At 43.4% G+C, this 72,089-nt stretch overlaps 1 pseudogene; it reads right to left on the bottom strand.

Moving 5' to 3' along the window:
* Positions 1 to 60,586: 60,586 nt before the first annotated feature.
* LOC140472646 (heat shock 70 kDa protein-like) lies at positions 60,587 to 61,300 on the bottom strand (annotated as a pseudogene).
* Between the last annotated feature and the right edge of the window lie 10,789 nt (positions 61,301 to 72,089).

Genomic DNA, 72,089 nt, shown 5'->3' with positions numbered 1-72,089 from the left:
ATAGAGAATATCCCTTTGGACTTTCTCACCAGTATGGTGCACCAAAAAACAGATTAATATAAGTCATAGAGTCATAGAGATGGACAGCATGGAAACAGACCCTTCGGTCCAACCCGTCCATGCCAACCACATATCCGAATACAATCTAGTCCCACCTGCCAGCACCCGGCCCATAACCCTCCAAGCCCTTCCTATTCAATATACTCATCCAAATGCCACTTAAATGTTGCACTTGTGCTAGCCTCCCCCACTTCACCTGGCAGTTCATTACATACACGTACCACCCTCTGTGTGAAATAGTTACCCTGTAGGTCTCTTTTACATCTTACTACTCTCACCTTAAAATTATGCCCTCCACTTCTGGACTCCCTGACCCCAGGGAAAAGACTTTCCCTATATAACCTATCCATGCCCCTTGTATTTTTGAAAGCCTCTATAATGTCATCCCTCAGCATCCGAAGCTGCAGCGAAAACAGCCTCAGCCTATTCAGCCTCTCTCTATAGGTCAAATCCTCCAATCCTTATAAATCTTTTCTGAACCCTTTCAAGTTTCTCAACTTTTTCCGATAGGAAGGAGAGCAGAATTGCATGCAATATTCCAACACTGGCCTAACCAATATCCTGTACAGCTGCAACATGACTTCTCAACTCCTGTACTCAATACTCTGACCAATAAAGGAAAGCATACCAAACGCCTTCTTCACTATCGTATCTACTTGCGACTCCACTTTCAAGGAGCTATGAACCTGCACTCCAAGGTCTCTTTGTTCAGCAAAACTCCCTGGGACCTTACAATTAAGTGTATAAGTCCTGCTATGATTTGCTTTCCCAAAATGCAGCACCTTGCATTTATCTGAATTAAACTCCATCTGCCACTTCTCAGCCCATTGGCCCATCTTGTCAAGATCCTGTTGTAATCGGAGGTGACCTCTTCGCTGTTCACTGTACCTCCAATTTTGTTGTCATCTGCAAACTTACTAACTGTATCTCATATGCTCGCATCCAAGTCATTTATGTCAATGACAAAAAGTAGTGAATCCAGCACCGATCCTTGTGGCACTCCACTGGTCAGAGGCCTCCAGTCTAAAAAACAACCCTCCACCACCACACTCTGTCTTCTACCTTTGAGCCAGTTCTGTATCCAAATGGCTAGTTCTCCCTGTATTCCATGAGATCTAACCTTGCAAATCAGTCTCCCATGGGGAACCTTTTCGAAACCCTTACTGAAGTCCATATGGATCACATCTATCCCTCTGCCCTCATCAATCCTCTTTGATACTTCCTCAAAAAACTCAATCATGTTTGTGAGACATGATTCCCCATGCACAAAGCCATGTTGACTATTCCTAATCAGTCCTTGCCTTTCCAAAAACATGCACATCCTGTCCCTCAGGATTCCCTCCAACACCTTGACCACCACCAACGTCAGGCTCATTGGTCGAGAGTTCCCTGGCTTGTCCTTACCACCCTTCTTAAACAGTGGTACCACGTTTGCCACTTCCAGTCTTCTGGCACCTCACCAGTGACTATCCATATTACAACAATCTCAGCAAGAGGCCCAGCAAACACTTCTCTAGCTTCCCACAGAGTTCTAGGGTACACCTAATCAGGTCCTGGGGATTTATCCACCTTTAAACGTTTGAAGACACCCAGCACTTCCTCCTCCGTAATATGGACATTTTGGAAGGTGTCACCATCTATTTCCCTACATGTGATATCTTCCGTATCCTTTTCGACAGTAAATACTGATGCGAAATACTCGTTTAGTACCTCCCCCACACTTCCTTTACTAGGAAAAGTATTGTGTTGTGTCTGATGTCTGAAACACCCCCGCCTCCCCCCTCCACCCCCCGGGTCTGCTGGCTCGTGGTAAGCTCATCATGGAGAATATCCCTTTGGACGTTTTGACCTGTATGGTGCGCCAGAAAGCAGAGACTTATATAAGATATAGCAATCTTTTTTGGATTATCACGATTAGGCTTAACTGCCAGTCTAAAAATGGCTTTTATATAGCAATGACGATATTGTCTAATGAAACTAATATGAAGAATTGTGAACATATGAATGTATATCAGTTAATGCTCTCGAAGAACAAGAGCTATCGCTTTCTTATTCTGAGCTGTATTATTTATTTATTATTTATTGTTTATTTTTGTTTTTCTTCTGTCCGTTTATAGACTTTAACTTATTTTGTATGTACATGCACATGGGTGAAATATTGTTCAGTTATTTGAGTTGTTTTGCTTTGTTTTAACATAATAATAAAAATCAATTTTTCAGTCAAAATTTTTTTAAAAAAATTAAAATGCTAACATTGATAGAATAGAGTCCCAAAGAGCTCTCATTAGATAGATCACTCATGGTGGTTTACACTGAATGTCACCACACCTTGGGTGACAGGGTGAGGTTGAGAGAGCATCCTCTTCATGGTAACCTCAGTCAGTTTGGGGAATTGAACCTTCGCTGGTGCCCTCCCTCTGCATCACAAACCAACCATCCAGCCAACTGAGTGGGAGACTGTGTAACTGTTACACACAGAATCAGTCACAGACAAAGGGCAAAAGAAACATTCATGACACAAAAAAGGTGTATTTGGGATAATCGTCATGATAAGGGCTGAGGATAAAAACGTTCTCTTCTTGAAATTGTATTTTACATTGAGACAAGTTTTTGGAAGCTTTCTTTTACTGAATACAATAAGGTGAGACAAGTGAAATAACCAGAATGTCTAATTGTGATTGGATATCGATAACCGTAAATTAAGTGCATGTTTTTGATTGGTCTGCGGAAAGCATGCTGACTATTGTATGAATTTCGAAAGCAGATGAAATATATTGTTCGAGGAGTCTGTCCCCATGGGAAATGCCATCGGACACATGCAAGAAGAAACACTGGGTAAAAAGTTTCTGAGAATCGTCTGCTCGGTAACAGGAAGCTGGGAGTTGAATGACTGAAAGTTCCTGTAACGTGGAGCTGAGAAAACTATCATTTCACCTCCAAACGTATTGAATGTTGGAGCATGTTTGCAGTACTGAATGGCCTCATGATGGATTTCAATTGTGTGTGATTTGAAAAACGTACATCTCTACTCCATCCTCTTACATGTCACACACTGGGGCACAGCCGCTTTACTGAAACTGGGAATAAGTTGGAACATGATCTGGAAAATTCCATAATTGGCATTCCCCAGAATATTCTGTAACTGTGGGGGGCATTAGAGATGCAGAGAGAAAGAGAGGGATGGTGCTGTATGCAGTAGTGAGAGTGGGAGAGCATGAGCTTTGTTCGGGAACCGGTGCTATAACAGATATACAGTGAGTGTGAGGGAGCAGAGAGAATATGGTGACCCTTATCCTAACAGAGTGGGGAAGGTTATTGAAGCTTGTCTTGTTTTGCTGGACATTTACTCAGACCACAGATACCGCACTGAGCTGGGTGGTGAGCTCAGACCAGGCTCGGTGTGTCTGGTGGAGCGATCCCTCTGGGAAGAGAATGGTCCCCTTTTGTACTAGCTCATCCACCAGGACCTCTGTGCCCCTGTCGAAAACCGTGATGTAATTTCCCCTTATCTGCCATGCTCAGGATAAACTGTGCCGGACAGCTGCAAACTGAGAAAGCTCAACCGTGTGCCCCTTGGCCTTTTAAAGATGGCCCAGTGTCATGGAATATCCAGGAGCATCCGGGCGATTTTGAGTACCTCCAGTCATGATGGGTGGGAGAATCGAGCTGGCATTGTATGAGAGCGACACAATGGAGTGGGGTGGGTAGTTAATGAGATGAGTTTGGTAAGATAGCACCAGGAAAGTAGTTCAGCCTCGTGCAGACAATCCCTGTCACACTTAATGAAAATGTCACTGAGATAGTTTTTTGTTAGATTCAGCCCAGTGAGGCGAAGACTCCGCTGTCCTCACTCCTAGTTACAAAGCTGCAGAACAAATGCTCATCCAAAAGTCTCCATTGTCTGAACTCACAGCAATATTCCTTTCACTCATCATTCTTCAAAGTACTGAGCCGTGTTGCATGATACTATCGAAATGTCTTCATTTCAGCATTCTGAAACCTGTGAACATATCCTTCAATGACATTTTTTCTCAGTCTCCCCCACTCTGTTTTCACTCCAAAACACACTCATTTACAGTCATATTGCACGAGACTCCCAGTATGACTGGACCATCGCAACCAGAATGTCCATCCAGACTCACCCCATTCCCCTGCCCTTGTTCTGTATCCCTCTAATCCTTTCCTATCTGTGTATTTGTCCAAATGCCTTTTCAATGTTGTTATTGTACCCACCTCAATCACTTCCACTGGCAGCTCAGTCTGTATGCATACCACACTCTATGTAAAAATGTTACCCCTCAGGTTCCTTTTTATATACTTTTTTTTTCCTTTCCAAACATTAATGGATGTCCTCTAGTCCTCGATTCCCCAACCTTGGGAAAATAATTGAAGTATTCACCCCATGCACGCCTCTCATAATTTTATAAGAGTTACACTTCAATAAGAACCCCCTCGGTATCCTACGCTGAAAAGAAATAAGTTCTCACCTGTCCAACCTCTGCATGTAACTTAGAGCCTTTAGCCCAGGAAACATCTTTGGAAATTTGTTCTACGCTCTTTATCGTTCAATAATATCCTTTCCAGAGCAAGGTGAACAAAACTGAACACAACACTCCAACTGCAGCCTTACCAACATCCTGTACAACTGTAATATAACGTCCCAACGTCTATACCTAATGCGCTGATGAAGGCCAGTATGCCAACAGCCTTCTTCACTGTCCTGTGTATCTGTGACTCAAATTTCAGCCAACCGTGCACCTGATCTCCAACGTCCTTTTGTTCCACTTCACTCCTTAAGGCCCTCTCATTCATCATTAAACTTCTACCTGGATTTGACTTTCCAAAATGTAAGACTTCACACTTATTTCAAATTGCTATTTCTGAGCCCACTTCTTCAGCTGACCAAGGTAATGCTGCAATTTCTGATAATGTTTCTCATTGTAAATGATGCCTCCTAATTTCGAGTTATGTGCAAACTTACTAACCTTGTGTTGTGCACTCTGGTCCAAATCATTGATATAAGACAACGAACAACAATGGACCCAGGACCGAACACTGAGGCACTCCACTAGTCGCAGGCCTCCAGTCCGACAAGCATACCTCCACCATAGCCATTTGCTTCATAACGTCAAGACAATTGTGTCACCAATTTGCCAGTTTACATTGGAGTTCATGTAATCCAACCTTCCAGAGCGGCCTACTATGTGGAACCTTGTCAAAGGCCTTACTGAAATCCATATAGACTATGTCCACCACTCTGCCCATGTCAACCTTTATGGTCACTTCCTCAAAAACTCTAACAAAAATTCTAAGGCATGATCTGCCACGCGCAAAGCTATGCTGACTGCTCCAAGTCAAACTCTGTTTTTCCAAATGCATGCATATCTTATATCTCAGAACCTTCTCAAGTGGTTTACCGAAAACAGATGTGAAGCTTACTGGTCTATATTTCTCAGGTTTTTCTTTGCAACCCCCCTTGAAGAAGGGCACTCCATTTGTTACCGCCCAGTCTTCCGGGTCCTTGGCCCCTGAACTGTCTTCTCTCACCACCTGCAGTGCTCTTACATATATCTGGTCAGGACCAAGAGATTTATCTGACTTTATGAATTCTAATATATCCATCAGCACCTCTACTGTGATATGGACTGTACCAAGATATCCCAACTAACCTCCCAAAGGTCACAGGTCTTTATGATTTTCTTCATGATAAACACACAGGGGAAATTGAGGACCTCACCCATTTCTTGAGGTTTTACGCATGCATGCCCATTTTGGATTTTAAGGCGTCCTATTCTCTCTCTGGTTGTTCTTTTTCTTTTCTATACTGAATTTGGATTCGCACTAATCAGCTCAGCCATGGCTATCTCATACCCCCTTTTCGCCTTGCTGATTTCCTTCTTCAGTAAACTCCTCTATCCCCTGAGTACCTCCAGGGATTCCCTTGATACGAACTGCCTGTACCTGAGCCACGCCTCATTTTTTTTCTGGTCAGAGCCTCAATTATTCTTGTTATCCAGGGTTCTCTCTTCCAGCCTCACTTTCCCTTCATCCTCACAGGGACATATAGACCTTGAACTCGAGCTATCTCACTTTTGTAGCCCTCCTACCTGCCCGGGATCATTTTACCTGGAAACAAACTACTCCAATCATCCCCTGCAATCCCCTGTCTAATTCCAACAAAATACGCCTTACCCCAATTTAGAACTTGAATCTGTGGACCAATTTTGTCCCTACCATAACTATTTTAATACTAATACAGCTCTAGTCACTATTCCCAAAATGATCCCCGACTTTACCTCCGTCACCTATCCGAACTTATTTCCCAACAGTAGGTCGAGTTTGTCCCTTCCCCAATAGGAACCTCTCTATATTGCTTGTGGAAGCTTTCCTGAACACACTTAACAAATTACATTCCATCGAAGTTCTTAACCCATCTGGAAGTCCCAGTATATGTTAGGAAAATTAAAATCACCTATTATGACAACCCTATTACTCCTGCAAGTCTCGCCAGTGTCCCTGGAATTTTGTTCCTATAATTCCCATTGATTATTTGGAGGCTTATAGTGCAACCATCACCATCCCCCTCTTAATTCTTTGTACCGTTTACAAAACCTCATTGGATATTATCTCAGTTATTTCAACTTTAAATACGAGAGTGATATGCGCCTTAATCAGAACTATTGGTATTTAAATTGTTTCCCTTTATATCTCATCCTCACATTGATTTTCATATTCGTAGCACCCCTTGTCAAGGTACAGTACAGATATGGAGCTGTAAATGGATGGGAACTGCACATTCTGTCACTTCCACCATTGGTTACATTTTTCACCACACTGGGCAGTGATCTAATGCAGTGTTACCGAACAATGAAACAGCCTGGGTTTATATATGAATGACCCAGTGCGGACTGCACAGCTCCCCACACTGAACATTTAGTCCAGGATTATAGATCAATCATTGGCGTGGGCTGCATAGAGTTTCACTCTGGACATTGCTGGGTTGCATACAGCTGTACACTAGCCGGATCTACACAGTGCTCCATCCTGAATATGTAATGGATGGGCTGGTTATGTGTGTTGGATTGTGAATGTAAGAGAATGAAACATCTGACAATACCTTTATTTTGAGTTTTCATTCTTGTCATTGGACCCCTCAAATTCTGACTTATCCTGTTAGACCCATCCATCTTGATGAGTCATGGTGAGTGTTCCTGCAGCATCTGAGTCTACAACATGACCAAGAAACGGAGCAGAGGCTGCAGAGAGGGGAGTCTCCGTAAAATGGAATGAAGGAATCACCATCAGATCACAGTGGTCACAGTGAATGGTGGGGCAGGATTGAATGGACCACTAATGCAACCTATTCATATATTTCTGTTTGTTCCAAGCAAACTCCCCTTCTCTCCCAGTGTCCCATATTGGTTGGGAGTGAGTCACCTCCTCCTGTTCCTGCATAACATGATGCTGGGGCCTCACAACCTCCAGATTTCCCTGTGCCCCAGTTTCGAGCTCTGAGTGACTCCCTCCTGTCCCTGTGCCCCAATCTCAAGCAGTTGGATGACTGCGTCCTGTTCTTGTGTCCCAATCTTGAGCAGCTGAGTGACTGCCTCCTGATCCAAGGTTTGCGATAGTAGATGTCCTCCTCCTGCTACTGACTGACAGGTTCCAATATCTCTGTGCTCACCTGCTGCTCCTGTGGAATGGAGTCGAGGGCCTGAATATCGTCTTCACATTCCTTACAGCTTCCCTTGACTAAAAGCCTTTCCCCGTTTCTGTAAAACACCATCAAAATCTGAATGATGTATTTTTGTATTTTACTCTCAGTAATTGAACAAACTGACTGACAGAATTCAGAAGCTGAATTGCCTCTTCCGGTTCCTGTGTCATACACTCAAGAGGGAATAGAGTTTCAGAGATGTACAGCATGGAAAAATACCTTTTGGTCTGATCGTCCATACTGACCAAACATCCTAAATAAATCTCGTCCCCCTTTCCATCACTTGGCCCATCTCCCTCTAAACACTTCCCATGCATGTATCCATCCAAATGCCTTTTAAATGGTGTAACTCTACCCGCCTCCACCGCCTCTTTTGGCTGTTCAATCCATACACACAGCGGTCTCTGTGTGAAAATGTTGTCCCTCATGTTCCTTTTTAAATCTTTCTCCTCTCACCTGAAACCTTTGTCTTCTAATTTTGGACTCGCCTATCCTGGGTAAAAGACGTTGACTGTTTATGTTATCTATGCCCCTCATGATTTTATAAACCCCTTTAAGGTCACCCCTCAGCCTCAACACTTGAAAATAGTCCCAGCCTGTTCAAACTCTCCCTGTGACTCTAACCATCCAACATCTGCAACATTATTTTAAGTCTCTTCTGCACCCTTTCAAGTTTGACAATGTCTTTCCGACAGCAGGGAGAACAGAATTAAAGGCAATATTACAAAAGTGGCCAAACCAATGTCCTGGACAGATGCATCATGTCATGAAAATGTTTAGACACAAAGCACGGACCAATAAAGGGGAGATCACCAAGTGCCTTCTTCAATGCGCTGTCTACCTGTGACGGCATTTTAAAGGAACAGAGAACCTGCCCCACAAGGTGACACAGTAGCTCAGTGACTAGCATTGCTGTTTCAGAGCGCAGCGATCTGGGTTTAACTCCATCCTTGAATGACAGCCTGTGTGGAGTTTGCACATTCTCCCCGTGTCTGCATGAGTTTCCTTCGGATGTTAAGTTTTCCTCCGACAGTGTAAAGATATACAGATAAGGGTAGATTGGCCATGCTCAATTGCGTAAAGTACCCAAGGATGTATAGGCGAGGTGGATTAGCCATGGGAAATGCAGAGTTGGGGGATAGGGTAGGGGTTTGTCCAGTAGGATACTGTTTAGAGGTTCGGTGTGGCCTCGATGGGCCGAAAAGCCTGTTTCCTAACTGTAGGAATTCGATAATTTCGATGGATTCTCCTTGATTGGCAGCTTTCGACAGAACCCTACCTGTATGTCTTGCCTTAATTTGTCTTGCCAAAATGCAATAGTTCACATTTATCTAAAATAAACTCCATCTGCCACTCCTCGGTTCACCTAAGCAAAGTCCCATTATAGTCTGAGAGATCATTCTTCACTGTCGACTACACCAACAAATTTGTTGTTATCTACAAACTTACTGACCATACTTCATATACTCAAATGTAAATGATTTGTATCAGTGACAAAAGGCAGTGGACCCACTATTGATCTTTGCGGCACGTCACTAGTCACAGGTCTCCAAGTTTAATGAACAAATGTCACTGTCACGCCCTGTCTCCAATATTTAAGAAAAATTTGGATCTAAATGGCGAACTCTCCCTGGATCCCAGGCAGTCTAACCTTATTAACCAGTCTACCATGAAGAACATTTTGGTAATCTTACTGAATTCCATAAAGACAACATCCACTGACCTGTCTTCATCAATCATCTTCATCACTTCCTCAAAAAATTCCACTGAGTCAGTGAGACGTGATCTCCAATGTACAAAGCCCCTCTTCAGTTCTTGTCTTTTCAAAATGCATATTGATCTTTTTCCTCAAAATCCCCTCCAACAATTTAGTCACCATTGACGTCATGCTCACCGATCTATAGTTACCTTTTTTTTCCCTTACTTTCTTAAATAATGACACAATGTTAGCAGCCCTCCAGTCTTTTGACACCTCACCTGTGGAAATCAATGTTGCAAATACATCAGCAAAAGGCTGAGCAATTTCTTTTCTAGTTTCCCACAAATATTTGGGACACAACTGCTCAGGTCCCAGGGATTTGTTCACCTTTATGTGTTTTAAAATATCCAACACCTCCTTGTAATATAGACACTTTCAAGGTATCACTATATATTTCTTCATTCTCTCGCTCTTGTAACCTCCTCCACATTAAATACTGAGAAGAAATACATGTTTCGTATCCCTCCAATCTCGTGTGGTTCCATGCACAGGTAGCCTTACTGATCTTTAAGGGGCCCTATCCTCTCCCTAGTTAATCTTTTGACATTAAAGAATTTGTATAATTTCTTCAATGCTTCGTTAACCGTATTTCTAAAGCCAGCCCTTGTCCACATTTTTCTGGCCCGATTTCCCCATTGACTGTACACTTGCTGCCCTTGCACACCTCTCGGGATCCACTTGATCTCAGCTCTGTTAACCTGACATATGCCTACTTCCTTACCTTGACCAGACCATCAATATCTCGAGCCATCCAGCACTTGCTACACGCACCAGCCTTGCCCCTCTCACTAATAGGAAGACGTTGGCTCTGGACTCTCTGAAACCAAGTTTTGTTGGCCTTGTATTTTACAACCATCACTTTACCTGTGAATAGGGTATTCCAATCAGCCTTTCAGAGGGCTCACCTAATACTTTCAAAATTGGCCTTGTTCAAAGTTAGAACTTTAATGTTTACATCAGGTCTTTCCTATTCCACAACTAATTTAAAACTAATATTTAGGCATAACAGACTTGGAAGTTAAATAAACACTTCCTGCCTCTCTGTAACAGGCTCAAGAGGCTGAATGGGCTCCTCGAAGCCCTCTCTTAAAGACTGGAAAGGCTGAATGGCCTCCTCCTGTCCCTGTGTAACAGACCCGAGACATTAAATGCCACAGCAACCCGTGGATTACGAGCAGCTGGTAAACTGTATCTGATGGAGGTCCATCCTTTCTCAGTTACAGAAACACAAACAATGTACTCCAGGTGCCGTCTCAGTAACACCTCATACAGCTGCAGTGACTTATCTCTTCGTTTTGAATGATTCTGTTGGCAAAATGTGACAATATTCTAGATTTCCACCTTTTCAAGTAGCAACAGGCTAATATGGGCTGAATGGCCTTCTCGTATCCCTTTGTAAGAGGCCCATAGGGACAGAATTGCTTCGGCATTTTGCTGAGCAGCAATCTCAATGCTCTGTCTCAAGGTTATGAAAGGATTCGATAACAGGGCACTTAAAACCAGGAGTAGCCTCATACTGGTCAATAAGTATTATACTTTGGGTTAAGGTATCCAGAAACCTGCCCACCTGACTTGTTTTTATGCAACTGATCTGTTATTTTATACCTGCCTCTTTTCATAAACAGAGTGGAACACATATAGACCACTGCAGTGCCTTTTAATACTCTCATATACAAGTTTTTAAAAAAGATTCGAAAGATTTAAAGATTTTTGGTCCATCCCTCAGCAACCCTCATCCATTCCATCCAAACCCAGTAAATGTTCCCTTTTATAGTGATATGAAAAATGAGGTGTGGAACTGGTTAACTGAGCCTGTTTGTTTAGTCAGGATTTGGAGATGCCGGTGTTGGCCTGGGGTGTACAAAGTTAAAAATCACACAACACCAGGTTTTCATCTAACAGGTTTAATTGGCAGCACACTAGCTTCCAGAGCGTTGCTCCTTCATCAGGTGATAGTGGAGGACACACTTCTAAGGCACAGGATTTATCGCAAAAATTTTCAGTGTGATGTAACTGAAATTATCCATTGAAAAATACCTTGATTGTTTGTTGAGTCTTTCATCTGTTCGAATATCATGATAGTTTCATTTCTTTCATGTGTAAATTATAAAACCTTTTTCTTTTAAAGTTGCATTCTCAGGTTAGCAGTAACAACGAGTGTTAGTTAGACAATATTTTGAAGGTGTTTGCCCCTTTGTTCTCTGTCTGTACCATAATGTTTGGATTGATTCTAATCTGAAAAGTGAGATAACAGAGTTCTACATGAATGCATGCAGTTTTTGAGCAAAGTACAATGTAACTCTGCAAGTACAAATTCACCACATAAGATATATGTGTGTCTGTGGGTCTTTGTCGGTTTGTATGTGTGTGTTTCTCTTAGTTGGGGGGTGTGAGTGTGAGAGGGAGTATATATGTGTGTGTAGTGATGTAGAGTGTCTTAAGTCTGTGAGGGGGTGCATGTGTGAGTGTGAGAGTGTGTGTGTGTCTGGGGTGCGGGACTTGAGTATCAGTGAGAGAGAGTATATATGTGTATGCATGAGTGTAGCGTGGTCTAAGTCTCTGAGCGGATGCCTGTGAGAGTGTGTGTGTCTGTAAGGGTGTGTGTGTCTGTGTGCGTGTCTGTGTACATATGTGTCCGTACGTATGTGTGTGTATAGGAGTGCCTGTGTGTGTGTGTATAGTACAATGTTGGTAACCTGCAATGTGACATGAACCCAAGGACCCAGTTGAGGCCCTCCCTATGGGAACCGAAATTTGTAATCAGCTTCTGCTCGGCCACTTTTCGCTGCTGCCAGTCCTGAAGTCCGCCTTGAAGGATGGTCACCAGAAGGTCCGAGGTTGAATATCCTGGACCACTGAAGTGTTCCCCAACTGGGAGCGAACCCTCCTGTCTGTTGATTGTTTTGCAATGCCCATTCATCGTTTTCGTAGCCTTTGCTAATTTTCCCAGTGTTTGTTCAGTGACTGTGCTTAATGCCAATCTCCATGGATTCTCATTATCCCAGTGGAGGGTTTCCATCTTTTAATGATAAATGGGCGCCGTTCAATGTGTTATCCCATAACATGAGCAGGAGCATCACCGACAGCACTGACAGGGAACAGCATACCCAGAGAGAGGGGGAGGAGAGATCAGTATCTGAGAACATGAGACTGGAATGTTCCAAAAATGTATCAGAATCTGGAAACATTAGACTGGCAAGTTCCAACAATAGATAGGAGTTTATACATTTATGTTTGGCATCTTTCTGAATGTTATTGGTCGTCATTATCATGGCGGATCTATTATGCTCTTCTCATTATTCAATATTTTTATTATACTTTCCTGGTTATCGTTGGTGTTCCTGGTCAGTGTCAACGTCCAGATGTTTTTGATCTAAAAACCGATTATGACTGTATTACTGTTCTTTTATATCGTCTACACTTCTTGTCACTATTATTTTACTGTTGAAACTCTCATTCCAGATATTTACTCTACAGACCACTACTAACTACATCAATGCATGTGTTCAATGACTGTCTCCCTCTCTGAGCTGGCAGTGTTACTCTCTATGTTGACCTACTCAGTTCCAGCAGAGAACTACAATTTATTGTATCATTGCCTTTGTTATTTAAATATTAAGAGCATGGAGGTCACTCTCTACTGTTCTGGTTACAAACTCCACTTCCTGCCACTGTTTCCATCCCATCCCTGGCCAATATCTGCGACTGAAGCAGACAAGTCATAACTGTGGGAGATCCCTTTGACCATGAGCTGATTCATGACCCCATATCCTGACCATTTCTAACTTGAAATACTCACCACTCCAGAATATATCTCACTGGTTTATTCCATCTGCTGTTTGAACCTTGAGCTATGAAGTACAGGCTTAATGAAGCCAATAATCTGCTGCTGACGCTCCTGGCTTCAAACCTGCCGAAGCAAATCTGATTCGAACTCACACCAAACTCCCATCCATCCGTCATTCATGTGCACGCTGATGTATATTGCTGTTTTTTTTTCTGGTAATACCTTTATTTTGACATTCTCAAACACTTTACCGTATCTGTCCATGAAACTTCTCTCGTTCTCTCTCTGTTGATTAACAAAAAGCCTGCCAGTTGTTCTTATTTAAAATAGTTTCCTGTGCGTTCCTTCTCAAACAATGAGTTTCGCATTCAACCACGCCAATCCCGCACACACACTCTCTCTCAGTCTCTGATGAACACACACACAGCAAACCTTCTCATTGTCGACATTGCAGTAATTTGATGCGAGTATAGTTACCATATGACAGTAAAGTTTGCAATACTCTCTATGCTGGGCAGATAGTGCAGTTTACTGAGCAACACACTAGCATCGTCTGCACAGCTCTCCGTGCTGGGCTGTCATCTTTTCCCAGTTTATGTTGTTTGTGGTGTTCTGTGAAGCAGATTCAGAATTTGATGTAACAAACCATTCCAGCTGATCTGACAATGCCTTTATTCAATGTTCTCATTCTTTTAAGTTTACTCTCGAAGATTCTCACTTCTCCAGTTAGTCCCACTGCCCTGTCTTTTTCCCCATATTTCCACAACATCTTTTCAGTTAATTAACTGTCTCTTTCTGTCTTTAATGTGAATCTTTCTGTCCCTCAGTTTCTTTCCCTGGCCTTTGTTTATGGATCTCTAGTGTATCGAGTGCTGGCATTGTGAAGCTCAGATACAGGGAAATGGTGTGTGTCAGGCTGTTTTTCACTTCCCGGTATGTCCCATGTGATGGTCCATGGACAGGGATGTTTCAGAAGTTATGAGACACATCCTTGTAACTTGGTCTGTACCTGTATTTGTCCCTCTCAGGTGACCTTTTGATCGAGGAAGCCCCTCAAATAAAAGGCCAGGGATCTAAAGTGTGTGACAATGCTGTCACTTTTTAAAAAAAGATTATTTTCTCCTTTCTTTAAATAAGAGCTCTTAAAGGCCAAACTGCCTACTGAAAATGGCTCAAGTAAATAACTTACGACACTTTTAGGGTTTATAATAAATAGCAGTAACAACGGCCTAGTAACTTATCCCCAGCTGCTACTCTCTGAAACCTAACTTGATGCTGTTTCTTCCTGAATTGGAGAACTGTATGCAAGAATGTATGTCTGAATGTTCCATTTTTCCAAGAGATGTGTTTATGGGATGTTGGTATATTGGAATAGTTCATTTGTAGAAGGTACTGTATCCATTATTCGGTTATGGTTTCCAATAGTAAAATTATTCTAAATTCCTCTTCATTTTGTATGGATTTTCATTAGAGTCTTTAAGTATGTTGTGTTTTGCTTAATGGTGAGTGGTTTGACGAGTACCATCACATCTGGAACACCCAACTCTCATCTACCTACAAAATAAGAAAAGGTTTGCATCCAAACTACCTCCTTAAACTAGTTTGAGTCAGTCTGGTTGGTCTATAACAAACTCTGGACTCTTGTCTGGTTCTATATCGATAATACCAAATTGGGTTTAGAATTCCAATCCCTACAGTCCGCAAACAGGGCATTCGACCCAACAAGTCCACACCGACCCTCCGAGGAGTTACCTACCCAGACCCATTCCTCTACCCTATTATTACACATTTACACCGACTAAGGAACATAACCCACTAATTCCTGAAAACTATGAACAACTAACCATGACCAATTCACCTGACATGCACAACTTTGGGTTTTCGAAGAAACCAGAGCATCCAGAACAAGCTCATTCAGACACTGGAGAGTATGCACCGAGAGAGTATTGGGTTCAAAAGTTACGTATGGAAGTTGTTAGTGTCTTTGGTTCCGGATGTTGAATTCGGCTGATTTAAACAGTGTTTTGTGTATAAAGATTATTTCAGTCATTAAGAGTTCTCTGGGTGTGGAAGAAGTGAAGTTGGGGGTTTTACAAAAGGTAATGAAGGCAAAGCTGTAGGAATTGACAGACAAGCTGGAGTTGGGGCTGTGTTTGTCTGTGAGAAAATGAGAGATAATTACAGCTAGAGCTCGGCAATTACATTTGGTGGAACCGCCATCAGACTCTTTGGAAATGGCTAGAATTCAATTTCAAATGAGGCACCTTGAACATGAAAAGGAATTGAAACAGTTTGAATTATGATGAAAAGTAGAAATAAAAGAAAAGGAAATGAAGAAGAAAGAAAGAAAAAGAGAGAAAAAAGCAGAGAGCTTCAACTTCAAAAGTAGTAATTATAGAGGAAAGTTGAGATGAAGGTAGACGGTAGGCTGGATAAGAAAGATAGTGAGGATGAGCAACCCCATAGTAGCCAAAGGCCTGATGGAGATCTGTTTAAATAAACCCAGGCATTATCTAAATTTGATGAGAAGAATGGGGGAGCCTTTTTAATTCCATTTGAGAAAGTGGCTAAACAAATGCAGTGCCCAGTGACCATGTGGATTTAGTTGATTCAAACAAAGCTGATAGATATTTGTCATCCCTATCGGAGGCGGTGTCTGGGGAGTAGGAGGAGGTGAAGAAGGCCATCTGAAGTGCATATGAGCTTGTGCCAGAAGCCGACAGACATTGTTTCAGGAATCTAAAATGGTGTCCCTGGTTAAACGCACATTGAGTTTGAAAGAATCGAATAAAGTAATTTTGAAAAGTGGGAAGGGTATTAAAAACAGAGCAAACCAATGGCACTCTTAGAGAGATTCTTATTTTGGAGAAGTACAACAATTCACTTCCTGCAGTCGTGAGAACTCGTGTGGAAGAGCAGAGAGTTAAAACGGCAAGATTAGAAGCTGAAATGGCTGATGAGAATGATTTGGTTCAGAAATCAAAGTCTGGTTTCTGTGAGGGATTGAGAAGAATGTGTGAGATCTTCTTAAAACATATCCCTGTGAGAGTAAGGTTTATTGGCATAGGCCAGGAGTAGCAGGTAAAGGGGTTACAGCATTAAGAGGCACAGAGGCATGTAATTCTTTTATGCTGAGACATGAGGAGCTATGCCATTCAGAGGGACTATTGGAGAGATGAGAAGTACTCCATTACGTAATGTGTGGTTGGAGCGTCCAGTGGAAACATCAACAGATTTATTCCACAATGGAGAAGGAGGCTTTGAGCTTGGTGTTGGCATTACAACATTTCAGCATTTAAATTGCCAATAACATACCCGAGACAAATCTTTATCACTGATCGTGACCCCTTAAAGTTTTTGAAGAAGTTTAGGGAGAAGAATACCAGTCTGTTTCGATTGAGCTTATTATTGCTGCCATTCAATTTGAAATTATACCGTTGATATTCGAGAAACCAAAGATTTGACACGTTGCAGAGACTTGGATGAAGAAAGACAAAGGCATTCTGTGGCAGGAGTAAAATGACTGAAATCGAAGCTAGTTGTGAACATTTGTATTCTCAGAGTCAATGTAGTATATATACATTTCAGTCTGCTAATAGAGGACGATTAGGAGGTCTAAAATTAATCCATCTTTGCATATTGATGTATCATTTTATTAAAGGTGAGTTGTGAGTTTACTATCACTGTAAAGAGGTTATGTTCTCTCAGGTTGTTTTTGAAGGGAGGTTATAAAGGCAGAGGTGCCGAACTGCTGTCTGAACACAGTTTAAGGAAATAACTGAGGAGGCCTTTAGGTTTCATTAAATGGTGGTAACAATCGAAGGGCAGTGGCCAGCTCTCCCAGACCAGGTTTTCTCGTTTTGTTTTTATCTGCAGCATTCAGAAGCTGTTGGGGATCCTCGAAGGGTTGGAAGTTCCAATACATGAACCCCAGCTGCTTTTCTCTCTGAGATCTCTGTTGATGTTGATTTCTCCAGGATCAGAAAACTGCATGCAAGGATCTGTATTTGAATATATCTTTGTGCCAAGCGGTGTATACCAAGAAGGTACGGTATCTATTGTATGTGTAAGTGTTCCAATATATAAGCTATCCCAAAATATTCTTTTCTTCGATTGGATTTTAAATAAAACATTTGAATAGATTATGTTTTGCTAAATGTCGAGAGGTTTGGCCAGTCACAACATATCTGGAACGCACACTTCACATCTATGTTTAAAATAAGGAAAGGTTTGGGTCTAAGCGGCCTTTTTAAAACATTTTGCGGGGATCTGGTCTGGTCCACAACACTTGGAGCCGAGGGGTTTCTGACTGCTCCTGTAATTGAAAAGTTAGTGGAGGGGCTGGAGATGGTTTGCTGGAGGTTGTGCTGTGAGCTGCCTCAGACATTCAGGGAGACCAGAGGATTTGGTGACCCAACTTTGGATGGAGCCTGGGGACTGTAGTTACAGCATCTGGGTCTGTAACATGAACAACAAATGGAGCAGAGGCTGCAGAGAGGGGGAGCTCTGAAACCACGCAGTGAGTGTGTGTGGGGAAAGGGATCTGCTGTATCCACCCCAAGTATTCCATGACCAGCTTCCCAAGCTCCACTTAACCCAGGAGCAGAGTGTGAGGGGACCCTGACTGAACAAGGAGCTGGTCACAGAGCGGTGTCACCTCCTTCAACACGACCTGCAGCCTCACACCAGGGGGAGGATGGTGCTGCCAGTGGCTGTTAGGTTCACTGTTTCATTCAGCTTCTATGATCCAGAACTTTCCAGGCAGGAGTGGGTAACATATCCTTCATTTCCCAGTATCTCCACAACGGTGTCACCATTCGGTGATGGAGGATATATATGGTGGATGAGGTATTACATTGTTTCTCAGACAGCAGGGAGCAGCTTAGTGTATCCAGTATAATGAGATTCCCGATGGTGTGCATGGCATCTGCGGAGTAGCCATGTCAATGGGGAGAGGTAGAGGAACTGAAGGAGTTCTCTCTCTATTAATGTTACAGTGTGTCCATGCACAGTACATCATGTTGGTGAATACCCACTGTCCTGGCAGCAGTCACGGCCTCTTCATTCAGAAGCAGTCAGAAATTCCCACCTCATTGGGTCTCCACTTGGAAAGAAATGAATATATCTTGGATAAAGGCTGTCCCCTTGATGCACGTTTCAAAACATCAGCCCCACCACCAATCAACCACATCAAAGTAGTCCATGTGTACGGAGAGCAATGGGGTCACTTGGACTGTCAGGGAGCAGATGATCAGGGATGGAGCAAAACCTCCCATGTCTGAACGGGTCTGAATGAACCCCCCAGTACACAGTATCATTAATCCCTGTAATCCCTCTCCATTGCAGTCACATATTGCCTTTCATTATTACTGTAAATGAAATGGCAGGTTATATCATGTTATATTCCACCTGCCAAACTATTATCTATTGCCTTTACCACTCTGAATCTATCTGTAGACCCTCCGCCCTCGCTTGATAACTTAATCTCTTGCTTATCACCAGCGACATCACCAAACTCAGCATCTGTGTATCTGTTCCATCCTCCTGATCATTAGTAAAGATTGTAAATAGTTGAGGACCCAGCACTGGTCACTGTGTGACCCTACTGGTTACGTTCTCTCTAACTGATTGAGACTGATGTATCTTGAGTGCCTGCTTCCGGTATGATACCCAGGCCTCCCCCATTCCTGTGCAACACAGTCGAAGGGTTGAATAAGAACAAGGAGCTTCTGTAGGAATCCAACCCCTCGAACCTGCTCCGCCATTGAATATAATCATGGCTGATGTCATTGCGGCCTCTGTTCCACTCTCCTGCCATCTCTCCACCCTAAAACTCTAGTCTCTTGTTGTAGATTGCGCCACCTGAAAAAGATCCACTCCACATCTACACTTTCAATTACTTTTAGCATTTTACATCCCTCAATGAGATCTCCTTTTATTCTTATAAATTCGAGAGTATAGGCCTGAATTGCTCATTTTCTTTTCATAAGACAAACACTTCAAATATGGAATCAATCTAATGAAGCTCTTCTGAATTGCCTCCAATGGAAATACCTCATTCTGCAGGACACCCAAACCGTACTCCAGTTGTAGCCTCACTAACGCCTTGCGTAGCTACACCAACACTCCCTACCTTTCTACTCTATCCTTTTATAAATAAACACTGAAATTATGCTTGCATTTCTCATAACTTGCAGTACCCACAGGCAGGTTTTCTGTGATACTCAAGCAGACACCCAGATCCCTCTGCACCTAAGCACTTTGAACTTTCCCTCCATTTAGATAATCATTTGTCTTTCTATTATACGGGCCAACTTGAATAGCCACATATTTATTCACTTTAACTTTCATCGCCAAATGTTGGCCCATTCACCCAACCTATCCATATGTTTTAAAATCTCTTGCATTATCACTCCGATGTAATTTCCCACCGATGTTAGTGTCATCTGAAAATGTGGTATCGTATTTTCTATCCCGTCAACTGAGTACAGTAATACTATCGATCTCAAAAGAGTACTGAAATCAATAGCACCCCACAAATTGCATTTGCCAAAAGAAAATGACACATTTATTCCATCTGACTCCATTTTGTTGGATAACCAATCCTCCATCCAAGCCAATAAATTACTCCTAAACCCATGTTGTCTGATCTTACCACTTACTCATTGGAGAAGCAATATATCCAAAGCCTTCAGGAAGACCAGATACATTCCATCTCCAGGAATCCTACTATCCACTTTGCTTGTCACATCTTTAAGTAACTCAAGCAAACACTTCAAACTTGATTTGTCCTTTGTAAAACCACGTTGACTCCGAAAGATTGTGGTTTAATTTTGCAAATGTCCTCAACAATGGATTCTAGTAATTGTCTTAAATTACAATAGTTTATCGTTACGTTTTCCTCCCAAATGTATACAGTTATGATTTCTTCCCTTTCAAAAACGTTTACGTTTTCTTTGAATCCTGTTTAATCGGCAAAAGGTTTTAAGAGATCTGCTCCAATTGCTGCTTGAGGCATGTGTGGCTGACTGGACTCAGCATTCTGCTGGTGTACAAAATCGATGGGGTGACGTCTTTCTGGTGTTCACATGTTGTCATCTCCAAGGCCAGAATGACCTCCTCCCGTTGATGCGTTAGAGGGGTGGGTTATTATGGAATCTTCCCGTTGCAGTGTAATATATTGAGGGGCTGATGGGTCTTGTCATACTTCTCCATAACAGGTGGAGATAGTGAACGGTCTCCGCATGTATCCTGGAGATGGGACCGAGGGAGTGATTGGTCTTCTCTTGTTCCCAAACTACAGACGTGTCTGAATGACCTCTTCCTTTATCATGAAAGAAGTGTCAGATAGTTTTTATCCTTGTCCAATTCCCTTGAAATCGGCTCGGTGGATCTGAATGGCCTCCTGATATCCCAGTGTAACAATCTCCAGTCACTGTGTGACCTCTTCCAGTTCCTATGTTACGGACTTGAGGAGGCTGAATGGACTGATCCTGTTGCTCTGTTACATGATACTGGTGTAGCTTGGCCTACTCTGGGTCGAGTGTTATAGGCTCCAGTGGCTGATTGACATCCTTCTGTAAATGTACATCAGGCTCCAGGGGCTGAATAGCCTCGTCCTGTTTTAGTGTAACAGGCTCAAAGGCCGGAATATCCTCCTGTTGTTCCTGTGTAACAGGCTGGAGAACGGAATGGATTCCTCCACTATCTGCGTAATTCACTTCACTTGTTGACTCCTTCTATCATCTATGTTGAAATAAGATCATCCTTAATTTTTGTAAACTCCAATGGCTACTGGGTCAACCTGACCATCCTTTCGTTATAAGCTAGCACCTTCATGCAGGAATCATCTCTGAGCTGTTTCCAATATACCACATAATTTCTTCATTGAAGAGATTAAATCTGTACACACTTCTCCAGATGTGAACTCACTAAGACCCTGTACAGCAGCAGCAACACTTTACCAGCCTGCTGTAAGGTTCCCTCCCAGGTTAGAGCTGTCTCAGCTCTCTGGGGGAATACAAAGCATTGTTGGAAGATCATTGTCCTTCTCCATTCCACAGCATCACGGGAGATCTGGAGAAATTAAAGTTTGAGAACATTATAAATGATGTGGCGAGATGATCTCTACCATTAATCTCCCCACAGCCCACGTCGGTCAGATTCCACAGAATCTAGTAAGGTGGAGCACAAAAACAGCAAGGAGGAACAAACATTGATGGGAGTTATATGTCAAATTGAAACCTGCAATACAAATGTTGGGCATGTTATAAAACAGGAAATGAGATATTCACATTTGTGGGTACTGCAGTAATAATGTACTGTTTAAATTATATCTAAACTGTGTTAACCCAATTGAATACCATTGCTGGGAAAAATGGATTTCGTGACCACGTGTGAGATGTTTTACATAAACAGTATGTCGAGCACTGAGCTCAAGATCAGATTATTTAGGAATTGGTGTTGAATGATCAGAAGAGCTAATTGAAATTTTTGCTGGAAAGGACCTTTTGGGAACAGTGACCATAATGTATTGGTTTTCTTTTATGATGTTTGAGTACACAACAGTTTTTGTTTTATTTGAAGTAACTGTTATAAATCTGAGTGATGCAAGCCATGAGGGTGTGAGGAGAAAGTGGGGACTACAGATGCCGGAGATCAGAGTCGAAGAGTGTGGTGCTGGAAAAGCACAGTCAGACAGCATACTAAGTGCAGATAAATCGATGTTTCGGGCATAAGCCCTTCATCAGGAATTAAGCATATTGGCCAAGGGGGCTGGGAAATAAATGAGAAGGGGGTGCGCCAGGGGGAGGTAGCTGGGATTACGATAGATAGATGAAGATGATAGGTGACGAAGGGAGACAGAACGCCTCATCTACTGCATCCATTAAACCCGATGTGGTCTTCTCTACATTAGCGAGGCAGGAGGTCAACTTGTGGATTATTTCAGAGAACATCTCTGGGACAGCCACATTGAACAACTCCATTGCCTTGCGGCTGAGCACTTTAACTCCCATTCCCACTCTACCAAGGACATAAGGGTCCTGGGCCTGCTCTATTGCCAAACCTGAGCCGCCAGAAGCCTGGAGGAAGAAAGCCTCCTCTTCTGATTTGGGATCCTCCAACCAAAGGGGATCATAGTGGATTTCCCCATTTCCCCTAATCCCACCTTATCCCACTCCAACCTTCCAAGTCAGCACCGCCCTTTTGAATGTTCCTATGTGTCCACCTTCCTTCCTATCAATCTGGTCCACCCTTCTCTCCGACTATCACTTTCAACCCCACCTTCATCTACCTATTAGATGAAAGGAGGCAGCTTAGAAAAATGCCAAGTATTGCAGTAAGCCGGAGGATTCAGAGAAATGTAGGACCCAGCAAAGGATGACCAAGAAACTGAGAAGAAAATCAGAAAGAGAAAAAGCGTGCAAATGAAAGAAAAACACAAAGACTGCTAAAAAGCGTCGATCAATGTATGAAAAAAAAAACAAGGTCAAATGTGGAACAGTTGGTGTGCGTTCAGGATAATTTATTGCTTAGAACAGAGAAATCGCAGGGGAAAGAAACAGTTTCTTTGTGTCTATCTTCATGGAAGAATATCCAGAAATTCTCCCAGAAATACCAAGTGACCATGGGACTTGTGTAAATAAAGTCTAAGATCATTCTTATCAATGTTGAGGTCATCTTTGAAAAGAAAGCTGGATTGAGTATTTATAAATCTGACAGACTAGATGTACTTCATTCAAAAATTTCAGAGGAAGCAGCAATAGACATGTTGATTGCATCGCGGATTTTCACTTTATTTTCCGACACATTCCCGAAAGGCATTCAGCCAAACTGGATAAGGCAAAGGTTATAAATATTATCCAACAGTTTAAGAAAGGATGGATTTGGGAATGGTGAACTACAGACCAGTTATCTTGTCATCCGCAGTCGGATGTCTGGTGGACTCGATTACAAAGAACATGCTACTAGATATTTAGAAGGTAACAACATAACTGTGGAGTGTGAGAATGCACCGATGAAAGGAAAACCAGAAGTGGCACACATTTTTTGGAATGGTTTGAAGATGATTCTTGTGGACATAGGCAATGAAGAACCAATGGATAACGTATAGTTGGATATTCATGAGCTTTTTTAAAAGAACTCACACACTGAGCTCAGAAGAAAAGTTAAAGCGAGAGGTATTGGGAAGAACATATGCAAATGGGGAAGTAAAAATTCATGTGAATGTAATTGGAGAATAGAGGATGTCGTGCACCAGTTGCATCGAGTGTTGGTGAGACTAAACATAGAATATTGTGTATCGTTCGGAGTCCCAATCTAAGAAAGAATATAATGACTACAGAGGAACTGCAAAAGGTATTCTCCAAATTAACCCCTAAGTTGGCAAGGTTGTCTGATGGGGTAACTCAGCCTGTAATCTCGACTTTCGAAACATGAGAGGTGATTGTAGTGAATCTTAGAAACATCGAAAGGACTAATGAACAGAGGGACATGAAGAAGTACAAGTAGGCGAGATCTGGGAGAATCCCATGATATTCTACACGGACAAGTAGAACAGAATAATCAGCAAACAGTTAGTGTCTGGTCGAAACCAAACGGGCAATCTGTTTGTCAAATTGGAGAACATTGATGGATTGTTACATGAGACCTTCACATCTATTTTACTTGGGAGAAGAAGGATGCAGGTACAGAATTCAAAAAGATGGGCTGGACAACTCTTGAACAGATTGATGTAACATACGAACAGGATTTTGAGACTTTGTTCTGTACAAATTTGGACCAATCTCCCTGTCTGAATGAGTTGTATCACAGGCGGCTGTTGGGGTCAAGGGAGGAAAGACCATGACTGAATATTTTAATTAGAATCTGACCATAAGGGAGGTGCCAGAGAACTGGAGAACTGCTAATACGATTCCACTTCACAGTAAGGGTGGAAGAGATAGACCAGGGAACTATAGACGAACGAGTATTAGATCACTGTTAAGGAAACTACTGGAGAAAATAGAGAAGGAGAAAATTGAACTCCAATCAGAGTCACAAGGTTTGATCAGGGATAATCATCTTGACTTTATCAGAAGGAAGTCACATCCAATGGGTTTGATTGAATTAGTTTAAGGATGTCGATTGTTTAGTTTTGTGGGAAGGAATTTGACAAATTTCCAGCTGGGAAACTAAAAAATAAAGTAAAATCTCACAATATGAAGGATAACTTGACAAGTTACAAGGAAAATTGTCTTAGCGTCAGGAGGCAGAGGGTGGTGGGAGAAGGCTGTTTGTGTGACTGGAGACCAGCGTCCCCTGGTGTACCACAGGGATCAGTGTTGTGTCCCTTATTGTTTGTGTTTTTCATTAAAAAAAACTATGTGAATGTGGAGTGGGTTCGGTGGAGAGTGGGGGAGGTGTGATAAGTAAGTGTATGTTTGACATAAAGATTGGCTGGGTGGTTAGCAGTGAGGAGGAAGGCCTTAAGTTACAGGAAGATGCAGATGGATGGTCAGATGGGCAAATTAATGGCAGATGGAATGTAACCCTGATAAATATGAGGTTATGCACTTTGGGAGATGGAACCAGGCAGGGGAGGACTCAATGAATGGCAGCACACTAGGAAGCTCAGATTGTGCTTCTCCACACATCCCTGGATGTGACTGGACAGGATAATGCTCAAAAATTTTGTTGCTGGAAAAGCGCAGCAGGTCAGGCAGCCTCAGAGGAGCAGGAGAATCGACATTTCGGGCAAATTCCTGAAGAAGGGCTTATGCCCGAAACGTTGATTCTCCTGCTCCTTGGATGCTGCCTGACCTGCTGCACTTTTCCAGCAACGCATTTTTTTAAGCTCTGATCTCCACCAAGTGCAGTGTTCACTTTCTCCTGGACAGGTTAATGGACTAGTTAAGAATTGGACCTTGGGTGTAGCGTTTCCTAACCAGGGTGTAGATTATAAGAGCAATACAGGGCTTTGGTTCGGCCAAAATGAAGTATTGTATGTAGTTCTGGGAGCCACATTCCAGGAAGGATGTGATTGTACTGGAGAAGGTGCAGAGGTGATTCACCAGAATGTTCCCTGGAATGGAGCATATCAGCTATGGAGAGAGGCTGGCTGAACTCGGGTTGTTTACTTTAGAGCAGAGAAAGCTGAGGAGTCAGTGATTCAGAAGGATAAGATTATGAGGGACATGGACAGGGTGGATTGACAGCAGCTGTTCCTTTTAGTGAGAGGGTCAAGAACAAAGGAGCACACTTTTAAAGTGAAGAGTTTGAGGTTCAGAGAGGATTTAAATATTTTTTCACCTCGGAGTGTGGGGTTCTGGGATTACTTCCTGAGAGGGGAATGATCACCTCACAATCGTTAAAAAGCACATGGACGAGTAATTGGAAGTGTCATAACATTCCAGGCTATGGGCCTGCTGGAGGAAAGTGGGACTAGTATAAATCGTGCTGTATTTCTGTTGGCACAGAGTCCATGCTCCTGTGAGTGTATGGTGTGGAAGGTCAATTATTGAGCAGTTTAAGGCAGGAATGGATGGGTTTCTGAAGAGTTATATTCATAAGGGTTATAAGAGTGAACTGTAATAGCTTGTTAAATTGTGTCAATGTGAGAAATATGAGAAAACAAGTGCAGTTTCCTTACAGTTTGAAACCAGAGAATAGAGAATGGGAAACAGGGAAATGGCAGAACTATGAAGCCACTACTTCAGTTCTGTCTTCACAAAACTTTCTAACAATACAAGGAAAACCGAGTCTGGTGTGGGAAAATGATAGAGTACATGGAACATAGAACATAGTAAGGAAATGGTTTAGCAGAAATTATTGTGACTGAAATGAATGGCCATAGACAACACTAACATAGATTTATGAAATGGGAATTATGTTTGAGAAACAAACTGGGAGACAAATGAAAGAGAAGCAATGGATGTAAAACATTTTGATTTTTAGAAAAATGTTGGTAAAGCTCCAAGCCCAATTTGCAAAATCAAATCTGAGTGGATTGGGGCGAATATATGTCCATGTTTCTAGAATGGGACAGCTGGCAGGAAACAGTGAATAGAAATAAACAGACTCATCAAGTAATAGCCTGACATTGTCTGTAATGTATGATTCTATGAGTATGACTATGTCCCAGACTCCCCATTACCTTCACCGTGTGTCTCCTGTCTCATCAGCAGGACGGTCACAGCAGTAGTGGCGACACAGTGGGATACAGTTGGAATGGAGTTGTTCTTAGAGTGCTCAACGGTAACTCCGTATCCCATGAAGTCTCATGGCATTAGTTTGCACATGGGAAAGGAAACCTCCTTCTGATTACCATGTACCAGCCTCTCGCAACTGATGAATGAGTACTCCTCCATGCTGACCAACACTTGGAGGAACTACTGAGGTTAGCACGGACGCAAGATGTACTCTGGGTGGGGGAATTCAATGTTCACCACCAACAGTATCTCAGCTACAGCATTTCTGATCGAGCTTGCCAGATCCCAAAGGATATAACTGCTAGACTGGTTCTGCAGCAGTTGGTGAAGGAACCAACAAGAGGAAAATACATACTTGACCACAGCCTTACTAATCTGCCAGTTGCAGGAGTATCTGTCCATGACAGTACCGGTAAGAGTGACCACCGCATAGTCATTGTGGAGACAAAGTCACACCTGCACATTGAGAATAACATCCACCATTTTGGGTGGTACTATCACAGTGCTGAATAGGGCAGAATTCGAACAGATCTAGCAGCTCAAATCTGTATGTCCATAACGTGTTGTGGGTCATCAGTAGCAGTGGAATTATACTCCTGCACAACCTCATGGCCTGGCATATCCCCCTCGCAACAATTGCCATCAATCCAGAGGATCAACATTGTTTCAGTGGAGTGTGCAGGATGGCAGGAGCAGCATCAGGCATACCTGACTATGAGGTGTCAGCCTGGTGAAGCCACCAAATAGGACAACGCGCGTGCCAAACAGCATAAGCAGTAAGTGATAGACAGAGCTCAGTTATCCCACAAGCAACGGTTCAGATCTCAGCTCTGCAGTCTATCTACTTCTAGTCGAGAATAGTTATGGACAATTAAACAATTCACTGGAGGAAGAGATTCCACAAATAACCCCTTCCTCCATGATGGAAGAGCCCAGCACTTCAGTGTATAAGATAAGGCTGATGCATTCGCAACAACCTTCAGATAGAAGTGCTGAGTGGATGATCCATTTCAGCCTCCTCCAGTGGTCGTCAGCAATTCTGTTACCAGTCATTAACCAATTTGATTCCGTCCACGCGATATCCAGAAACGATTGGAGATACTGGATACTCTCCAAAGAGTCCATACTCTGACAACATTCTGGCAATAGTACTGAAAACTTATGCTCCATAACTTACCACATCCCTCGCCAAACTATTTCAATACAGTTACAACAATGGCTTTTCCTCATTATGTGGAAAAATACCCCAAGTATCTCCAGTATATAAAAAGCAGAACAAATCCAATCCGGCCAATTACCACCCCATTAGTCTCCTCTCGATCATCAGTAAAGTGGTGGAAGGTCTCAGTGTTTTTAATCAGCACCTGCTCAGCAATACCCTGGTCAATGGCGCCCGGTTTGGGCTCCACCAGGGCCACTCAGCTCCTGACTTCATAACCGTGGTTCAAACATGGAAAAAAGAGATGAATTCCAGAGGTAGGGTGAGAGTGACAGCCCTTTAAGTCAAGGCTGTCTTTGACCAAGTGTGGTATCAAGGGGCTTTAGCAACACTGGAATCAATGGGTATCAGGGGCAAAATCCCTGCTGGTTAGGATCATACCAGACACGAAGGCCATGGTCACGGTTGATGAAGGTCAGTCCACTCAGCTCCAAGTCTGTAGGAGTCCCTCGAGCATTGACCGAAAACTTCTTCAGGGCTGCTTCATCAATGACCTTCCTTCCATTTTAAGGTCAGCAGTGGGGATGTTCGCCAATGATTGTACAATGTTCTGCAACATTTGTGGCTCCTCAGATACTGAAGCAGTCCATATTCAAACGTAACAAGATCTGGACAGTATCCAGGCTGACAAGTGGCAAGTAATATTCAGCCCACAGGAATGCCAGACCATGACCATCACCACTAAAATACAATCTATCCTGCCCCTTGGCATTCAATGGTGCTACTATCACTGAATTCCCCCAGTATTAGATAACTGGTGGGTAATCATTGCTCAGATACACACTGGTCTCGCCACATGATCACAGTAACTATAAGAGCAGGTCCAAAGCTGGGAATACTGCGGCAAGTAACTCGCATCCTGACCTCCAAAAGTCTGTCCACCTACAACGCATAAGTCAGAAGTGTAATAGGAGACTCCCAATTTGTCTGGATGAGTGCAACCCCAACAACATTCAAGAAGCTTTATACCATCCAGGACAAAACAGCCAGTTTGACTGTCCCTTCATCAACAATGCTCCACAATCAACGCTCAGCAGCAGCAGCAGTGTTTTACAATCTACATGCTGCAATGAAATGATTCACCAAAGATCCTCAGAGACCATCTTCCCAACTCACGACCATGTCTATCTAGAAGGACAAAGACTACAGATGTATGGGAATACCATTGTCTTCAGGTTCCCTCCAAGCCATTCAGCATCCTGACTTGGAAATATACCACCGCTCCTTCACAGTCATTGGGTCACAATCCTGGGATTCCCTCCCTAATGGCATTGGAGGTCAATCACAGCAGGGGGACTGTAGCGTTCAACAAGGCAGCTCACCACCACCTTCTCAAGGGCAACTAGGGACGGGCAATAAATGCTGGCCCAGCCAGTGACTCCGAGATTCACAAAATAAATAAATAGAAATTAACAGAGGACGGTTGCTGAGGTGTCGCAGGGATCGGTGCTTGGGGCCCAGCTGTTCACAATGCCCTTTAAACATTTGGTTGCTGGAATCAGATACAATATATCCCAGCCTGCTGACAGCACTAACGGATGTGGGATTGTGAGTGGGTGAGGAGGTTATAAAAAAGCACCGAGAAGACTTAGACAAGTGGAGTGAATGGGTAAATACGTGAAAAATGGAGAACAATGTGGATAGAGATGACGGTGTGCCTTTTGGTGGAAACGATAAATTGGCAGCCTACCAGTTGAAAGGGATTGGTTGAAACATGTTGATCTACAAAGGGACGTATGCTCCTTTTTGTTGTTTCCTTCTGCATAAACCTCTGAGGCCCATGCAGTGCAGTGAGTTCTGCAACCAGAAGTCAATACTGGGCATGGCATTGGCACGCTGCCCAGTGTACACAGATCCACCAAGTGGGGAGCTGTAACATTGAAAAGGATCTGCATCTCCTTGTACACCAGTCGCTGAAAGTTATATTGCAGAAACAGAAAGCAGTGAGGAAGATAAATGGAGTGTTGACCTTCATTTCAGGGGAATGTGAGTCCAGGAGAAAAGGTGTCTTACTGCAGCTGTACAGGGCCTTGGTGAGATATCATCTTGAACCTTGTGCAGTATTGTGTGCAGTTTTGGTCTCTTTACCTAATAAAGGACAAACCTGACATTGAGGGAGAGCAGCGAAGGATGACCAGACTGATGTCTGGGATGACAGGCCTGTTGTGGGAGCAGAGTTTGGGGTGACTGGGCCAGTATTTCATGTGATTTAGGAAAATGAGTGGAGATCTCAGTGAGATATATAAAACTCTGATAGGGTGAGACAGATTGGAAGCAGGGATGATAATTCCCCTGGCTGGGACTTCTAAAACACGGGGCCACAATATTAGGTACAGGCAGTCTCTCTGCATTTAGATGATAATAAATGTCTGCTCTCACTGACTGGGGAACCTGGGGAATTCGCTCGCACCTGGAAACCGAGACACTGATTATAAATAAGGATTTAGAGACAGTAAAGGGATGGTGGGAGAGCAGGAGTACGGTATGGAAATGAAGGGACAACCATCATTATATTGAATTGGTTAGCATACTCGAAGGACCAAACGTACTACTGCACCACCTATTTTTATAGCTTCCCAAGGTTACTCACATTAACAGATATGTATATCGTGTGGGGTAAGTGCATTTAGGAGATTTTTTTCTATGAATTAGAATGGGGAGGCTAAATGTGTTTTCCATTCCCGATGTTTCTGTGCAGTCCTTGGGAAAGCTCTGTAAACGCTATCACAAGCTCTCAGATGTTCGGAAGGAGGTCTCTGCAGGGTTGACAGGACTGTGTTCTCATTCCCTTTTCCGACATTGATGCTGAGGCCGGGTGTTCTGTCCGGTTTCATCCTTTCAGACCTTGGAGTAGTTTGATATAAATGAGTGCCCTTGATTGGGGTTCAGAGACCATTGAAATGTTTATCACATGTCAGGGTCTTTGGAGTCACTTTTAGGCCTGCCCAGGAAATCATGGGAGATTCACTTCCTAAAAGTACATTGGAGAAGGAAATTCTGTTTACAATCGATATTGGCTTCAAGGTCACTGTTACTGACCCCAGATTTTAGATCTCGATATTTTATTAATTGTCTTTAACTTCCACCCACTGTCAGATCATTAGCCTGGTCTGGATTAGTAATCCAGTAACATTTCCACAACAGCATCACCTTCACATCATCTTCACCTGTCAAAAACCACACTGAGCAGGTTATTTCTGTACTGCTGGACAGCTCTGTCAAAAAGAACTCCCACCAATTTGACTGTCATGATGGGATTGAGGAGGTGGTAATTGTTCAGATTGTAATTTTTCCCGTTTTAGGGGACTGGAAATAGCTGAGTAATTTTCCACATTGTCAGGGAGATGCCAGAGTTGAAGCCGGAATGAAACAGCTTCCCCAGGGACACAGCTTGTTGTGCAGCACAAGTCTTCAGTCCTATTGCAGGAATGGAATCAGGGCCCATTGTCTGTGTCGTATCTACTGTGTCCACCTGTTTCTTCCTGTCACGTGCAGCGAATCAAATTGGTTGAAGACTGGCATCTGTGATTCTGTGGGCATCATGACGAGGGTGAGGTGTATTATCGACTCAACACTTCTGACAGAAGATGGTGCAGATCAAACATCCTTCTCTTTTACACTGATGTGCAGGTCTGTTCCATTATTTAGGATGGGAATGTTTGTTGAGCCCTCTCCTCCAGTCATTTGTTTAATCGTCCATTATCATTTATGACTGAACGTGACAGGACTGCAGGGCTTCGATCCGATCTGTTGGTCAAGTCTGGTAGCTTTAATGAGTTAGCATCAGTTTAAAGTTCATGTGATTCTGACTCTGATATCTTCACCCACACTCGTCACTGAGCCATAGATGGTGTTGATGGTAATGACAGACTGAGGTGTTATCCTGGCAAAAAGTTACAGTTTGTGGTTGAATGCTGTTCTGCTTCTCCTGCTGCTGTGGTCTACAGCACGACATGAATACGCAGTTTCGAGCTGCAATCTCTGCAATGCAATTCTGCTGTCTGTTCCCCAATTCTCACTGAGACCCATTCACCCATCATCCCTGCACTCAGTGACCTAACCTGGTTTCTGATGTGGAAATACTTCCATTTTCATAATCTCTTTCTGCTGAGGGTCTCTCCCTGGGTCTTGCTTCCAATCTGACACATTCCGCAAAAGAATTTAACTGATCTTAATGCAAATGTTTAATTCACCTGAATCTTTTTCCTTGAGAAATAGCATCTTCTGTATTTAAAGTGAATGTTTTGTCCTCTGTTTCTTTCCCTGACTATGATTAAGAGCTCTGTAGTGTCAGTGATGCCAGCGTTATGTAATTGCAAAGCCAATGAATTCTCTGGATTCCCAATCATCTTCACCACATTGTATATTTTCTCTTTTGGTTTGATGCATTATCACCTATGGCTGCCATGTTCTCCCATGAGTATGTTTCAAGCTCTTGGGGTTGCATTTCTGGTATTATCTTCCGAATTATCCCCAGAACCTCCTTCCATTGCTGCTCCATGGTCTTCCCTGTTCAGCTCCCCTTCCAATTAACTCTGGCCAGCTTCTCCTGCATGTCTCGGTAGTTACATTGCTTAATTATAACCACATTACATCTTGAAGAGAGCATTAGATATAAACTGAAAAAAGGAGTTTTGGGAGATGGGACACGAAGAATAATTGGTGGATTTCTCAACTAGATACAAAGGGAGAACGAGAGACAGGATATAGATATGTAGATGTGGAAAATGAGAAAACTACATTATCGAAAGAAGTAGATGAACATCCCCCAATGTTTTGGCAATGCCTCTGTGCTGTGGTCCTTGGTACAGTGCATGTACAACAGAGTAATATATTTAAATGCTGAACTGATGCCAGAATATTTATCTCCAATAATATGACAGACCCTAGCTTTGGAAAGATACCAGCAGGCCAACATATTGAAGTCCCGGTAGAAAGGGGGTTAACTGAAATAAGTTGGGACACCAGAATCAAGAATTTGGAGCACACATCCTGGTAAGAATGAGAGATTAGAGTTGGGAATTCCAGAAAAGGAGGGAACGTTGAGAGGATCAAATCAAGTTAATTTTTTTTATCAATTTTATACATCATATGCATCATTTTTCGTTAACTGTGTCTCTGTTTTTCATTTACAATGTGTTGTGCACATATGAAAAATGCGACTTATCTGCACACACACATTGATTAAACAGTGTATCTAAAATCATTTTTCCACCATTGAAACTGTCCTGTTGTTGTGTTACGAGGATACATGAACACCAGCTAACCACCAAAAGACATGACGCACTATCACTATGTTCCATACATACAGACAAAGAAGGGCACCACTTTGACTGGGACAAAGCACACACACATATTAAGACACGCAAGGACCTTCTTAGAGGAATGGTATTCGAACCAGAAGCCCATCAATAAACACATTAATTTAGATCCTGTCTACATTGTCTTGTTAAAATATCCGGAAATGACATCACCCACTTTAAGAAACCAAGACCTATAAATAGAGAGGCAGGACATCCCACCAGCACTTCAGCAGATACTCTCACTGATGATGTCACCTAGTCATGGTGACGAAACTTCTGAAAACATGCCTTCAAGCTCAGTGAGCTAACTTGCAGAGATATAAATTGTTATTTGTTGTTTATTAGTGGAATTTAGGAGTTCTCTGTCGCTCACGTTTTAACAGATTATGATGTGAGGTGAGCTTTTCTAGGTGTGTGATTTTAATTAACAAAGGGGTTCGACATTGATGTCATAACAGTTTGGGGCCTTGCCGTGTGGCACTTGGACCGACTTGAACAGATTTGAGATACAACAGGTCCCAGTAAATTCCAACTCATTGGAATTAGTGTCTTTGATCTTCAAATAAAACCAGTGGGAAAATTCATTTAATTTTGTTACTTGTGGTTGGTAAAATGAAAAGTGAGGGAAATAGCTTTTACCATTACGAAAGAGGTTCCCAAATTTTCCAAGGAAGTTTAGAAAGACAGAAGGAGGACATTTTTTAGAATTAGCAAATAGGTTGGAATTGGGTTTAACCAGGGAGAAAAGGGAAGCTGAAATTGTAATGGAGTTAGTTAAGCACTTTAATGCATCAGAGAAATAGGTAATTGCAGTAGAGTTATAAAAACTTAAATTGCAAATGTGGCAACTGGAGATAGAAGATAAATAAAGGAACGGAAACAGAGAGAGACGAAAGAGAAAGAGAGGAAAAAGAAAGAGAGAGGGGATTTGAAATTCAGAAGTTAGGAATTAGACAAGAAAGTTAAATTAACAGGATAGAGATGAAGGGAGAACGTAGGGATGTATACAACTAGGTTAGTAAGTTGTCATATTTCGGTGAGAAAAATGTCAAAACCTTTTTTATTTCATTTGAAAAATGGCTAGGCAGATGTAGTATCCAGTGAACTTGTGGATCATGCTAGTTCAGACTAAGCTGGTGGGCCCAGCTGGTGAGGTATGTGCAACGCTGTCAGATGAGGGATCAAGAGATTATCAAGATGTCAAATTGGCTATTTTGATTGGTTATGAATTGGTACTAGAAGTATATAGACAGAAGTTCAGAAAAATAGAGACGGAACAAGGTCAGACTTATATTGAGTTTGAAAGAATTAACCACAGTCATTTTGACAGGTGGGTGCTGGCCTTAAAAATGGATAAGACCTGTGAGGCTTGAAGGGAGATTAATCTGCTGGAGAAGTTAAAAGACTTACTTCCAGAGATAGTAAGAATTCATGTGAATGAATCGAAAGTTCAAGAAGTGAGAAGTGCGGCAGAAATGGCAGGTAAATATGCACTGGGGCATGTGATGAAATTTAGCTTCTGGCAGGAATTTCATCCTGTGAGGGATAGAAATTGGGAGAAGGGACGATCACACATTACAAAGGGAACAGTAGCTCACAATAGTTTACCACAGGTGAAGAAAGAAGCCCAAGGGGGTTGAAAGGTGGTGAAAGGCCTCAGGTGCTCTCACGATAAAGGAGTGGAAAACATAAAATTACAATGCTGGTGGTTTAAGAAGGGCACAGGGAAAAAGTTGTTTTCACTGCAGTAAGCTGGGACACACCGTGCTGGGCGTTAAAGGAAGACACTTTGGGGAAAGATGTTGTAGAAGAGGCTAAGCCCAGTGGCATTAGTGAAACTGGTAAAGGAGACCACAAGTGGAGCCGAGGAGCTGCAGGAAATTGCACAGCCGAGGCAAGGACTGGGTATGGAGGCAGTGCCTGATCTCTCTAAAGAATTCACCTCTGTAGATAAATTTTACTCAGAAAGAACAGGGGGAGAAGAAAAAGAAGTTATAATTTTGTGAGATACGGGATCTGCTCAGTCTCTAATAGTTGAGAAGTGAGACACCGGAAAAGAACAACAGATCAGGCAGCATCCAGACAGCAGGACAGTCGAATATCAGGCAGAAACCCAACATCAGGAACATGGCGGGGGGACAAGGGGGATGAAAGATAAATACGAGGGTAGTAGCTGAGCTGGTGGAAGGGTCACTGGGAAGGCAATAAGAAGATATAGGTGGGATTGATAGTGATATGTCGGAGGGTAGGGTGGAGTCGATAGGTGGAAAGGAAGATGGCTAGTTAGGGCAATGCTAGATTGAACGGTTGGATCTGGGAGAGGTTGGTGGAGGGGAGATTTGGAATTTGGTGAAGTCAGCGTTGATGCTATACGGTTTGAGGGTTCCAGCTGTCCTACCACCGATAGGAGTCCTATCACCCTCCTGTCCGACCTATCACCATCACACCCCACTTGCATCTACCTATCGCCTTCCAAGCTCCACCCCCACCCTCCCATTTATTTTTCAACCTCCTTCCCCCTCCCTTACCTCCCACTTTCATGATGAAGCATTTATGCCTGAAACGTCAACGTCCTGCCCCTCGGATGCTGCCGACGTGCTGTGCTTTTCCAGCCCCACATTTTTCAACTCTCATCTCCAGCATCTGCAGCCCTCACTTTCTTTCACCCTCTAATAGTAAGAGATGAAAGTCTTTTTCACACTTTCTGGCATGTTAATCAAGACCGTGTTAACATGTGGAATGAGAACAGAAATTAAGCATTCCCTTGTGTAACATCGGGATGGAATGCCAAACAAGATTAGGGAAGTAACAGTGACAGTGAGTAACAGAGTGTCAGATCCAGGAATATAGTTTGTTCTTGGGAACGATTTAGCAGGAGGTGAGGTGGGAGAGGCACCCCTTGTGGTGGAGAAGCCAAAGGAAGACGAGGGAATTGGTGAGTTAAAAGAAAATTTCCCAGACTGTGTAGTAACAAGATCCCACTGTCATACGTTACAGCAGGAAGGAAAAACGAACGAAAAAGACAAATGGGTTGATGCTCAGTGAACTGACCCCCTGTTTGATGTAACGGTGCAGGATAAACCTGAACAGGCAGAGGGTCAGGCAGGGAGATTTAGTCCGGAAAGGCTAATGGACTTACAACAGATATATACACACACATTCACACACACACATACACATGCACACACACAGAAAAGGAATCAGAATATATTGTTGAACGTTATTAACTTAAAGAAAGAATCATAAAATTAAAATGGAGACCCCGATAGGTTCCTGCAGAAGGGAAATGGTCCGAAGTGCACCAGATTGTGTTAGCAGCAACGTACAGTGTTACGGGTAGCTCATAAACTAACTGCAGGCGGTCACTTAGGTGTACAGAAGACTCAAGATAAGGTACAGAAGCATTTCCACTGGCCTGGAATGCACGAGGACGCTGTTAATTTTTGTTGTGCGTGACATACTTCCCAAATGGTAGGTAAGTAACAGGCAGTAATAAAACCAGCACCTTTCTTGCCAATTCCTGCATTTGAAGAACCTTGCACGTGGGTTATGATTAATTGTGTCGCTCCCCTTTCTAAAGTAAAAGTGGAAACCAATATTTGCTGACCATAATGGATGTGTCTACCAGATTTCCAGAGGCAATTCAATGATTGGAGTATCCAGGCAAAAAAGGAGGTGGAGGAGTTGGTAGCTTTCTTTACTCACTGTGGACTGCCCACAGAGATTCAGTCAGACCAAGGGTCTCATTTTACCATTCAGCTGTTTCAGGAAGTCATGGATGGCTTAGGCATACAGTACTTCAAATCAAGGGCGTCCCATCCTGAATCCCAGGGAGCCTTGGAAAGTTAGCATCAGACGCTGAAGACCATATTATCAGCGCACTGTCATGGTTGGCCAAACGATTGGGATAAAGGTGCCCCATTAAATTGCTTGCCATTAGCGATGCCCCAAATAAATCTACTCACTTTACTTCCTTTGAGATAATATTCGTACATGAAGTGAGAGGTCCTTTGAAATTAATTAAATATAAATTGACAGGACCGAAGTCGGAAATCTCACACCTGGGTTATGTGTACGAGGTAAAGGAGAGAGTAGATGGAGTCGGTGAGTTTGCTAAACAGTATATGAAGAGCACAGAATAGGTGGCAGGTGGCAGATAAAAACACTGAAAAATTGAAGATTTCCCGTGGGGATGACGTATTAGTATTGCCACCAATGGTAAGAAATCTCTTTAAATCCAGGTTTAGTGGCACGTTTCAAATTTTAAAAAACGTGGAGTCAGTTAAACTATCTAGTAAAGATACCAGAGATGACAAAAAACATTATCGAGTATTTCATATGGATGAATAATGCACCAGCCACATTTAAGACCCAGAAACAGAGTTGTGGCCAGATGAACAAATTGTGCAGCTTATCTGTATGATGTAGTGATCTTTAGCAAGTGATTGAAAGCTCACATTTTACAATTGACAAAGCATGTTGAACGATTACAAGAAGAAAACTTGGTAAAAAACTTAAAGAAAACAGAATTCACGAAGGCAGAGGTGATGTTCTTGGGACATTACTTTGGACATGGAAGGTTGACCCCATGGAACACAAAGACGAAGGGATTTGAGGAATTTCCACGACCATCCTCGAAGAAAGAGGTGCTTCGATTTTTGGAACTGAGTGGATTCTATCGGAAGTTTGTTCCAAATGTCAGCAGCGTATGGGCACCACTGATGGATTTATTAAAGAGGAACACAGAATTGTGGTGGACAGAACAATGCCAGGAGGCATTTGAGAATTTTAAAGCAGGATTAATCACCACACCAGTTTTAGATACACCAAATATTCTGAAACCCTTTGAAAATTGTTTTTGATGCTTGGGATATAGGGGTCAGAGATGTTTTGATACAGAATTCGGATGATGGAATTGAATGGCTAATTGGCTACTTGTTGAAAAACTCAATATCCACCAGAAAAAAAATACAAAATCTCCATTATTGAACAAGAATGATTAAGTTTCACACGGACCTGACAATATTTTAATGTGCATATGACAAACAAATTGTCGGAGATGGTTGTGGACAACGACAAATCTCTCGCATTTTTTGGAATATTTAAAGACCAGAATATGAGACTATTTAATTGGAGTCTTACCTTACCGACTTTAAACTCACAAAATGTACAGACTGTGGCTCCTACAATGTGATAGCAGATGGGATTTCGCGGATTTAAAGGAAAGCAGTGGAGATAAGATTTGACTTATTCCAGTGTTGTATTGGTGTGCAGAATTAATATGAATGATATAACTGAGATTAATACTTTTCAATTTCATATAGTTGGGATTAAGAATTAGAGGAAAAGAAATGATGCCATCTTTTCATTCTGCTGGTTCATTTTATTTTCTGAAGTGGGAAGATTTTATGAAGCCAAAAACATGTATGGGCACTTTAAGACACATCGGGTTTTGTTGAATAGAAATTAAAGCCACAGATGCCAGCAAAAGGTCACACTGTTCCACATGTCACCATTAGCTGAGAAATGGATACCTGAGTTTTGGTTGTTGTTTTGACAGCCATTCAAATCCAACCAAAGAGTTTAAATAACGCTCAGGATACCTAAACCAACAGAATTTGAATATTATTGTTTGGACACCTGGACAGCAATCAGATTATGTGAATTATTATATCATGGGGAATATATAAAACCAGCATTTTGAAAATAGAGGGAGAGCCACTGCCATCCAACAGCAGAGTAACTGCTGTAGAGCAGGAGTGCTAACTGGCCATCTCAAACACTCTCTATCAAAGACATATGTTCATGTAAACCTACTTGCAATTTAAAAAAAAAATGACCCAGGGAGATCAGCAGCTGAAAGAGTCAACACAGTGGGGAAGATAGAGACTGTATGGTCTTGAGATTTTAATGTTTCATATGTGGGTTGTTGGAACAGCATATTTTTACAGAGTTGGAGTCAGATAGTAAGTAGCTAAGAATAGAGGGGCTTGTATTTGTGAATAGTTGTTGTTTAGTGTTCACTATAAAAGTTAAGAAACTAACTTGATAATTTTTGTTTAAATAGTGGAATGTAGGAGATCTGTATTGCTCATATTTTAACAGATTACAAGGTGAGACGAGCTTTTCTGGGTGTTTGGGTTTAATTAACAGAGGGGTTCGAGTCCACCTTGTAAATGTCCATCCACGCTCACCCCATTTCCCTGCAGTTGGCCCATATGCTTCCAGTCCTTTCCTATCCACATATTTATCCAAATGTTTTTGAAATGTTGTTAATGTACCCCCTTCAACCACATCTGCTGGCAACTCATCCACGTACCAGCCCTCTGTGTAAAGAAGTGGCCCCTCAGGTTCCCTTTTATTCCTTCCCCTTTAACCTTAAACTGATCCCCTCAAATCCTCGATTCTCTACACCTTGGAAAAAGACTGAGAGCATTAACCCTATCCATACCCCTCGTGATTTTATACAGCTCTATAAGGACTCCCTCAGTCTCTTACACGCTAAAGAAAAGGTCCTAGCTTGTCCAATCTCTCCCTGTAACTCAAACCATTGGATCCTGGCAACGTCTTTGCAAATTTCTTCGGTACCCTTTCTAATTTAATAACATCCTCCCCATGACAAGGTGACAAAATGGAACACAATACTCCAAGTGCGGCCTTAGCAAAGTCCTGTGTAACTGCAACATAAGGTCCCAACTTCTATACTCAATATCCTGCCTGATGAAGGCCAATGTGCCAAAAGCCTTCTTCACTTCCCTGTATTCCGGTGACTCCACTCTCAGAGAACTGTGCATCTGAACACCAAGGTCCATCTGCCCACTGCACCCCTCAGGACCCTCCCATTCACCAGGAAACTCCTACATTGATATGAGTTTCCAAAATGCAAGACCTCACGCTTCTATATTAAATTCCATTTGCCATTTCTCGGCCCATCTCCCACCTGATTAAGGTCCTGCTGCAATTTCTGATGGACTTCCTCACTGATCATGCTCCCAATTACATTAGTGTCATCTGCAATCTTACTAATCATACCTTGTACATTCTCAACCAAATCATAGATAACAGACAGCAATGGACCCAGTCTCCAGTCTGACAAACATCCTTCCACACAACCCTCTGCTTCCTACCATCAAGCCAACTGTGTATCCAATTGGCCAGGTCCCCCCGCATTCTACGAGATGTAACCTTCCTGAGCAGCCTGCCTAGTGGAACCTTATCAAAGGCCTTGCTGAACTCCATAGAGACTACGTCTATCACTCTGCCCTCATCAAACGTCCTGGTAACCTCATCAAAGGACTCTAAGAAATTTTGGAAGCATGATCTCCCACTCACAAGTCTATGCTGACTGCTCCAAATCAAACCCGGTGAAAGTAATGGGTGCAGACAATAGTATGCTGTCCTTCATTGTAAGATGATTCGAGTACACAAGTAAAGCCATCTTCCGGCTGTTGTAGAGTCTTGCTGAGAGAGCATTTGGTGCACTCTGTACAGGTTTGATGTTCTTTGTAAGGAATGATTCCCTTACCACAGACACTGGTGATGGTAACATGAGGATAGAGTGAATAAGCTGAGTGTTTAATCTGTAGAGCTGTGAGAGATGAAGAAATGGTGACGCTGAAACACGAGGAGTGACAGCGAACTCTTATTTCCAAAACAGACAGTGACAGGGAGAGAAATTCTATACTTTACCCAGGAATGATTGGTTTGATTGATTGCCACGTGTATCTCAGTACAGGGAAACACTTTGTTTATGAGCAGTGGAGACAGATCAAAGTAAGCATGGCCAGACAGATCATAGGGTGGAAATAGACTTGGACAGAGTAAGACATACAGGTTACACTGAACAGGACATGCACTAGACAAGGTCAACATGAACAAGACCAGCATTATTTGAACTTAGAGAGTCCATTCATCAGTCTAACGTGACTATCCTAATAGTTTATATGCCTAAATTAACGCTCCCCACGTTATTGTGCAGTTGGCGTGTGAACCCTGTACTGAACGTCAGGTTGCTCACAATCCCCAACAGCAGCCACAATACCTTCCGTCTGAAGCAGGTACCAATTCCCACCAGCTTCCACCCTACATAGAGAACACCAGGCTGTCTTCTTGGAGGTGGAAGATGCCTTCTTGAGACTTCACACAAGACATATCGCTTCCCTGCTCACCACTAGAAAACCACGTTAAAGTCCCACATGTGTATCATAAACAACAGAGCCAAGAGGAACAACGTGGAGCAATCTGTCTGTGCAGCCTCTGCTCCACTTGTTTATCATGTTAGAGCATCAATTAGGAGACAGTGAGGACTGCCAATGCTGGAGATCAGAGTAGAGCATCAATTGCTGGAAAAGCACAGTGGGTCAGGCAGCATCCGAGGACCAGGAGAATCAACGTTTTGGGCATAAGACATTCATCACGAATCAGCAACAATTACCTCATTCTGCCCCCGTATAAGTGCATTGAGGTGGGAATGGCCTCCTGCTGTTCCTGTGTAAGTGACTCAAGGGAGTGATTGGCTTCAACCTCGTCCGATTGGAAAGGGCCAAGGGCCTGACTGGTTAACCCTGGTTCCTGTTTGACAGCTCATTGTACTGACTAGTGTGACAATGCTGCAGCTTTAAGAGGTTAATTTGTCCCGGAATATTTTAAGAGAGATTGAACGATTGTTACCAAGCTGGCTAGTTAAGACCACTTGAGTAAACAGCTAGGGAGGCCTTGTGTTTATTTTAATGCAGCCTGAATGGGTGTGACCAGTTCTCACAGATTAGGATCACTGGGTTTTGGTTTCTCAGTGACATCAGAAATTATTGGGGTCTCCACAGAGTTGGAAGATTCAGTGAATTCTTCCTGGTTGCAACCCTCTCTGAATTTTCTCTTGGTGCTGTTTTTAATTCCTGGATTGGAGAAATGTTTGTGACAATCTGTGTCTGAATATTTCTTTTTGCCAAGGGCTGTGTTTATGGGAGTTTCCTATATTGGAACAGTTCATTAGTAATAGTTCCTAGATCTATTGTTCTGTTAACTTGTCCAATAGAATTGCGTTATTCTAAATTCCTCTTTCTTTGGTTTCTTTGGCTGATGGAATTTAACGTGAGCAAGTGCGAGGTCTTGCACTTTGGCAAAAAGAATATAGGAATGGACTACTTTCTAAATGGTGAGAAAATTAATAAAGCCAAAGCACAAAGGGATCTGGGAGTGCTAGTCGAGGATTCTCTAAAGGTAAACATGCAGGTTGAGTCTGTGATTAAGAAAGCGAATGCAATGTTGTCTCTTATCTCAAGAGGGTTGGAATATAAAAGCAGAGATGTACTACTAAGACTTTATAAAGCTCTGGTTAGGCCCCATTTGGAGTACTGTGTCCAGTTTTGGTCCCCACACCTCAGGAAGGACATACTGGCACTGGAACGTGTCCAGCGGAGATTCACACGGATGATCCCTGGAATGACAGGTCTAGCATATGAGGAACGGCTGAGGATACTGGGATTGTATTCGTTGGAGTTTAGAAGATTAAGGGGAGATCTAATAGAGATGTACAAAATAATACATGGCTTTGAAAAGGTGGATGCTAGAAAATTGTTTCTGTTAGGCGAGGAAACTAGGACCCGTGGACACAGCCTTAGATTAGAGGGGGTCATTTCAGAACGGAAATGCGGAGACATTTCTTCAGCCAGAGAGTGGTGGGCCTGTGGAATTCATTGCCACGGAGTGCAGTGGAAGCCGGGACGCTAAATGTCTTCAAGGCCGAGATTGATAGGTTCTTGTTGTCTAGAGGAATTAAGGGCTACGGGGAGAACGCTGGCAAGTGGAGCTGAAATGCGCATCAGCCATGATTGAATGGCGGAGTGGACTCGATGGGCCGAATGGCCTTACTTCCACTCCTATGTCTTATGGTCTTATGGTTTCATTTTCTCTTTCGTGTTTAAGGAGATAGTGTTTTTCTTCACACCGAGTAGTTTGACCAGTCACATTGCATCTGGAACAGACACTTTACATTTCCTTTAAAATACGAAAACATTAGAATCTACGCTACAGCCTTCAAATATTTTTGAGGGGCTCTGGTGTGGCCCATCACACTAGAATCCTTCCCTTCCTGAGTAATAGGCTGGAGGCACTGAATGGGCTGTCCCTGTTCTTCTTCAATAGTGTCAATGGGCTGAATGGCTTCCTCATATTCCTGTGAATCCAGCGCGAGGTGCTGAATGAATTCTTATTTAACTGTGGCAATGTGCAGTGTCAGGAAGTGCTGTCACATGAATGTTATGGACACTTTAACAGCACAAGCCTCAATGGAGTCTGGATTCTGCTACACATGGACAAAGACCAGTTCAGGAGGTGACGGGGGACAAAATGTTCTGAACATTGTGGAATCTTCAGCGACCATCCCCACTTCTGATCTTATGGTGTGGAGTGTGGGGGCGGGGAGACATTGATGAAGCAGCTGAAGATGTTTGTGAAGGGGAAGCTACCCTGAGGATCTCCCACAGAGGTGACCCAGGACTGAGATGATGACCATCTTCCTTTGTGCCATGTTTGACCCCAAACACTGGAGAGGTTACTCTGATTCCCACTAAGTCCAGTTTTGTTAAGCTCCTTTATGTCAACAGAAGTTAACCACTGTCTTGATATCGGGGCCAGTCATTTTTACCTGAACCCTTGTCTCAACATCTTTTGTTCACATCAATAGGCCATGTTATAGGAGCAGCAAGTGTTTTCTTCAAACAGGTGGGATTGAATGTCAGGATTTCTCTTCTCAAGGGTGTTCGAGGAGCTAGATGACTGAACGTATTTGAAGAGGAGGTAGATGGAAATTGACCTGTCAGAGAGTTGAGGGCTATGAAGAATTGGATATGAAAGAGGATTTGAGACGAAGAGCAGATCAGTCATGATCTTAGTGAAGGGCAAGGCAGGCTTGTGGAGTGAACAACATGCCCCTGTTTCTGATGTTCTCCCATTCTTGTTATTGGAAAGTTAGTGGGTGTTATTTTCATGAATGTTCTCTTATTGAATGTTGCAGAAAGGGAGACCAGAGGATTTTGTGAGCCATCCCTGAGTGACGTATGGGGGCTGTATTCACACTGAATCTGGGCGTACAACATGACCAACAAATGAAGCACAAGTTGCAGAGAGGGGAAGCTCTGTGAAGAGAGATGAGGGGCCTCTTTCATAACCAGCCTGGGTTTTCCAATTACATTCCCAATTCACTTCAAACCGCGTGGGACAGTACTGAGGGGCTGAATGGTCTCCTGTGTTTCTGTGCAACAGGTCACAGGAGTAAGTAGCCTCCAACTGCACCTGTCTAGAGGTTTGAGGGGCTGAATGAAACACAGGAACATGGGACTGAGGAGCAGGAGTGGGTCATTAGATACTTTGAGCCTTCTCCACCAGGCACTAAAATTGTAGCTGATCAGGTTGTGGTCTCAGCTCCAAATTCCTGTCTGCGTCCAATTGTGCATGACTCACTTCTTTGTCAAATAGTTAACTAACGCAGCTTTCAATCAATGTGAACATAGAGATACGACAACCTCCCACTGAAGAGAATTCCGACTTGAAAGGTCCTTTCAGAATTATTCATCATCCCTCTTATAGAATCAGAGAGTCATGCAGAATGGAAACAGACCCATTAGTCCAACCTGTTCTCTCCGATCAGATATCAAATCTGATTTAGTCCCATTTGCCAGCATTTGGTCAATATTCCTTCTGTGATTGTACCCGCCTTGACCACTTCCTCTGACTGCACTTTCTGTCCACACACCACTCTCCGTGTGAAATATTTACCTTCACGTCCCTTCTAAATCATTCGCCCTCTTCCCTTCAACCTATGCTGTCTTGTTCTGGACTCCCCTATCCTTGGGAGTAGAACATGGCTGTTCAGAATATCCATGCCCCTGATGATTTTATAAACCTCTATCATGTTGCCTCTCAATCTCTGACACTCCACGGGGAAGCACCTCAACGTAATCAGCCTCTCCCAATAGCTCAAACCTCCAGTCCTGGAACATACGGGTAAGTCATTTCTGCAGAAATCCGAGTTGTACGCAGTATTCTTAAAGCGGCCTCACCAACATCCTGTATAGATGCAACATGCCACCACAATTCCTATACTGAATACTCTGACTGATTAAGGCAAATGTGCCAAATGTGTTCAGCACCACTCTGTCTACCTGCGACTCACTGCTACATGTAATCATGTATGTTAAAATCAGAAAGTTAACATGATGGTAGTGCCAGCAGGTAGGAGGACCAGTGATACATTAATCATTATTGAGATTAAATTGTGTTGGAAACATGAGCTTAACATGTCAGGAAGTGAAATCAAATCAATGGGTTCAGGGTGATTAATATACAAAATAACAGATAGCCCGGAGTGAGTTACAGACTGGAATCGAATCGAGGGGTTCGGGTGGTTAATATACAGAATACCAGATACCCCGGAGTGAGTTACAATCTGGAATCTAATCAAGGGGTTCAGGGTGGTTTATATACGAATAACAGATACCCCGGATTGAGTTACAATCTGGAATCTATTCAAGGGGTTCAGGGTGGTTTATATACGAATAACAGATACCCCGGATTGAGTTACAATCTGGAATCTAATCAAGGGGTTCAGGGTGGTTTATATACGAATAACAGATACCCCGGATTGAGTTACAATCTGGAATCTAATCAAGGGGTTCAGGGTGGTTTATATACGAATAACAGATACCCCGGATTGAGTTACAATCTGGAATCTAATCGAGGGATTCAGGGTGGTTTATATAGAGAATAACAGGTAGCCCGCAGTGAGTTACAGCCTGGAATCTAATTGCAGGGTTCAGGGTGGTTTATATACAGAATAACAGATAGCCCAGAGTGAGTTACAGCCTGGAATCCAATTGAGGGGTTCAGGGTTGTTTATAAACAGAATAACAGGTAGCCTGGAATGTGTTTCAGGTTGGAACCTAATCGAGTGGTTTAGGATGGTTTATGTACAGAATAACAGATGCCATGGAGTCAGTTACAGTCTGGAATCTAATCGAGGAGTTCAGGGTGGTTTATATACGGAATAACAGATAGCCTGGAGTGTGTTCCAGATTGGAAACTAATCGAGGGATTTAGGATGGTTTATGTACAGAATAACAGATACCCTGGATTTAGTTACAGCCTGGAATCTAATCGAGGAGTTCAGGGAGTTTTAGATACAGAATAACAGATAGCCCGGAGTGAGTTACAGCCTGGAATCTAATCGAGGGATATGTTAACCTTTTTATGTGAAATAACTTGTAACTGGGAGTGAGTCACAAAGTGTACTATTGGCCAAGTGGTTTCAAATCTTGACTCAAATAAACATAATGCAGTCACAAACTACACAACTTTACTGACTCCCAATTTTCCTTGTTTGAGGACTATCCTCCTCTGTTTTCCCCTTTCACTGAAAGTATTAATATACCTTTTATACTGCACTGACATTCTGGTTATAGTGCTACCTATCACTCACTGTCTCATTGATATTCAATCCCGTTGAAAGATACTTAAACCAACAGAGACACAAAGTTCCAGAAACGCTTTGTTCAATTGAAGGTGCATTATTTTCTTTTATTTGTAGATAACACAAATTTGAACCCACAGAAGTTCAGTGTGGAATTTGAGAAACCCTTCAATTTGGGATGAGGCCTAGCCAGGCAGGATTCTGATCCAACGCTGCAAATCTACAATTCAGTGGCTGAGCTCTATCAGGTTTTGTATAGTATGTCTCTCTCATATATTAGGAGCTTGGAAAGTAAGGCAGACTTTACTGGAATGTCACATTGTCTCTCCGCATTCACTGTAAACAGGTTCTGGGATTTGCATTTTAATCACCTTCAAAGAGCTGTCTCCATTTCCTATCTCTGCTAGCATCAATGAATGGAAATGGCTTTTGACACATTGCCCCCTCTCCCTTGCTGAAAGTATTCCTGACACAAATCGGTCAGGCAAACATTTTAGATTTGTCCACAGCCACCATTTTATATCAGTAAAACTGCACGACTACTGTGTACAGTTCTGATCTCCAAATTTGAGGAAAGACTTTCTGGCTATTGAGGGGTTCACGAGGTGAATTCCTGGGATGGTGGGATTACCTTATACTGAAAGACTGCAGCGACTGGGCTTGTATACCCTTGAGTTTAGAAGACTGAGAGGGGATCGGATTGAGACGTATAAGATAATGAAAGGATTGGACACTCTTGCAGCAGGAAACATGTTTCCGCTGATGGGTGAGTGCCGAACCAGAGGACACAGCTTAAAAATACGGGGTAGACCATTTAGGACAGAGATGAGGAGAAACTTCTTCACCCAGAGAGTGGTGGCTGTGCGGAATGCTCTGCCCCAGAGGGCAGTGGAAGCCCAGTCTTTGGATTCATTTAAGAAAGAGTTGGATAGAGCTCTCAAAGATAGTGGAATCAAGTGTTATGGAGATAAGGTAGGAACAGGATACTGATTAGGAATGATCAGCCATGATCATATTGAATAGCGGTGCAGACTCTAAGGGCTGAATGGCCTACTCTTGCACCTATTGTCTTTGTCTATTGTCTATTGAGTGTGTATAAATTAGACTGGCAACATCAATGCAGTTTGAAAATATATAAAACATTGAACACGCACACAGAATCACACACAAACAGACATACACAGACACACAGAATCACACACACAGAGATACAGACACCTTCCAGGAGCTTTCTCCATTTCCTATCTTACAAGAGAATTCATGTTATGAATGTGCATTCATGCAGGACAGTAAACAGCTTTTGAGACTTTCCCCATTGTGACAGAAATTCAGTCCCAATCTGAAACTTGGAGATATGTAACAGGACAGAAATGAACCAGCAGCTTTCTGTGTTCCTGCTCCCAATGTAACATTTGACCATTTAGTTTATCTTGTCTTCGGCCTAACATCCAACAAGGATCACTACACAGATCCAATAACAGATCCTCAGGAGTGAGTTCCAGACTGGAATCTAATTGAGGGGTTTCGGGTTTACATACAGCAGAAGAGATACCCAGGAGTGAGTTACAGACTGGGATCTAATCGAGGGGTTCAAGGTGGTTTACATACAGAACAACGGATAACAAGGAATGAGTCACAAAATCACGGAGTCATACAGTCATAGAGATGTACAGCATGGAAACAGACCCTTTGGTCCAACCCGACCATGCCGACCAGATATCCTAAACTACTCTAGTCTCTTTTCCAAGCACTTGGCCCATCTCCCTCCAAACCTTCCCATTCATATACCCATCGAACTGCATTTTAAATGTTGCAATTATACCAGCCCCCACCACTCCCTCTGACAGTTCATTCCATTCATGTACCACCCTCTGAGTGAACAAGTTGCCCCTTAGGTCTCTTTCATATTACCTCTCACACTAAACCTATGCCCTTTAGTTCTTTACTCCGCACCCCAAGGAAAAGACTTTGTCTATTTATCCTATCCATGCCCGTCATGATTTTATAAACCTTGATAAGGTCACCCCTCAGCCTCTGACACTCCAGGGACAACAGCCCCAGCCTATTAAGTCTCTCCCTGTGGCTCAAATCCTCTAACCCTGTCATCCTGCTTGTAAATCTTTTCTGAACTCTTCCAAGTTTCACAACATCCTTCCGATAGGAAGGAGACCTGAATTGAATGCCATATTCCAACAGTGGCCTAAACCATGTCCAGTCCAGACACAACATGACCTCTCAATGCCTATACTCAAAACACTGACCAATAAAGGAAAGCAAACCAAACGCTGCCTTCATTATCTTATCCGCCTGCCACTCTACTCTCACGGAGCTACGAACCTGCACTTCAAAGTCTCTTTGTTCAGCAACTCTCCCTCGCACTTGACCATTAAGATATAAGTCCTGCTCAAATTTGCTTTCACAAAATGCAGCGCCTCGTGTTTATCGAAGTGGAATAGAATTGAAGGTTTTGGGATTTTTTTGAAACATGCCAGTCACACATACATGGAAGTGAGTTACACGTTGGAATCTAATCGAGAGGGTTCCGGGTGATTCATATAATCCCGACAGTGGGGAAACAAGCCCTTCAGCCCAACAAGACCACACTGACCCACAGAAGAATAACCCATCCAGATCCATTTCCCCACATTTACCCCTGACTAATGCACCTCACGTACATATCCTTGAACACTGTGGACAATTTTAACAGGGTTTGGATTGGATGGTTAATATACAGAATAACAGATACCCAGGAGTGTGATACAGACGGGAATCTGATCAAACGATTGAAGTGGCTAATGTACAGAGTCCCTTAAAATTGGAAGTCAGTTACAGATTGGAATTTTATCAAGGGGATTCGGGACGATTATATGTACAATAACAGATACTCCAGAGTGACTTACAAACTGGAATCTAATCGAGGGTTTCAGGGTGGTTTATATGCAGAATAACAGGTCGCCCGGAGTGAGTTATAGAGTCATAGAATCATCGAGATGTACAGCATGGAAACAAACCCTTAGGTCCAACCTGTCCATGCCGACCAGATATCCCAACCCAATCTAGTTCCACCTGGCAGCACCTGGCCCATGTCCCTCCAAACCCTTCTTATTCATATACTCATCCAAATTCGTCTTAAATGTTGCAATTGTACCAGCCTCCACCACTTCCTCTAGCAGCTCACTCCATACACGTACCACCTTCTGCGTGAAAAAGTTGTCCCTTAGTTCTCTTTCATATCTTTCCCCTGTCAAACCAAACCTATTCACTGTGGTTCTGGACTCCCTTACCCCAGGGTAAACCTCGATAAGTTCACCCCTCAGCCTCCGACTCTCCAGAGAAAACAGCCCCAGACTGTTCAGCCTGTCCCTGTAGCTCCAATCCTTCAACCCTGGCAACATCCTTGTAAATCTTTTCTGAATGCTTTCAAGTTTCACAACATCTTTCCGACAGGAAGGAGAACAGAATTGCACGCAATACTCCAAGAGTGACCGAACCAATGTCCTGTATAGCCGCAACATGTCCTCCTAACTCCTGTAATCGGTACTCTGACCAATAAAGGAAATCATACAAAACGCCTTCTTCACTATCCTATCTACCTGCGACTCCACTTTCAAGGAGCTGTGAACCTGCACTCCAAGGTCTCTTTGTTCAGCAACACACCCTAGGACCTCACCATTAAATGTAGAAGTCCTGCTAAGATTTGCTTTCCCAAAATGCAGCACCTCGCATTTATCTGAATTAAACTCCATCTGTCACTTCTCAGCCCATTGGCCCATCTGGTCCAGATCCTGTTATAATCTGAGGAAACCCTCTTCCATGTCCACTACACCTGCAATTTTGGTGTCATCTGCAAACTTATGAACTGTACCTCTTATGCTCGCATCCAAATCATTTATATAAATGACAAAAAGTAGAGGGCCCAACACTGATCCTTGTGGCATTTCACTGGTCACAGGTCTCCAGTCTGAAAAACAACCGTCCACCACCACCTTCTGTCTTCTACCTTTGAGCCAGTTCTGTATCTAAATGGCGACTTCGCCCTGTATTCCATGACATCTAACCTTGCTAACCAGTCTGCCATGGGGAACCTTGTCGAATGCCTTACTGAAGTTCATATGGATCACATCTACTGCTACTGCTTTGCCCTTATCAATCTTCTTTTTTACTTCTTCAAAAAACTCAATCAAGTTTGTGAGACATGATTTCCCACGCACAAAGCCATGTTAACTATCCCGCATCAGTCCTTGCCTTTCCAAATTCATGTACATCCTGTCCCTCAGGATTCCCTCCAACAACTTTCCCACTGCCGAGGTCAGGCTCACTGGTCTACAGTTCCCTGGCTTGTCTTTACCGCCCTTCTTAAATATTGGCACCATGTTTGCCAACCTCTAGTCTTCCAGCATCTCACCTGTGACTATTGATGATACAAATATCTCAGCAAGAGGCCCAGCAATCACTTCTCTAGCTTCCCACAGAGTTCTCAGGTACACCTCATCAGGACCTGGGGATTTATCCACCTTTTACCATTTCAAGACCTCCGGCACTTCCTCCTCTGTATATCTGCAACATTTTGCAAGATGTGAACATCGATTTCCCTGCAGCCTATATCTTCCATATCCTTTTCCACAGTAAATACTGATGCAAAATATTCATTTACTATCTCCCCCATTTTCTGTGGCTCCACACAAAGGACGCCTTACTGATCTTAGAGGGGCCCTATTCTCTCCCTAGTTACCCTTTGGCCTTAATATATTTGTAAAAACACTTTGGAATCACCTTAATTCTATTTTCCAAAGCTATCTCATGTCTGCATTTTGCCCTCCTGATTTCCCTCTTAAGTATACTCCTACTTCCTTTCTACTCTTCTAAGGATTCACTCGATCTATACCTGACATATGCTTCCTTCTTTTTCTGAACGAAACCCTCAATTTCATTAGTCAGCCAGCATTCCCTATAACTACCAGCCTTCCCTTTCAACCCTGACAGGAAGTTACAGCCTGGAATCGAATCGACGTGTTCAGCGTGGTTTATATCCATAATAACAGATATTCTGGGGTGTGTTACAGACCGGAATCTAATTGAGGGGTTCAGGGTGGTTTATATGCAGATTAACAGATACCTCGGACTCAATTACAGCCTGGAATGTAATTGAGGGGTTCAGGGTTGTTTATATACAGATTAACGGATATCTCGGAGTGAGTTACAGCCTGGAATCTAATCGAGGGGTTCAAGGAGGTTAGTATACAGAATAACAGATAGCCCGGGATGTGTTACTGCCTGGAATGTAATCAATGTCTGTTCACTTTAAGATAGGACGGGTTTTGATGAATCGAAAGTACATCCACAGATGCCAGCTAAAGGTAAGACTGTTCCAAATGTAACAATTAGCTGGGAAATGGAAGCATGAGTTTTGGTTGCTGTTTTGACAGCAATTCAAATGCAATCAAAGACTTTAAATAATGCTCAGAATATCCGAAGCCAATGGAATTTGAATATTATTATTCGTACACCTGGAAATCAATCAAAATATGATTATTATTGTATCATGGGAAGTAAATAAATCCAGCATTTTGAAAATAGAGGGAGAGCCGCTGCCATCCAACAGCAGATTAAATGCTGTAGAGCAGGAGTGCTAACTGGCCATCTCAAACACTCTCTATCAAAGACACATGTTCATGTAAAACGTACTTGCATTAAAAAAAAATGACCCAGGGAGATCAGCAGCTGAAAGAGTGAACACAGCGGGGAAGATAGAGACTGTGTGGTCTTGAGATTGTAACGTTTAATATGTGGGTTGTTGGAACAGCATATTTTTTACAGAGTTGGAGTCAGATAGTAAGTAGCTAAGAAAAGAGGGGCTTGTATTTGCGAATAGTTTTTGTTTAGTGTTCACTATAAAAGTTAAGAAACGAACTTGTTAATTTTTGTTTAAATAGTGGAATGTAGGAGATCTGTGTCACTCATATGTTAACAGATTACGATGTGAGGCGAGCTTTTCTGGGTGTTTGGTTTTAATTAACAAAGGGATTTGGCTCCACCTTGCAAATGTCCATCCACACTAACCCCATTTCCCTGCAGTTGGCCCATATCATTCTAGTCCTTTCCTATCCACATATTTATCCAAATGCTTTTGAAATGTTGTTAATACACCCCCCTCAGCCACATCTTCTGGCAGCTCATCCACGTACCAGCCATTTATGTAAATAAGTGGTCCCTCAGGTTCCCTTTTATTCCTTCCCCTTTAACCTTAAACTGGTCCCCTCTCGTCTTTGATTCTCTAAACTTTGGAATAGACTGAGATCATTCACCCTATCCATATCCCTCATGATCTTATACAGCTCTATAAGGTCCCCCTCAGTCTCCTACACTCTAAAGAAAAGGTCCTAACTTGTCCAACCTTTCCCTATAACTCAGACCATTGGGTCCTGGCAACGTCCTTGTAAATTTCTTTTGCACTCTTTCTAATTTCATGATATCCTCCCTATAACAAGTTGACAAAACTGAACAGAATACTCCAAGTGCGGCCTTACCAATGTCCTGTGTAACTGCAACATAAATTCCCAACTTCTATACTCAATGCCTACCTGTGACTCCACTGTCAGGGAACTGTGCACATGAATTACAAGGTCTCTCTGCCCATTACACCCCTTAAGGCCCGCCCATTCACCGTGAAACTCCCACCTTGATTTGAGATTCCAAACTGCAAGACCTCACACATCTATATGAAATTCCATTTGCCATTTCTCAGCCCACTTCCCCACCTGATTAAAGTCCTGCTGCAATTTCTTATAAACTTCCTCACTGATCATGCTGCCACTTACTTTAGTGTCATCTGCAAACTTACTAATCATGCCTTGTACATTCTCAACCAAATCATAGATAACAAACAGCTATGGACCCAACCTCCAGTCTGACAAGCATCCTTCCAGTAAACCCTCTGCTACCTATCAACAAGCCAACTGTGTATCCAATTGGCCAATTTCCCCCAGTATTCTACGTGATGGAACCTTCCAGAGCAGCCTGCCATGTGGAAACTTATCGAAGGCCTTACTGAAATCGATAGAAACTACGTTAACCGCTCTGCCCTCATCAACATTCTTGGTCACTTCACCAAAGGACTCTAAGAAATTTGGCAAGCATGATCTCCACTCACAAGTCTATGCTGACCGGTCTGAATCAAACCCTGTGTAAGTAATGGATGCAGTCAATGGTATGCTGTCCTTTATCGTAAGATGATTCAAGTACATAAGTAAAGCCATCTTCCTGCTGTTGTAGAGCCTTGCTGAGAGAGCATTAGGGGCACTCTGTGCAGATTTGATGTCCTTTGTAAGGAATGATCTCCTTACAACAGACACCGGTGATGGTAACATGGGGATAGAGTGAATAAGCTGAGTGTTTAATCTGTAGAGCTGTGAGAGACGAAGAAATGGTGATGCTGAAACACGAGGAGTGGCAGCGATCCCTTATTTCCAAAAGACACATTGATAGGGTGAGAAATTCCATACTTTACCCAGGATTGATTGGTTTGATTTATTGTCACGTGTACCTCAGTACAGGGAAACACTTTGCTTATGAGCAGTGGAGGAAGATCATAGTGAGCATGGCCAGACAGATCATAGGGTGGAAATAGACTTGGACAGAGTAAGACATACAGGTTACACTGAACAGGACGTGCACTGGACAAGATCAACATGAACAAGATCACGATTATTTGAACTTAGAGAGTCCATTTATCAGTCTAACGTGACTATCCTAATAGTTTATATGCCTAAAATAACTCTCCCCATGTTATTGTGCAGTCGGTGCGTGAACCCTGTACTGAACGTCAGGTTGCTCACAATCCCCAACAGCAGCCACAATACCTTCCGTCTGAAGCAGGTACCAATTCCCACCAGCTTCCGCCCTACATAGAGAACACCAGACTGTCTTCTCAGAGATGTAAGGTGCCTTCTTGAGACTTCACACAAGACATATGGCTTCCCTGCTTACCACTAGAAAGCCATGTTAAAGTCCCACATGTTTATTATGAGCAACGGAGCCACCTGGAACAACGTGGAACAGTCTGTCTGTGCAGCCTCTGCCCCACTTGTTCATCATGTTAGAGCATCATTTAGTAGACACCTATGACTGCCAATGCTGGAGATCAGAGTAGAGAGTCATTGCTGGAAAAGCACAGCAAGTCAGGCAGCATCCGAGAAGCAGGAGAATCGACGTATTGGGCATAAGACATTCATCAGGAATCAGCATCAATTACCTCATTCTGCCCCCGTGTAAGTGCATTGAGGTGGGAATGGCCTCCTACTGTTCCTGTATAAGTGACTCAAGGGACTGACTGGCTTCTTCCTCGTCCAATTGGATAGGGCCAAGGGACTGGCTGGTTACCCCTGGTTCCTGTTTAACAGCTAGATGTGCTGACAAGTGTGACAATGCTGCAGCTTAAAGAGGTTATTTTTATCCTGGTTTCTTTTATGAGAGAGATTGAATGATTGTTACCAAGCTGGCTAGTTAAGACCACTTGAGTAACAGCTAGGGAAGCCTTGTGTTTATTTTAATGCAGCCTGAATGGGTGTGGCCAGCTCTCACAGATAAGGATCTCTGGGTTTTGGTTTCTCAGTAACATCAGAAACTATTGGGGTCTCCACAGAGTTGGAAGCTTCAGGGAATGTCTCCTGGCTGCCGCTCTCTCTGAATTTTCTCTTGATGCTGTTTTTAATTCCTGGATTGGAGAAATATTTGTGACATTCTGTGTCTGAATATTTCTTTTTGCCAAGGGCTGTGTTTATGGGATTTCCCTATATTGGAACAGTTCATTAGTAATAGTTCCTAGATCTCTTATTCTGTTAAGCTGTCAATACAATTACGTTATTCTAAATTCCTCTTTCTGTGGTGTTATTTCTTCTTTCGTGTTGAAATAGATGGTGTTTTGCTTCACACCGAGTAGTTTGACCAGTCACATTGCATCTGGAACAGACACTTTACATTTCCTTTAAAATAAGAAAACATAAAAATCTAGGCTATTGCCATCAAATATTTTCGAGGTGCTCTGTTGTGGTCCATCATACTAGACTTCTTCTCCTCCTGAGTAATAGGCTGGAGGCACTGAATAGGCTATCCCAGGTCATCTCCAGTAACGTCAATGGGCTGAACGACTTCCTCATATTCCTGTGAAACCAGAGTGAGGTGCTGAATGAACTCTTGTTTTATTGTGGCAATGTGCAGTGTCAGGCAGTGCTGGTATATGAATGTTACTGATACTTCAGCAGCACAAGCCTCAATGGAGTCTGGGTCTTGCTGCACACAGACACAGACCAATTCAGGAGCTGACGGGGGACAAAACGTTCTGAACATTGTTGAATCTTCAGTGACCATCCCCACTTCTGATCTTATGGTGGGGCGGGTGAGGGTGGGGAGACATTGATGAAGCAGCTAAAGATGTTTGTGAAGAGGAAGCTACCCTGAGGATCTCCCACAGAGGTGACCCAGGACTGAGATGATGAACATCTTCCTTTGTGCCAGGTTTGACTCCAAACACTGGAGAGTTTACTCTGATTCCCATTAAGTTCAGCTCCTTGATGTCAACAGATGTCAACCATTGTCTTGATATCAGGGCCATTCATTTTTACCGGGAACCTCTTTTTTTCATATCAATAGTCCATGATATAGGAGCAGCACGTGTTTTCTTCAAACAGGTGGGATTGAATGTCAGGATTTCTCTTCTCAAGAGTGTTCAGGGAGCTAGATGACTGAAAGTATTTGAAGAGGAGGTAGATAGATATTGACCTGTCAGAGAGGTGAGGGCTATGAAGAATTGGGTATGAAAGAGGATTTGAGGCCAGGAGCAGATCAGCCATGATCTTAGTGAAGGGCAAGGCAGGTTTGGGGAGTGAACGACATGCCCCTGTTTCTGATGTTCTCCCCTTCTGTTATTGGAAAGTTAGTGGGTGTTATTTTTATGAATGATTCTGGTATTGCATATTGCAGTCAGGGAGACTAGATGATTTTGTGAGCCATCTCTGGGTGAGGTATGTGGGCTGTATTCACAGTGAATCTGGGTCTACAACATGACCAACAAATGGAGCTCAAGCTGCAGATAGGGGAAGCTTTCTAAAGAGAGATGAGGGGCCTCTTTCATACCCAGCCTGGATTTTCCAATTACATTTTCCAAATCACCTCAAAGCGTGTGTGACAGTCTTGAGGGACTGAATGGTCTGCTCTGGTTCTGTGCACCAGGTTATAGGAGCAAGTGGCCTTCAACTGTTCCTGTCTAGCAGGTATGAGGGGCTGAATGGCACACAGGAACATGGGACGTGGGAGCAGGAGTGGGTCATTAGATACTTTGAGCCTTCTCCACCAGGAACGAAGATTGTGGCTGATCAGGTTGGGGTCTCAGCCCCACTTTCCTGTCTGTATCCCAATATTCGTGACTCACTTTTTTGTCAAATATTTCACTAATGCAGCTTTCAATCAATGTAAACAGAGAGGCATGATAAACTTCCAGAGAAGAGAAGTCCGACTTGAAAGGACCTTACAGAATTTTTCACCATCCCTCTTATAGAATCAGAGAGTCATGCAGAACGAAAGCAGACCCGTTAGTCCAACCTGTTCACTGCGATCAGATATCAAATCCGATCTAGTCCCATTTGCCAGCATTTGGCCAATATCCCTCTTCTTTCAGATACTTTTTAAATGTGCGGTTGTAACCGCCTTCAGCACTTCCTCTGACAGCACTTTCTGTACACACACCACTCTCTGTGTGAAACATTTATCTTCAGGTCCCTTCTAAATCAATCCCCCTCACCTTCAGCCTATGCCCTCTTGTTCTGGACTCCCCAATCCTGGAGAGCAGAACGTGGCTGTTCAGAATATCCATGCCTCTGATGATTATATAAACGTCCACAATGTCACCCTTCAGCCTCTGACACTCCAGGGGGAAACACCTCAACCTAATCAAACTCTCCCTAAAGCTTAAACCTCCAGTCCTGGAACATCCGTGTAAGTCATTTCTGCAGAAAACCGAATTGTACGCAGTATTCTTAAAGTGGCCTCACCACCATCCTGTACAGATACAACATACCACCACAACTCCTATACTCAATGCTCTGACTGATTAAGGCAAATGTGCCAAATGTGTTCAGCACCACACTCTCTACCTGCGACTCCACGTTCAAGGAACAATGCACCTGCAGCCCTATGTCCCTTTGTTTCACAACATGCCCCAGGACCTGACCATGAAGTATATAATATCTGCCCTGATTTGCCTTCCCAAAATGCAAAGCTTCATATTTATCTAAATTAGACTTCATCTGTCACTCCTTGCCCCTTTGTCCCATCTAATTGTGGTCTAGTTGTACTCTGAGATAATCTACTACACCACCTTTCTAATGTCATCTGTAAACTTACTAACTATGGCCCCAATATTCACATCTAAATCCTTTACATAAATGATGAAATGCAGTGAACTCAGTACTGATTCTTGCAGCACACTGCTGCTCACAAGCTTCCAGGCTAAAAAATATCCCTCTTCCTTCACGTCATTTGTGACTGGCTTCCTCTGTATCTTATGTGACTGAAACTTACTGTGAGAGGTAATTTCGGTTTAAACTTTAAGATGTGCCTGGACCACAGACTGATCTATAATAAAAGACAAAACTTTTGTTTCTTTTCTAAAACATTTTGTATACTCAAAAGTAGAATAGTTTAAATTGTGCAGAATGCTGACAATTTGTGAGCAGAGTAAAAACAAACAGGCCCTTGATTGATGAAACCATTAACACAGGCAGGGAAGAATGAGTCCTTGACTGATAATACTGCAGGGTGAGAGAAACAACTTTGGAGACTCTGAAGACTTTGTGATAAGGGTGCAAATCAAAGAATAATGATGTTTTTAAGAATGTGAACCTCATGGCTTGTTAGAGCCAAGGAGGGGAGGGATTTGTACTGTATATAATGAGAAACTTTGTAAGCCTCAGCGCGCCTTTTACTCAGAAGGGTGCCCGACTCTGCAGACTTGCTAATAAAACTTTGTTTTCCTGAATTTGTCTAGAGCGATTATTAAGAAGCGATTTTCGTTTCTAACAACTTGGGGGCTCGTCGTCCGGGATCAACACTCCGGCCGCGGGGGGAGCTGAGGAAGGACATCGGAGAAGGTGCACCCTGCTGATTTCAGCAGTCCCTGATTCCTTGCTTGTCGCCCCGCGCGGCTTGAGCGAGTGATATCCGGGAGGCTCAGGAAAACAAAGGAGGGGTGTGGCCGAGGCAGTGGGGACGGTTAACGATCGAGTAATTTCGGTGCACCGAACCCAGGTAAGAAAAACTTGCAGGGACCGTGTTTCCGGACGCCTGGGGACCTACGGGGTGCCTGTGGATTTTTCTACAGAGACGTAGGACTCAGGTATCTAGAGACCGGGGCTGGCCTGTGAGGGATTTTGCAGAGACCGTGTTTGCGGAGGAACGTGTACCTACGGGGTGCCTGTGATCTGTTTCACAGAGACGTAGGACACAGGAATCCAAAGACCGGGGGTGCCTGCAAAGGAACCTGGGCGATCACGGGACTGAAGGTCCGGGAATTGGCTACATTGTGATAGATTATCACGGGAGAAATATGAAGTCCTCGGAAATGGGAAATAAGGGATCTAAGGCGATTAAGGGATGGGCTGGGGTATGTTTTGTTATTTGTAGATAGAATAAGTATAAGTAGCAGGAAATGATCTTGGAAACATATGTTATAAAATCCATATAAGTGGGAGCTTATAAAAAATAATGGGTAAAGATGCTGCTGGGAGTTGTCCACAGACCCATCAACAATAGCTTTCTTTGGGACAGAATAGTTCAGGGAGAAAATAAGGTGTGTAAAAAACAGGCAGTATATTTATCACTGGTGATTTTAATTTTCATGTAGATTGGGAAAATCAAGTTGCCTAAGGAAGTCAGAAGGACACTTTTCTAGAATCATATGTTCTACATCCAAATGGGAATCAAGCTATTTTGTGTCTGATAATATATACTGAGGAAGGTTTAATACGTGATCACAAAGTAAAAATAAACTCTAAAGGTTACAGTGACCATAATATGATAGAAGTTAGCATTCATGTTAAGAGTAAGAAACTTGGGTTGAAAACAACTGTGCTATAAACTCGAAGAAGGTAGGCATTGTGCAGAGTTAACTGGAGTGGACTCAGAAAGAAGTTTAATAGAAAAGACAACTAATGAACAACTGCACACTTTTATGAAAATAGTTCATGACTCCCAGTTTCCTCAGTGAGGAAAAATGATTCCAGGAAGGGAATATCAAAGAATGATTAACCAAGGGAAAAAAACAGACAGAGTTGAAAGAAAAGTCATAAAAATGGAAAAGATTGTGAGAGAATCAATGTCTGGAAGGTATCAAAAAAAAACTTAAATTTTGCTGCAAACAAAAAAACATTTATGACAGCAACAGACACACAATGCATGAAAATTGGTCCTATCCACTTAATGATTCAAATGGTTAAACAAGCTTTTGGAGAACACAAAGGACATCATTTGAAAATTGGTTGTGCACGGAGAGAAATTGTATTATTGATAGTCACTGCTCGGATGTTATGCATTTTCCACCAAAGATATTTAATTGTGATTACTTTCCCCAATAATTGCATACAAATTAAGTCTGCAAAGGCTGCCAATTGTTATAACACCACCTTCTTGTGGTCTGTATGAAAATAGAATCTCTGTTGTATACTATTTATTATAAGGGAACACTGTTCCAACTACATGACAGAAAGGATAGCTGGCTTGCTTAACTGTAAGTATAACCTGTCTAAACAATAACTTCTCAGGATTAGTGACAACTGACTGAATTTCTGAATCATACGGTGCATTCTTGTAGTGTGCAGAAAACTGAGAAAGAACTCCATTAGCAGCTAAAAGGGTGTAAACTACTCAATGTATAAAACATACAGGAAACAGTTTGCAGAAAAATTCACCATTGACACGTTTAATTGCTACCATTCAAACACCCAAACTTCAGAAATGTAGGCCATCATTTACCTAACTGTGCAAATGTCCAAATCAACTGGGTTTACAGAAGCCCCGAGAAATTCTAAAGGACTGTTGCAATTTCAGGGAGGTGGGGGGATGGAATGGTGGAGAAGAGAGACCAACTGAAAATGATATTACTTTGAAGAGAGTTAAAGTTTCAATCAACCTCTTCAATTGTTGGTCCACCAGAAGGGTCCTTTCTGACTTGTTCTGAGAATGGCCCTTCGGGCATACCTCCCTGGTAAAGTTTGGCAATGATGGGCTTGCATATTTTTTTTTCAAATCTTTCAACTGCTGCTCAAAGTCCTCCTTCTCTGCTGTTTGGTTTGCCTCCAGCCAGGAGATGGCCTGGTTACACTTTTCGATGACTTTGTTCTTATCTTCCTCACTGATCTTGCCTTTCGTTTTCTCTTCCTCCACTGAACTCTTCATGTTAAATGCGTACGACTCCAGGGAATTCTTGGCTGTAATTTTCTCACGCTGCATATCATCCTGACCTTTGTACCTCTCCGCTTCCTGCACTATCCTCTCGATCTCCTCCTTACTCAACCTGCCCTTGTTATTGGTGATGGTGATTTTGCTCTCTTTGCCAGTGCTCTTGTCCACAGCAGAGACATTCAAGATGCCATTTGCGTCAATATCAAAGGTGACTTCAATCTGTGGTACACCACGTGGCGCAGGAGGGATCCCACTGAGGTCAAATTTGCCCAAGAGAACTCCGGAGGAAAGGTCTCCTGGCTCACACTCCGCCGCTCGACTTCCTCTTGCATAAGGTGGAGCCCGGAGACTGGGTACTTGTTAAGACCTGGAAGGCCGAAAAGCTCCAGCCGCGGTGGGAAGGACCGTTCCTGGTTCTGTTAACAACTGAAGCAGCTGTTCGGACGAAAGAAAAAGGGTGGGTCCACGCGTCAAGGATAAAGGGGCCTGTTCCATCTGAAGAAGAAAGCACTTGGAAATGCGAGCAAGGGGACAAGCCGTTGGTGGTCAAACTGAAAAGACAGCGATAATGAACTCTACTTGGACTGTATTGGTGGGGACATTGATCAATTTACTCCTGTATGTGGGGGAGGGTGAGGGGAGATGTGACAAATGTCGAACTATAGTAAGACTTGGGATTTGAATCTACTCGGGAACATTGTGTCCCATTCCTATGTGGACGATAGGTGTTACGATGTGAGTGCACGACACGAATGTTGGGAGGATGGGAGACCCTATTATCAGGTATATAATAAAGGATACGGTGGCAAAATCCGTGGATGCCCTATAAATGACCGCTGGGTGTCTATTAGCAAAACTGGGAGGTGGGACCTATCCTCCGTGTTGCTCAGGGAGCAGGTTGACAGAGTCAAGGAGACCAAGATACAGATCACTGATCGGGGGTTGGGGAAGGAGCAAGACCGTTAGGGAACGGTCGTGCTCCCTAAAGTGCCATCCGTATACGAAGAGGTAGAAGGAAAAATTGAACTCCCTGATGTTACACAAAACCTGTTTATTGATCTCACCTCTAGAATAGCCACTGTTTTAAATGTTAGCAATTGCTGGGTTTGTGGGGGGCCGCATATGACTGAACAATGGCCGTGGTCTGGTCATAGCTTAGATATATGGGAGTTACATCAGTATAATTGGACACATGTCAACGAAAGAAAAGGACAGAGGTGGAGACTGACTAACAGCCCGGAAGGCCAGTTGTGTGTTGAAGGGAAAGGGAAGATTGAGGTGGGTATCAGCCCCTGTCAGAGTGTGTTGAATGCAACCACACAAGTCTGGTGGCCTAAGGATATCACATGGTACATTGCAAAACAGGAGAACCGCAATTGTGTGAGGCTGGGTGATGACTCTCGGTTTTGGAATTGTAGCGGCTCCGGCCCTTATGAGGGCATTCCTGGGGTAAAAGAGGTGTGGAATAAAGTTGCGAAACAGGGGGGGCCTGCTCCAGATGGCCTATTTTGGATATGCGGTAATCGGGCATACTCCAAACTGCCCATGGGATGGGCTGGGGTATGCTTCCTGGGTCTAATACGACCTGCGTTCTTCCTATTACCCCGGGAGGAAGGCGATGATTTGGGGATTAAACTCTTTGACTCCCTCCGTAGGTCACCAAGGGATATCCAAGTCGGTGATTGGGGGGATGAGTGGCCACCGGCCCGGGTTATTGCATACTACGGGCCAGCTACATGGGCACAGGACGGATCATGGGGATACCGTACTCCTATCTATATGTTGAATCGAATTATCAGGCTCCAAGCAGTCGTAGAGGTTATTACTAACCGGACTGCCCTGGCCCTGGAGCTGCTGGCTAAGCAGCAGGATCAGATGAGGGCTGCTATATATATCAAAACGGACTTGCCTTGGATTATCTGTTGGCCTCGGAGGGGGGTGTGTACGGGAAGTTTAACCTGACTAACTGCTGTCTAGAAATTGACGATAATGGTAAAGCGGTTTTGAAAATTTCCGATGAAATTCGGAAATTGGCCCATGTGCCAGTACAATCTTGGCGTCCTCTTAGTGGCATCGGATGGTGGGATGGTCTCCTAGGTGGTAGCTGGTGGCGCACGGCGTTGCTGGTGGTTGGGGGGGGCATGATTCTTCTTCTCGTATTACCCTGCCTAATCCCCTGTATTCAGTTTTTAATTCAGAAAAATATTTCCCGACTCCAGGCAGTGGTGGTTCCACAACATGGGACACGGGAACTTAAAGTGATGTTGCTGCGAAAGACCAAGGATTTCCCGGGCCCTTGAGGAGGGGGGGCTATCTTGGTCAGGCACATCTTAAAGAAAGAAAAGGGTGGAATTGTGAGAGGTAATTTCGGTTTAAACTTTAAGATGTGCCTGGACCACAGACTGATCTATAATAAAAGACAAAACTTTTGTTTCTTTTCTAAAACATTTTGTATACTCAAAAGTAGAATAGTTTAAATTGTGCAGAATGCTGACAATTTGTGAGCAGAGTAAAAACAAACAGGCCCTTGATTGATGAAACCATTAACACAGGCAGGGAAGGATGAGTCCTTGACTGATAATACTGCAGGGTGAGAGAAACAACTTTGGAGACTCTGAAGACTTTGTGATAAGGGTGCAAATCAAAGAATAATGATGTTTTTAAGAATGTGAACCTCATGGCTCGTTAGAGCCAAGGAGGGGAGGGTCTGGAGGCATTTGTTGCAGACTTTGTGATAAGGGTGCAAATCAAAGAATAATGATGTTTTTAAGAATGTGAACCTCATGGCTCGTTAGAGCCAAGGAGGGGAGGGTCTGGAGGCATTTGTTGCAGACTTTGTGATAAGGGTGCAAATCAAAGAATAATGATGTTTTTAAGAATGTGAACCTCATGGCTTGTTAGAGCCAAGGAGGGGAGGGATTTGTACTGTATATAATGAGAAACTTTGTAAGCCTCAGCGCGCCTTTTACTCAGAAGGGTGCCCGACTCTGCAGACTTGCTAATAAAACTTTGTTTTCCTGAATTTGTCTAGAGCGATTATTAAGAAGCGATTTTCGTTTCTAACACTTACTAATCTGTCTTCCAATCAGAATGAAATACTAGCTATGAAGGCAGGCTGAGTAGGCTAGGTTTATTTTCACTAGATAAAAGGAGATTGAGGGGGGACCTGATTAACGTTTGCAAAATCATGAAGGGTATAGCCAGGGTGGATAGAGATCAACTTTTTCCCAGGTTGAAGGATTCAGTAATGAGAGGTCGTGCTTTCAAAGTGAGAGGTGGAATATTTAAAGGGGATACACGCGGTAAGTACTTCACACAGAGGGTGGTGGGCGTTTGGAACGTGTTGCTAGCAGAGGTGGTGGAGGCAGGCACGGTAGATTCAATTAAGATGCGTCTGGACAGATGCATGAGTAGGTGGGGAGCAGAGGGATACAGATGCTTAGGAATTGACCGACAGATTTAGACAGTACATTTGGATCGGCTCAGGCTTGGAGGGCGAAGGGACTGTTCCTGGGCTGTAAATTTTCTTTGTTCTTTGTTCTTTAAATGAACACCTTGCTGAAGTCCATATAGACAATGTCTACCAAACTGCCTTCATCAATCTTCTTTGTCATCTCTTCAAAAAACTCAGCCAAATTAATGAGACATGATTTCTCATACAGAAAGACACGTTGTCTACCCCAATCAGCCCTTGCCTTCCCAAATGTATGTAAATGCTATCCCTTTGAAACCCCTCCAACAACTTACCCACCACTGACATCAGGCTCACCCGTCTATCATTCCCCGACTTTTGGGTCACTGTTTCCTTTTCTAGTCCCACTCTTCCACTGCTCACAACAAATGTTAAATGTAACCAGGTCGGTGATATGGCCGATCATATCGGTCTCAGACTGGGTCAGGGTCAGTTTTAGGAACAAGTCAGGCTCGTTTCTTTAATCTGCTAAAGCAACACGTTTATGATCCAGAGCAATGTTACTCAAAATATGGTGGAAAGCTGAATGGCAAACCGTTTGGATATTGTAATTATATAATCAATATTTCCCATTCTAAAAACACTGAGACACACACACACACACACACACACACACACACACACACACACACACACACACACACACACACACACACTGACACACACGCACATATACACACACACACACACACACTGAGACACACACACACACACACACACACAATTTTAACTTGAAAGAACTTGGTCCAAATTATTATTGGAACTCATGACAATGGAAAAATTGTGAGATTGTCCAAAACGTTATTCTGCTTCTGAAGATATTGTACTCACACAAGCTGCTAGCAATGTGATTTCATCCTGGGAGAGTTTGGATTTGGCTGAACTCCCTTTGCTTTAGGCAGTGAGTAGATTCCAGTGAATTCTGGTTCGGGATCATCCAAAGGGTAGCACGGTGGTTAGCACTGCTGCCTCACAGCACCAGGGACTTGGGGTCGATTCCAGCCTTGGGTGACTGTCTGTGTGGAGTTTGCACATTCTCCCCTTACCTGTGTGAACTTCTAATGGGTGATCTAGTTTCCGACCACAAACTGTGTAGGTTCGGTGGGTTGGTCATGCTAAATTGTCTGTAATGTTCAGGGAAATCTTGGTTATGTGAATTAGTCAGGGGTAAGTATAGGGGAATGGTTTGGGAAGGTTGTTATGGACTTGTTGGGTCGAAGGGCATGTTTCCACACTGCAGGGATTCCATAAAAATAAGAATGGTAACGATGACTGTCGAGGTTTTTTTTTTAGCTCGCACACATTGCTGTGATGAGGAACAATGAAGGAGAGAGAGTGCAATAGGCCATTCCTTCTCAGGCAGATTACATTTTCTCACTCTCTGAGTTGAATCACACAGTAATGTCATCCTCTCCCAAACTGGACCATGTGAGGTCTCCTTGTACATTGTCCAAACTATGTCTCCATCACATTCCCTGTTCCATGTCGGTGCATCATTGCTGCTGTCATACACAGAGCCATACCCTTCACAGAAAATGGTCTCGGTCAATTTGAAGATATATTTATATGTCCCTGCGTCATTAAAAAATAAAAATGTTTAATTTATTCAGAATACCTGTGTTAAACTGAATGCATTTTTAAAAGAAATACAGGAATTGCTGGAGAAGCTCACCAGGTCTCTCAGTACCTAGATGCTGTAGTTGTACCAGCCACCACCACTTCCTCTGGCAGCTCATTCCATACGCACACCACCCTCTGTGTGAAATGTTGCCCTTTAGGCCTCCTCAAAACCTTTCCCCTCTCACTTTCCAGCAATGCCCTCTATTTTTGGACGACCCTAACCTGGGGAAAAACCCCTGACTACTCACCCTATCCATGGCCATTTTGACTTTATAAACCCTTCACTGCTGTGAAATGTGACCCCAATCAACACGGATGGATGTACTTTCACTCATTCTGGGCTAAATTCTGAAATGCAATATTGACACCTCTTCCTTCTCCATCAAGTCACAATTTTAAATCCATTTTAATCAGTTTGTTCAGATGTATCCTGAGACACTTCTGTGGGCTTTACGCCTGGACCTTTGTGCCCGGAGGGAGGGACACTAGCATCACTCAACAATACCCTAAAGCTGTAACATTATTCTCCTGTGTGTTTGTTCATCAGACTGTTCTGACATGCTGGGACATACCTCTGCAACAGGCAGGACTTGAATCCAGGCCTTCTAGTCCAGAGCTAGGAACACTAGTACAGGAATTGGAATCAAATCCAGAGCTCTGGCTCATAGACAGGGCCACTACCCACGACACTACCATACACAGATGTTGGGTCATATTTTATTGCCCACTTTCAGCTCAGTGTGGATTTATTATAATCAGGTTCCCATTACTGAACTGCACAAAACACTTTGTATTGTTAAGCAAACGCAAGATAGTTGTTCTCAACTGTAGGATATTGAGGGTACGTGCTGTGCCATCAAAATTAACTATAAAAATCTTTAATCGCTATTATCTATAGTCTACAATATTAAGGAAAGAAATCCTGCAAACACACTCTGCCCAATGAAGGGTCTCAAATAGATATTTATTACTGAACACCAGAGACGAAGGAAGAGCTTAATTTCTGACCCCAAAACACCGATCACTCTTACCCAACTCTCACGTGCGACTCCCCTTTTCCTAAAACCATGAAATGATACCAGGCCACTGATTACTGTCCAGCCTCTCCTCCCCACTGACTGTGTCTGCAATCTGTCCCTCCTCCCCCTAACCACACAAGGCAACCCAAGCTCAGGGTCTTTGTGAAACTCAAGGCCGGAGTGTGTAGGCCTCCTGGAGAGGGATGGGCATTTTAAAATTGAAGGGAGAGGTTGAGGTGACAGTAATGTCACTCACTGGGCTGAGGGGTGGCGGATGGAGTTTAGTTTGGATTAATGCGAGGCATTGGATTTGGTAAATCAAACAACAGCAGGACCTATACAATTAAAAGCAGGGCCTTTGGCAGTGCTGTAGTACAGAAACCTAGGCCGTCAGGTATAATTCTTTAAAATTTGCATCTCATATAGATAGTGTGGTTAAGAAGGTGTTTAACACACATGCCTTCATTGGTCAGACCCTTTGAGTATCGGAATGGGGATGTCATGTTGTGGTTGTACAAGACATTGTTGAGATCTCTTCTAGAATACTGTGTCTAGTCTGGTCACCCTGCCCGCTCATTCCATAGGCACACCACCCTCTGGGTGAAAAATTTGCCCCTTAGGTCACATTTAAATGTTTCCCCTCTCACCTTAACCCTATGTCCTCTAGTTTTGGACTCCCCGTACCCTTAGAAAATACCTTGACTATTCACTTTGATATTATTGACCTTGATATTATTAAGCTGGAGAGGATTGAGAAGAGATTAGCCTGGATGTTGCTGGGAAAGAAGGGAGTGAGCTACAAGGAGAGGCTGGATCGGCTGGGACTTTTTTCACTGAAGAATATGAGATTAAGCAGTAACTTTACAGAGGTTTATAAATTAATGAGGGGTACAGAGAAGCTGAAGGACTGATGTCTTTTCTCTAGAGTTGAGGATTCAAAATTGAGGGATTTTCAAGGTGCGAGGAAAAAAGATTTACGAAAGTCATGAGAGGTAATTATTTTAGACAGAAGCTGGCTTGTGTGTGGAATGAACTTCCAGAGGAAGTGGTGAAAACAGGGACAGTTACAACATTTAAAGGACATTTAGATCAGTACATGGATAAGACATCAGTTTGGATGGTGCTGCGAGCAGCTGCCCTCTCCCTCCCCCTCTCTGAATGAATCCCTGTTGGTTTTCACCCTCCGCCAATGCCTGTGCAGTGGCGTGTGGAGGCCAGCAGAGGGTGGCATTGCAGCACTTTAAGCACCACTGAGAGTGCCAGAGCTGCCCCACACAGAGACACACAGATACACACACGGGGATGGTTAGGACACGGCGTGAAGCTCATCTGGTAACTTAAATGAAACATAAAGAAATGCTCAATTCGCATCGTAAACTGTTAAAATATGAGGGACAGATCTGCCAAATTCCACTGTTTAAATAAAACGATCAATTTCGTTTTTTCACTCTGAAAGTGAACATTTTACATCAACTATTCACAATTCTGGGACTCTCTTTCTCTTAACTGCTTATTACCCGACTCCAGCTCTATAGCAATATACTGTTTCAGGGTCTGCCACCCTCTCGTATCACAGGAGTTTGTAAGCTCTCAGTTCAGAACAGCATTCCCTCTCTCTTAATGGTATAGTACACGCTTTCAACTTCATCACATTATACCCTGATGAATATCGATAAGTGGGAACTATCCGGATTTCTCTTGCTCTGTGGTTTGTCAATATTTCATTCGCTCCGTCTGGTGTGTGTCAGGAGTTTTGTTGCTCCATTGACAGTATGTCAGTATTCGACTTTGTCCATAGGAATATATCAGTATTTCACTTGCTCACACTCGTGTATGTGGGGCAGGATTTCAGTTGTTTCATGGGGACTGTGACGCTATGACAATCTCAATGTTTGTAGATGGCACCGAACCTGGAAGAACTCTGAAGTCTATGGAGGACAGTGTGGAACTCTGACAGGACAGTGATACGTTGGAGTAGTTTTCGGGCAGATGGGGATCAGTGCAGAGCAGTTTGAGGTGAGACACTTTGGTCGGAAAGACAATGAAAGACAGTTTAAAACAGGCCGTACCGTTATAAAGGGGGTGCAGGAGCAGAGGGCCCTGGGTGTATATGAGCACAGATTGTTGAAGATATCAGGGCAGGTGGGGAGAGCAGTAACTATCACAGATTAGTTTCAGTATCTGAGCTGTTTACAGGGGGAGGTGTAGGAGGGAGTCTCCGTGCTCCCTTCCTGGGAGGTGGTGGAGACGATGTGATGTGAGCCCACCCTCCTGCCCACCGAGACCGGGGGGATTCCCTTTGTACCAGCTCGACACAAAAGGGAGATGGCATCAGGGCCACGGCTTCTAAGTTGTGCCCGGGGGAAACGGAGCTGCCAGTGGGTTTAAAGTGAGAATTGCCCTTCAATGAACATTGCTCCTTACTCGGTCGGTGGGACGTGGATGTTTCCGAATCTCCACACGGGGTGTCCCGGTCTTCTCCGACTCGTACCAGGGTCCTCCCCACATGGCGGGGGGAGGGGGGTGAGGGAACGGATATTGGGCACTCCACCACCCGGCTTGGCCCTTTCTGTCCTCTTTCAGGCTGTTTCTCCTGGAATGGGAGAAAGGGAGGGAGAGAGGGAGGGTGGGAGTGGGTGTGGTCCTGCTGTTAGTGCTGGTGTAGGTGGGGATAATGGTGTAATGGTGAGGTGTCCGGAGGGAGTCAGTCCACAGTGTTGTATCCATGCAGTGTTATTAGTGTGGGGGTGAAGTGGAGGGAGGAGGGGAGAGAGAGGGAGTGGGAGAGACTGAGACAGAGAGAGAAGGTGCAGCATGAGGCAGTGAGTGTGGTGGACCATGAGCCTTGTTCGGGGGTCGGTGCTATAACAGATATACAGTGAGTGTGAGGGAGCAGAGGGAATATGGTGACCCTTATCCTGACAGAGTGGGGAAGGTTATTGATGCTTGCACTGTATTGCTGGGTATTTCTTCAGACCAGATACTGTACTGAGCTGGGTGGGGAGCTCAGACCATGCTCGGTGGGTCTGGTGGCGTCACCCCCTCTGAGAAGAGAATGGTCGCCCTCTGTACTAGCCCATCCACCAGGACCTCCGTGCCCCTGTTGACAAACCGTGGTGTAATTGTCCCTTATCTGCCATGCTCGGGGTAAACTGTGCAGGGCCCCTCCAAGCTGAGAAAGCTCAATCGTGTGACCATTATGCTTTTAAAAATGACATCAGTGTCAGGGATGACGGAATATCCAGGGGCATCTGGGTGATGGTGAGTACCTCCAGCCATGAAGGACTCCATTTACAAAGCTGGAGAACAAATGCTCATCCAAAACTCTCCATCATCTGATCTCACACCAATATCCCACTTTCCCATCTTTCCTGGGAAGACAGGCTCTTGTTACAGGATGCTATCGAAGTGTCTATATTTCAGCATTCTGAAACCTGGGAACACATCCTTCCATGACACTGTCTCTCAGTCTCCCCCTCTCTGTCTATACCCCAAACCCCTCCCATGTGATGATATTAAACTGAGTCCCCCACTATCTCCTTCTGGCAGTGAGGTTCATACGCACAGCACCCCCTTGTCATGGCAACAATGGAGATATGGAGCTGTAAATGGGTGGGAGCTGTACATCCTGTCAGTTCCAGAACGGGCTGCAAGTTTCCCCACACTGGGCAGGGATCTCACACAGTGTTACTGAGCAATGTACTGGGGTGGGGTACACAGTCCTACATGCTGGGAGGGTAACTGCTCCTGGGTTACAGATCAATGTATTGGGGTGGTGTACACAGTCCTACATGCTGGGAGGGTAACTGCTCCTGGGTTACAGATCAATGCACTGGGGTAGGGTACACAGTCCTACATGCTGGGAGGGTAACTGCTCCTGGGTTACAGATCAATGTACTGGGGTGGTGTACACAGTCCTACATGCTGGGAGGGTAACTGCTCCTGGTTTACAGATCAATGCAATTGGGGTGGGGTACACAGTCCTACATGCTGGGAGGGTGACTGCTCCTGGGTTACAGATCAATACACTGGTGTGGTGTACACAGTCCTACATGCTGGGAGGGTAACTGCTCCTGGTTTACAGATCAATGCAATTGGGGTGGGGTACACAGTCCTACATGCTGAGAGGGTAACTGCTCCAGGGTTACAGATCAATGCACTGGGGTGGTGTACACAGTCCTACATGCTGGGGGGGGTAACTGCTCCAGGGTTACAGATCAATGCACTGGGGTGGTGTACACAGTCCTACATGCTGGGAGGGTAACTGCGCCTCGTTTGCAAATTAATTCACGGGTGATCAATGCACAGGTCGCTGAGCTGGTCAGACTATCTAGTTGAGGTTTATAGATAATACAATGATGTGGTCTGTGCAGCTCCCCGTTCTGGACAGATATCTAGTCTGGGTTTATAGATCAATGCACTGCTGTGGTCTGCACAGTGCTCCACTCTGTCCAGATCGCTGGATTGTATTGACCAGTACAATGGATGAATCTGGACAGATTGCTGGGTTGTACTGAGCAGTACACTGGCCTGGTCTACAGAGTGTTCAACGGTGAACAGATATCTCCACTGGGTTTATGGTGTCCAGGCTGGTCTGTGAGGTGGATTGAGAATGTGGTAAATCTAACCATTTCAGCTAATCTGGCAATGCCTTTAGTTCCCATTCCTGTGATTGGACTCTCGGTCTCTCACTCCATTAATGTTACAGTGTGCCCATGCACGTAACATCACGTTAGTGGGGTGGGTCGGGGGAACAGGTCAAGGAGTTCCTCGGAACGTTCTATCCTCAACATTCTATAACAGACATTCCCCGGAGGTTCAGAGTGGTTTATATACAGAATAACAGATATCCCGGAATGAGTTACAGCCTGGAATCTAATTGAGGGGTTCAGAGTGGTTTATATACAGAATAACAGATATCCCAGAGTGAGTTACAGCCTGGATCAAATTGACGCCTTCAGAATGGTTAATATACAAAATAACAGATAGTCCAGAGTGCGTTACAGCCTGGAATCTAATTGAGTGGT

The sequence above is a fragment of the Chiloscyllium punctatum genome, unplaced genomic scaffold (assembly GCF_047496795.1).
Source record: "Chiloscyllium punctatum isolate Juve2018m unplaced genomic scaffold, sChiPun1.3 scaffold_388, whole genome shotgun sequence".
Classification (NCBI taxonomy): domain Eukaryota; kingdom Metazoa; phylum Chordata; class Chondrichthyes; order Orectolobiformes; family Hemiscylliidae; genus Chiloscyllium; species Chiloscyllium punctatum.
This window is presented reverse-complemented; position numbering and strand designations above follow the sequence as displayed.